This window comes from Xenopus tropicalis, chromosome 3 (genome assembly GCF_000004195.4).
Source record: "Xenopus tropicalis strain Nigerian chromosome 3, UCB_Xtro_10.0, whole genome shotgun sequence".
Classification (NCBI taxonomy): domain Eukaryota; kingdom Metazoa; phylum Chordata; class Amphibia; order Anura; family Pipidae; genus Xenopus; species Xenopus tropicalis.
The window spans coordinates 54,864,646-54,936,734 of record NC_030679.2 but is presented as its reverse complement, the minus strand read 5'-3'; the positions used below and the strand labels follow the sequence as shown (position 1 = coordinate 54,936,734).

At 38.9% G+C, this 72,089-nt stretch overlaps 1 protein-coding gene across 1 annotated transcript; it reads left to right on the top strand.

Moving 5' to 3' along the window:
• Nucleotides 1-36,262: 36,262 nt before the first annotated feature.
• On the top strand, nucleotides 36,263-41,254 carry dusp6 (dual specificity phosphatase 6). The gene is given in 3 exon segments (NM_001045578.2): nucleotides 36,263-36,962; nucleotides 38,748-39,179; nucleotides 39,811-41,254. Coding segments are annotated over 3 exon segments (1,137 nt in total). The 5' UTR covers nucleotides 36,263-36,565; the 3' UTR covers nucleotides 40,119-41,254.
• The last annotated feature ends 30,835 nt before the right edge of the window (nucleotides 41,255-72,089 follow it).

Here is a 72,089-nt window from a genome sequence, read left to right as displayed (position 1 = left end):
TCACCCTGCCACTTTTTTTAAAAAAAGATTAATAATGAATATGACATTTTCTACACAAAATTTCAATGGAGTCCCTAACAATGTATAAATCTAGAGCACACTGCCTTGTTTGAAAACTTCATCTACAGAAGAACTGATGCTATTTGAATTAACAGGAATCAGTTGCCATGGATACTAGATTTTTTTACACTCTACAAAATTGTTCACTGGGATATCATAATGTGATAAAGCTGTGATCACCTGAGCATGTGTTTGCAGGGAATATTGCTGTCGGGAGAGGTATTAAGTCTGATTACAATATTATTACTAATGTGTAAGCCTCTGCACATATTTGAGAAAAGGTTGGAAACTGTAGATAAAATGAGAAGTAGAATCAGAGAAAGGGGACATGAAATCTGTGGGTGTCTGCTACATGAATAGAGGCACAGAAACACTTCAGACAAATATACATATTTATAAATGAAGTTCTAAACAGACCTGGGGACAGCTTTTGGGAATGAATTATTATGCTGATAGGCCCTAGACTACCACAGAAATTGTGGAAAAATGTAGGTGTTTCACTAGCTTGAGGATAACCCCACAAGGAAAAGAACATTATACATTATTTAGCATTCTACAAAACTGAGAGGACATGCAAGTGCAGTAAAATCCGATCTCTGCCCCCTAGAGCTTAAAGGGTAATTAATTGCATGGGCCAACAAACAGTAACAGTAGGTACCAATACAAATGCATATTAACCATGGGATTCAGTGTGGAATGGGTGATCTGAATTATTAATCCAGTGTAACTTGGACAACTCGGTACAATTTCTGCACTCCTTTGAAAGCATGTGACCATGGAGCCTCATAATAACATAGCAGGGTATAAAGTAGAAGAGACACATCTACAGACTTGTGAAAGCCAGCATTTCCCAATGGGAACCAAAGTCTCTATAGCCTCTGAATTCATCTACCTGAGCTGTAAGATGAGATGCAATTAATCAGTCCCAAAGTTTACATGACGCGGACAATAAACATATTTTACCCTGATTTATGGCTGAACAACTCAAATGGCCACTGGATAAAGTAAAAGAATTTAACATTTTATAATATATGTACTATATCACAAAACGTTACACTGCTGAAATGAACAGATATATTTGTAAAAAGATCTTGCAAACATGTATTGTTCACATTATTTTTATTGCGGTTTACAAGTACCAACAAAAATTACTGAAAAAGAAAAAAGAAAGAACATCTTTAATCATAGTAAAGAAAAATAAGATATATTTAGGATATCAAGAGCTAACGACAAGGCAGTAAAAAACATTGAATTTTGGATATTTGATAGGGCCTCTTGTTGGATTCTTCTGAATAATTGTCTTATGACATAGGTTCTAGATTTTAGAAGCATTAGCTTAGTAGGGAATGTCACCCTTTTACAGGGTGGAAAACTTAAACATAATGTAGCAGTCAAACTGCCCATTGGTTCTGTCAGACAGTACTACAACACATTGGTTCTCTCAGACAGTACCACCACACATTAGTTCTCTCAGACAGTACCAAAACACATTGGCTCTCTCAGACAGTACCACCACACATTGGTTCTCTCAGACAGTACCACAACACATTGGTTCTCTCAGACAGTACCACCACACATTAGTTCTCTCAGACAGTACTACAACACATTGGTTCTCTCAGACAGTACCACAACACATTGGTTCTCTCAGACAGTACCACAACACATTGGTTCTCTCAGACAGTACCACCACACATTGGTTCTCTCAGACAGTACCACCACACATTAGTTCTCTCAGACAGTACCACAACAGTTAAAAACTCATTCCCTTCCCAATTAGGAGCTGTCTTGGTTTATAACAACCTGAGCCCACAATCTCTCATATGGATACAAACTTTGATTCCCCACCCGCCTTCTGCCCAAAAATCAGCACCTATGTCCTATTCTAAGTGCACAAGCTAACCTAACTCCAGATTCATCAAAATTAGAAGAGATAGTACAAGTAATTGGATAAAATCATAACAGTACTTGAAATAAAAAAAATTGTTACACAAAACGCACTACTGCACAGTGAGTGAGGTCAGCAAAAGTAAGAAAGAAAGTCTAAAATAAAACCTTACATAATCTGTATTTTGCTTATTAAAAAACAAACATTGTTTTCACACAAATCTAATTTTGTTAAATTGATTGGGACCAATTGAATAGTAACCAATTTTAAATAAAGGGGTAGTTCACCTTTTATAATGGTATAGAATGGCTAATTATTTGCAAGTTATCAACTGGTCTTTTTTTCTAGTTTTTTTAATTATTTGCTTTTTTCATCTGACTCTTTCCAGCTTTCAAATATGTGTTAGTGACCCCAGCAGCCTCTGTGAGGCTACAATTGTATTGTTTTTTTTATTACTTATCTTTCTATTCATATTCCGGTCTTCTCTGCCTGGTAGGGTAATTTGGACCCCAGCAAACAGATAGCTGCTAAGATTCTAAACTGCAAAGCCGCTGAAAAAAAGGCTAAATAGTTCAAAACCTCAAATAATAAAAATGAAGACCAATTGAAAATTGTCTCAGTATATCAATCTCTACATAATGTTTACATCATACTTAAAGTTACTTCTAAGGTGAAGAACCCCTTTAAAAGTGATTGTTTGAGATTATATATATACATAAATATAATTAATGGGAAGAAAGTGTATGAAGAAATATATGTATTGTTGCAGATAACATTTATGGGCTACATCATCCCATACTAGTTGTTGTTTCACATGCTATGGGATAATCATAGATTAATGATTTATATTTTTCATGTCTAACTAGCCTATTAAATTAATATTCCATTTGGACTTATTCCATTTAAGGATTCACGGGCATCTGAAATCTCTCAACTTATTATTCAGAGATATTTGCATCTGAAAGACTCATAAAATGTTATTTTTAGGAGTTAAGCTCACGGGTGAAATGTTTTCCTCATTACTGCATTGCAAATGTATTATTTCCATGGAAACAGTGTCAATTCTGAAAAAAAAACTGGCCAGAATCACTTCTGTACACTATCCAAAAACTGCTTTATGAGGCAACATGAGGTTCATGTTTAAACACCAGATGCCGGTAACTAAAAAAAATTCTGCTGAAAAAAAATATCTTGGTAAAGCTGACTCAAGTGTCAAAAAGATTTGATATCCTCCTAGATTGTGCATTAATGCTTCTGCTAAACACCCACGCACCGGAATAGACCTGCAGGAGCAAAATGACATTTGTGAGTCACTGGATATCCCTATGAGCATTCCCACTGAACCGTTTTCCAGAAAAAACGCATTACATGTAATGGAGGAAATATACACCATTTACAGATAATTTCCAAGAAAAACAAGACTTTGCCACTATAAATATAACTTGTGTGTTTCACTCGTTGCTAGAGATACTTACAGAGCATTGGAGAATAAACTACAGCTATGTTTCCCCACAGCTAATATCACACACATAAGTGCATAATACACACAGACTCACAATGATTTGTGACTGTACATCATGTGAGTTTATTGGAGATGCTCTGGGACAAGGAATCATTCACAGAAACCCAGTGCTCAGCAATTGTATTTATAGGTAAATATATTTTTGCTGTTCCAATTGAGAAGTAGTGTACTGTTTTTCCTTATTTTTATATGTTCTACATATGTGTCTTTGGCTATTTCCCTTGGCAAGGGGCAAGCATCCGTCTACATTCTAAATGTTGGAAGGAGCAGAGTTTTGGCATTAACTCACTACTATACTAATTATTATACTTTATAAAGCCACACCAGTCCCAGACTCTATCACATACACATTATCCTCAGTTTTATCAGAAACCAATAAACTTGCTTGCATGTAACTGGAGTATGGAAGAAAACTGGGGGTTACCTGGAGGAAACCCACTTAAGCACTTCCTCATATGTCAGGTGACCGTATCTAGTTGCCATCTAAGGAACCAGACCGTTCCTGTGTATTTCTCCCGTCCCAATATATTCTGTTTCTATAAGGAGATGACAAAATCAATCATGTGAAAATCGCAGGGTGCAGTAGTATTATTATCTATGGCGAAGAGCACAAGGGTTAGGGGTAGATTTATTATGCGGTATAAAAAACGGCGACAAAATTTCCACACATTGCCAGGCTTCACTGTGTAAAAAATGTGTCATTTTTTGTGACACTGTTTTTCTTAAAGCGACATACGTCAGAAATAATGGTGTCAAAACTGGTGTTCAGACCTTGATAAATTTGCCATTTATTTTACACAGATTTTTCAGCAATTTTTATTTTACACAGCATAATACATTTATCAAAATGTTAGTTTAGAGCTTAATACATAAAAGCTCCCACATTTGTTCTATTTATTTCTATGGGATTTTTAGAAACGTATTTATCAATAGGTGAAAGTAAGAACTCACCATTCGATAAAAACTCCCTAGTACTCACTAAAAATCCAATAGGAATGAATAGAACATGGGTGAGTATTTATGTATTAAGCTCTAAACTTACATTTTGATAAATCTGCCCCTAAGTGTATGGGCTTCTTTAAAAGAAGGGCAGTCATGCAAAATATGTGTAGTTAGTACAGTGCAGCTCTTAATCCTATCATTTTGTTTACATTCTACAGTCGGTTATAACCTTTAGCTGACTTCAGTCAATGGCACATACCCATACATCTGTTTGACTACACTCGGTTACTACCCTTATGGAATATTTATACGTGTGCAAATTCCTGACCAATGGTGCTGACCAATATTAAGATATTCTCCACAGATGGTTTTGCAAAGGTTAAGAAAATGCATTGTGTGCCATTAGCTGAAAACCTTGCCATTTGAATAGCTGTTCAAACGTAAAAAGTAACTTAGTACTTAGATTGTAAGCTCTACAAGGCAGAAACCTCTTCCTCTTCTTAATACTTAGTTCTTAATATTGAATGTATTTTAGTATTTAATTTCTATACCAACCTATTTGTTCTATTAATGCACTGTTCTAGTGTACAGCGCTGTGTGTACCAGCAGTGCTTCATAAATAAAAATATACATACACACATGGATCCCTCCTGAAGAATAACATTTGGAATATATTGAATACAATATTTTTGCAGGCCAAATTTCTTCCAATGAAACTACTGCAGAATAAAAACAAAAAACTGTTGCATTATTAAATGGCAATGAAAGTCTAATTCACTGGAGTGTGCTAAAATATTAGGCACCCCAATTAATTAAATGTTTAATCTGGCAATTGTCAAATTCAGATTTTTAGCTGTTTAGATGCATCTCAGAAAAGTTGCATCGTTTTTTCTCTGCAACCTTTTCAAACAAAAATCCAAATCAAGTTTAAAATAAAAAATTGTACTAAAAGTGTTTCAGGACTACTAAAAGTCCCTTTATGAATAATGGTTAGAAGTCCTAAATAATAAAGACCTATCTGTTCCTTGAATTATATACACAATAAGTTTTCGTGGCAGACTTGTAATACAAATGAATATATTCTTCCCAGCAAATGATTGATGTATTTCATGTGATGATACATTAAGGTCATTATCTCATTTTACTTACTAATGGCTGTTACCTGCTTCAGATAATAAAGCTGTAGATTTGAGCAGCTTCATTAGCACTCCAAGGGCTCAAGTTGAATATGAGGCAATGCAGTTGCACCATTAGGCAATGGATGAGGTACTTGTAGACTTAATTAATGGGATGGAGATAGGTTGGATCTATAGAACATCGCAACTTCATTAAAAATTGTTTTGTGAAGTGGAGTCTTGGAATCAGTTTGCTCATATACAGACACTTTTGAACAGTTTCTCTGATAGGGCTATATATATATATATATATATATATATAGGTTGTTGCCTAATCGAAAAATATTTTTAGTGATGTGGCTGAGAAGGAGGTTTGCTGCTACTTTCAAATTTACATTAAAATGCATCAGAACACAGCAAATTGATTTTGGGTGAGAATAGTGGACCCTAGCTTGTTGTGGTGCTTCCCTTTCTACCCAGTTGTAATTATCTGACCATCACCATTAAAAGTTCCATACTAAATATACATATGGCAGAGTTACACTAAGCACCCAAATGATGCACAGATGTACTATATGTGACTGTGAAAGCCCTCTGTGTACCTAAGGCAAAATACTAGCTACATCACTGCTATCCCCCTATAGCAATTGACAGATGCAGAAAAGACATCTTGACACAGTGGGTGGACATTTCTTTCTTTATGGCTTTCCAACCATTTTATTGTATGGCCACCATTTCTGAAAAGAATATTTAGCTGCTATGGTTATTTGAGACCTAAGTAGGGCAAGATAATAGAAAAGATTTAAACATGGCAGCATGCAGGTTCAGAAAAATCACGGTTTCATCATCATACTATTTAGGAGAATTCTTCATGGAACAGATTTTACATAGACATGAACATTCAACAAAACATTTTAGAAGACTAAGAGGAAACACATGATCAGACTCAGACCCATAATTGTGGTCACATCAGACTTTATTAAGGATATACAAATATGTGGTTCTGGAAATTTCTGTGGCCCCTTATTTTAGGCATGAAAGGCAAAGCAGCATGAGTTAAAAGTTTCAGCTCCGTCTGAGGTTCAATTTCTTGGGGGAAAAAACAAGCCTGTGGTTCAAATCTTATTGCAACTTTGTTCTTTTTCTGTAAATGGCAAACTAATGGAAGTAAAAATCTATTTATTGCTTTTTCAGTGAATACTGATTTTTCAGGTCACGCCTTTTTCATTGAACATTATTTATTCTTCTGTTTTGTTCTCATTCCTAAGGGCTCTGGCACACGGGGGAGATTAGTCGCCCGCGACAAAACTCCCTGTTCGCGGGCGACTAATCTCCCCGAGTTGCCATGACATGTAAGTCGCCGGCGGGATGGCACACGCAGCGGGGCGATTTCAGGGAGATTTGCGCGAAATCGCGTCGCGTCTGCCATCCCGCCAGCGACTTACATGTTCGCCGGTGGGATGGCAGGGGTAGGCAACTCGGGGAGATTAGTCGCCCGCGAACAGGGAGTTTTGTCGCGGGCGACTAATCTCCCCCGTGTGCCAGAGCCCTTAATTAGCTCAAGCCTTTTGTTTCTACCTTGTTTGGTACTGAACTCCCTTGTATATTTAGCCATTTTTTGGCTGCTTTACGATTCTGGGAGTTGTAGTTGAAAACAAAGGATGTGTTGGCACAGTGGTTACTATCACTGCCTTACCTGTACTGGGGTCAAAATATGAATCCTGCCAGGTAATCATCTACAAGGAGTTTGTATGTTCTCCCCGTGTTTGTGTGAGTTTTCATTGGGCAGTCTGGTTCCTTCCGCATTCCAAAAACAAACATGATGATTAACTGGCTCCTGTTAAATTGACCATAGCTTCTGACAGGGACCTTAGATTATAGATCCAGGGACTGATGTGACTGATGTACAGTATACTTTCTGTCACGCACTGCAGAATATGTTGGCACTGTAAAAATAACGAATAATAGATGAGGTTTAACCCCCTTGGAAATATTTTTAAAGATTTATGTTCATTCCCAATAACTTAAGTATGAAAGTGCAGCAGGATTTTCAATCAACCCATCATTATATTTTGCTGTTGTGCACAACTTGACAATAGACCTCATTTACAATGTATCTGGCTGCATTTGGGACAGTTTTCAGAAAAGAAAACATTTTGTAAATGGGCACTAATGCATAGTTTTCCTGAAGATTGCATGCTCTGCGAGTCACTAACATTTGTTCAGATTTATGAGGAAACAGCTAATTTCCAGTAAAGTGCAACATGTAAATAAGAAGTGGGGGTTTTTTCAGCCTCATTAGTTAAAAACTGCTTTCTTTGAACTGACGCTTTTTCTGAGTGCAGGGCTTTTCAGGCCAAAAGACAATACTTAGAAGTGAAGAGCAACTGGATATGCCATAAAGAGCTTTAGACAAATGTGGGTTCCAATTCCTGTCGTGCACAACTTGCTGTATATATTTCATGTTTAGAGACAATTAGCATCCTGTGAAACAAGACTGCCAGCCCACGCTCTGTATGTGATGAGGGATTTGTATCCTGGAAAAACTTACATGACTTCTGCATAAGAGATGATGGGAATTTCAGAAACACATCACCCCTAATCCTTTTAACCACAGGAGGAATGGGACAGTGCTGAGAAATTAATTTCCTTCATTATACCTCTTATACCTTTACTTTATCCTGACTTTGGTTCTCTTGGGAAAGGATTTCCCTGTCATTATCGCCCTATTTAAGAATTCTAATCTAAGGTCAGGAAAACATCTCTCGCTGTCCCCTAGAAAACAAATTGGAAATATGTGTTATTATATTGTGCAGTGCTGCCAAATATGTTTGCACTTTGTAAATACGAGATAATGATACCTGACCCTTTGGAAATACAAACTGATGTCTCCTGATGTAACCTTTAGCAGCAGCTGTACTACCATGTTGGGGGTCACCATTTGAACAGATGGGTGAATCAGGGCAATGAGCTGGGTTTGTAAAAATTCAAACCAATAAGTTCTCCATCTTCCTATTGTACTGAACTACATTACCATGAGTTATCCGAATAGCCTCAATGCTGCTGCTCATAGATTCCTCAGCTGTATGAAGATATGTGAAACCATTCTGCAGAGAGAAATTTCCTCAGTGATTTATTAATGATAGATGTGGAAATGGTTTTTCCAGTGCCTTCAAAAATATTCCATAAGTGCTGTGTTGGGTTGAAGCCCACTGCCTTACAACAATTCCATTCAAACTCATCCCTTTCTCAGTAACTGAGGCCTCTTCCTGGGCACCTGGGCATGATCAACAGTTTTATACACAAACCATGAAGAAGATGATGGGATAGTATTTGCTTAATGAAAGAGGACATAAACTTTCCGATCTCTACTTTGTTTCCACTTCCACTACCCAAAAGTTGTACAACTTTGTCTAATTCTTCATCTTTTAACAAGGAAACCCAGATAATCTTGTTTGGCCCAAGAACTGATTTGGAGTTAAATATGCACCTTAATGTAATTACTATCACAACAATGAAGTTCAGTCATTTATAAAATTTTGTGCAAAACAGCATAAGAACTTATTTTTTGTACCAAACCTCAATATACCTATGCTAGTAACATATTATGAAGGCTTAATGGAGCTGGGAGCTGCAACTAAAATGATAAATGATTTTCTTCCATACTTTTCCTTAGCTCTACAATGCCAGTGCCAACTTAATTAAAAGAACCCTCCAACAAGAATATGGCCTCTTCTTTGTATGTCTTTGTACATCTATCTGTTTTTTCTTTGTATGAATGTTGCTGGATTTATGCATTTATATGCTGGATGCAGGGGTGTATTTAGGTCCTAAATAAGGGACTTAAATATGATCCTACGTTGTGCGAGTGACGTCATGCAAACCATGTGTGTAATGTTCACATGCATCAATGTAGCAGAAGTGATGCAATGCCCTGTGTCTCAACCCTCCTACCCCCTCAAACCCCCCTCCAGGAATGTTGCTGGATTCATGCATTTATATGCTAGATGCAGGGGTATATTTAGGTCCCAAGTAAGGGGGGTGTACATTTAGTACATAAAGTACATTTACCCTAGCGCCGGCCCACTATGGCTGCCACCCTAGGAACCGGCACTCAGGTGCCCCATTAAAAATATGACCCTGGCTGGATGCATTAATTGTAAGCACTATATGTGCTTTTGTTGAGCAATATTGTCATGCTAACAAGTAGAAGGTTACTCCATTAATAATAACCCTACAGTTTAATTGTTTTGGGGAAATTAGACTATAACCTCCACTAGGGCAGGGACTGATGTGAATGAGTAGACCACTTCTATAATGTGCTGCATATGTCAGCGCTATATAAAGAGTTATTATCCTTATAATGCTCCACTTAGCAAGATGCTTTGACATTAAGCCTATAATGGATTTGTTGCTCTTTTAATATCTAGAACATGATAGCAATGCAAATATTTCTTCACGCAGGCTAGATATATATGGTTTATTTTTAGCCTAGATAGTAAATGTAATTTCACCATGTCGGTTGCACTAACTAAAAAATGCATATATCATAACAAATGGCAAAGTCTTACAACAGAGCTAGATGTTGGGTTGATCTAGAGGTTATATAACAACAACAAACAACCTACAGCAAACTACTGGAGGCAGTGTTCTTGGATCGTTGCATCCCAACCGGATCTAGGTTGTTTACTCATTTGTTTCACGTTTAGAGTCAGCAAACAGAACTTTTCATTGAACCATCATAAAATCATAAACGTTTACAATCACAAGGACCATTAAAAAAGCAGATAACGTCTGAAAGTTCTTTCATAATCTGTGTCATGCAGCACATTGCTGTGATAGTGCCTTTAGTTGTTATACCTAATATGTGGCCTAATCACTAGCAGGGCACTTAATATAAGATGGCCAGATGTTGTACACGTGGCCAGTCTTTACCTCTGTATGATTGGGCAAACCTGCAAGTGCAATACTTGCCATGTGTATGTCATTCATTACTTTCTGGTTCACCAAAGACACACATTTAGAGACGAACATTTCTCATTTACTGGTCAAACAGGAAAGCCTTTATATGTAATACCTTATATTGTCACGTTTGTAAAATGGTGTTTTCAATAGGCGTGCAAAGTATCACTCTACACATCTAAAGGAGAACTGTCACAACAATATGACTGATTATCATTTACTGACGTTCCTAAACAAATACAATATGATGCAACAATCCTATTCAGTTCTCTATCCACTCAGCATCACTTTTAAATCAGCACAATGTCCAAAGGATCAGGTGATTCAACCATGAATTGAATAAACGCAAACTGCAAATATTCATTTTTGGGATATCTTTTTTTCTTGACGTGACATCTGCACATGATTCTTTATTGATGCAGGCTGCTGTGGGAACCATGGAGCTACCACCACCTTCATGGTGAGGAACCCAGTAGTTACAGAGTACCCGTGTCAATAGATGCACTTGTGCTAAATTTGAAGCAGGACACAAGATACAGACAGCAAGGTCAAGTGCAACTATACAGAAGTGCAATGAGCAGCTTTAGAACCTAATGAATGCCATTGTTATGTGTGATGATTGTAGCTAACTTTATGCAGCTGCAATTGTGGTAAAGATTTGTAAATGGTCCCTTTATATGCAGGTAAGGGACCTGTTATCCAGAATGCTCGGGACCTGGGGTTTTTCAGATAAGGTTTTTTTTTCCACTATCTGTATAGCTTAATTCTATTAAAAATAATTTAAACATTAAATATGATTGTTTTGCCACTAATATGGATTAATGCAGCTTAGTTACCATCAAGTAAAGGTATTGTTTTATTATTGCAGAGAAAATGCAATCATTTTAAATAAATAGAATTATTAGATTAAAATTGACTCTAAAGGAATTGACCTACCTGTAATTTGGAGCTTTCTGGATACTGGGTTTACAGATAATGGATTCCATGCTTGTATCTGGACTTAGATGAAAATTACCTCATCTCTGCCATAGTCTTCATATATAGTAAATGTAACTAGGGATACCTGAAGGAATCCAGGATATTGAATTTGATTACATTTATTAACACTTTTTACTCCAGAATGCAAGGATATGCCGCTGCCATTGGCTCATAAAAGACAATAACATTTTGAGAGCAGCATAAAATAAAAAAAGGGATAAATAATGGACAGAAGTCACTCTTGAGTAATGTACAAGACAGGTGGTATGGATGAAGAACAGGAAATACCAAAGACTTACTATTTTTGAATGCATCAATACTTTGGTAGAGAGACTTTGGAAAGTGAGAAGAGAGAATCTACTTACATGCATGTTAATATGATTCTTAGCTATTAATGCTAGCACTTCCAGCCCTTGCAGCATGCATTTTTGGTTTCCCCGCTACCTGGAAAATAACATATAGGACATAATGCATCAGAGTTCTAATAGAAACACAATTGCTTATTTATGACAAGATAGGTACACAGGACACACAATTTTACCCACCAGGGCACCATTTACTCACTACTGCTGCCCTATACAAAGTGCTTGCAATGGTGCCCTGTACTTAACACCGGCATTAAGTAATCATTAAGAACAGGCTCCCTTGTGCTGCTCACTGCACTGCCACAAGCAGTGCTTTATATGTGTTATTAATGATATTCAATCAAGAAATGGGTATGCGGATGCCTATGGACTCCCAACATGCATTTATTCATGACTGGTGCAAGTTATGCCCACTAGCATGGTATTTGTTGTCATGTTGTCTATTACACACATCTTTTTAACTACTCATCTGGTCAGTTTTCAGAACAATTCACTTTTTTCTTCTGTCTTTTTTTTACCCTTTCTCTCTGTTTGTTGCTTTTTTAAGGCAGCCCACTTCAGAGCTTCTCCTCCTGCAAAAGCGGTGCCTTAAATCTTCTTTCTTAGCAAATTAATTTAGTTCAGACCTCAGATGTATAAAACAATCAGAAAAAGGTTGTCTTGAAATCTAAAATCTGTGGGATTAAAAAGTTATTTCACACTGTGTAATTAACTTGTGCAACAAAATACAGTGAGGCGCAGTGAGCATGGTTTTAAAGAACTATAAGCCATCTCTGTATCCACAGGGAGATTAGTTACAGAAGTTGTGTCAAGAAGACATTAGTTAAAGAACTGTAGAGAATTCCAGTAGCTAAAGAGACACCGGCCAGAGCTAAAATATAGGGAACATGCAAGTGATTTATTTTGGGGTCCCCTATAGAAAAATTACTCAACTGTAATTAACCATAATTTTTCTCTCTTCCAGAGGCTTTAGCTTTGTTAAAGCTGGGATCACTGCTGTGAGCTCTACAGTTCCACTATCCAAACAGTGGAATAGAGGTTCAAGGATATGCAACAGGCCTAGGCCTGTGAAACTCATTCTCAAGAACTGACACATTAATTTGCTTTGATGAATGTGCCTATGTGTTAAACACATAAAGTCAATGCGAGAAAACTGAAGAGAATTCTTTGGGATTGTCCAGAAGATTTATAATAATATTACCTCACCACAAGTTTTGTGGTCAAAACTTGACCACTATAATATCTATTATTGGGGTGGATCTGAGATTGTACTGCATTTTTCATATTCAGAAAATCTGAAACAGGGCAATGCACTGAGTAAACTGAGTAAAATGCTGCATAGACATAAAGTGCTATAGAAAGATATACATTAATACAATACTGTTTCCTAGTTTCCTGATCAAATGAATAATTCATTTTTGGCTGGTTTCCCTTTCCTCTCTAATAAAAAAATGTGGCTTATTTACCAATGTTAGGCACAGCACTATGTACAAAACACACCCATTAAAATGACACACACAAAATGCATTTGGCCACTTGTGCTGATCTACGCACCTAATTGCTTGTCCTAACTACTAATTCTAGGTCTTTTGGCAAGGAAAGTGCTGACAATATGAGGGCAGATTTATCAAAATGTAAGTTGGAAGCTTAATACAAAAAGTCACCCACGTTCTATTCAATCCTATGGGATTTTTCGAAGTGTTTAGGAATGAATAGAATGTGGATGAGTTTTTGTGTATTAAGCTCTAAACTCACATTTTCATAAATCTGCCCTTATAGATTCTACATTTCTGGGTTTTAGATTATGCTACTGAAATGCATGTTTCCTATTTGAAGCACATACAATATGTAAATACAAAAATGTAAAGTAAAAATAAAACCCTTTTAAAGAGCATTATTCAAAATGCTGTGTGAATAAACTGTGTATTTGCCGATTTGTGCTACATGTTTATGTACAAGTTAAATGTCACTGTACCTCTGAAATGTAGTAAATGTTAATAAGCTTTTCAGATCTGCTTTGGGGATGGCAGCTCTAATCCCCAGAGTAAATCTAAAATCCTTCCCGTATGGCTAATGCCAGAAAGGGCTAATCCTTGGCCTGTAGGATAAACCCGAGGCGCCATAGGGGCAGAGGCCCTATGTTAGCATCAGCTCTTTTCTGTGAATACTTATGTGTTTCCGAGCCGAAATCCACTCTGTGTGCCTGTATCCAAGCCAACCCAATGGCTCCAGGTGCAGGCACAGGGAAAGGCTGATACCAGTTTAGGGTTTGTTCTCAGCCTGCGTTTATCCACAGATTATTATGAAGTAACCCCCATCTGGCATCTGGCTAAAGCAGGGTAGGGCTTCTGTGGTTTGCCAGAAAATAAGTAGAGACAGTCACATAAAAATCAGGAAGCAGCTTCAATAACGTTTACCCATGTAAAGAAGGATTTTTTTCCCCAAAACTACATTACTTACACTATATATAACACACTGTTTTCAAGCCAAAGTTAAGAGTTAAGAACAGGGTTCCCTTGTGTACGGAGTACTGTGACTTATATCTGCCATACATGCGACCAACACACTCTGCATTATTGTGCTCATCATTGTGCATGGCATTGGTGGCCCATAATAGTAATGAGCCGTTTTATAGTGTAACAACAGTATCCCAATAAAAGTGCTTCATTGGAAGATTGTGCTAAATGTTTGCATTAGTGAGATACAAGATTAGGAATTGCCCCAAGATCCTTGTACTGTAAACTCAAGTGACATTAATAACTGATTCTAGAACTGATTCAGATGATAGCCTGTTAGCTTGTGATTTCCTGGCCACTGACCGCAAGTAAACAAATTTGCAGTCTTGTACAGTTTGTGCTTTATCACTGTGATATCCTGTGCTTTAGCTTCCTCTTTGAGTACAAAACAGCCTTTATTAATAAGAAATTTAACTTTAGATTCCAACGTCACACCTCCTAAAAAAGATGAAAGGGAGAAATGAAATGACACACACAGGGTGCCTCATTATGACTGTCAAACAAGAGTGCTGAAAAAAGTGAAAGCACATAAATTTAACACAGATGATTGATGGATTGTGTAGCTGATGTGTTCTTTCTGGAAAATATAGAATTATGAGATTTCAGTTGGGGAATTCAAATTGTGCCAGGGCTATATATTTGTTGCTTTATACCTGTCTTCTTTATATCTGTCTGCAGAATTCATTCCAAACCTATATACTTATGGTTTTGCATATACCAAGAGTTGTACCACAGAATGGAAAATAGTTAAAGGAACAGTAACACCAAAAAAATCAAAATGTGTATAAAAGTAATTACAAACATAATGTACTGTTGCCCTGCACTGATAAAACTGCTGTGTTTGCCTCTGAAAGACTACTATAGTTTATATAAATAAATAAAGCTGCTGCATAACCATGGGAGCAGCCATCAAAGGAGAAAAAGCACAGGTAACTTAGCAGATAACAGATAAAATCCCTATATTCTACAGAGCTTATCTGTTATCTGCTATGTACCCTGTGCCTTCTCCTTTCTTCCACACTGAATGGGCTACCCCCATGGCTACCAGCAGCTTTGTTTATATATAGTAAGCTATAGTAGTATTTCTGTAGCAAATGCACCAGTTTTACCAGTGCAGGGCAGCAGTACATTATATTTTAATTACTTTAAAACAAGTTAGTTTTTTGCTGTTCCTTTAAGATCTGTGAATGTAAAAAGGGTAGAATATTTGAAAACATTAGTAATGTCGAAAAATGAATTATTTAGCTAAATAAAAATAAAAAAAAAATGGAAAGTGGTCTGACACCGAACCAGCGCATTACAGCAATAAAGATAACTCAGGGGGTCTTTTTTCTATTTCAACTCATAAGCTCAGGTGATAGAGCCAGCTACGTGCTCTCTGCAGTTCTCTATGGGATATCATAGATTCTAGGGGCATTCTGTGTGGAATGGAATAACAAAAGCACTACAAATAATGTTCTATTTAAATTGGAAACTTTATATTTTTATTTGGAGAAACTTTCACTATAATCTTGGTTTCAAGGTAGTCTGACAAATTCATGCACATTCTTTTATATGGGGCAAAGTTTCATAGGATTGAATTGACTATACCAAGGCTGAGGTTGTGAATCCTATTGGAGAAAGTGAGTGCTAACTGAACATAAGGTGCAAATCTACCGGCTGGCAACTCTCTTAGAAAAATTTTGAGAAGAGGATGTGCAGTAAGATAAGTCACATTTCGAGAAATGGGGTTTAAATCTCAAGTAGCTGTTTGTGTTCTTTTAATGGGCATTGTTTTCTGAGAATTTGTATTTGTTGTGGTTTAGCTATGTCACCCTGCAGGATTCCTCTCTCTGAAAATATGAGGAAGCTTCATGCTTAATTTTGAAATATATAAAGCTTAGGACACACATAGTGTGTTCTCCAACAAAATTATTTTGACAGTTGGCTGCACACAAACCCCATTTTCAGCCAGCTTTATGCCTAAAACCAGTTATATATATTGATTTATTTTTAAACAAAAAAAACTTTGCTATCAGGTGTAAATCTATTTTTATTGAAGTACAATAGATTAGAAATGTTAACAAAACACTTTCTCAACAAACTGCTGTTTTGCACCCAAGATTTTTTCTTTAAAAACAAAATGTTAAGAGTGGTCTTAAAATGGCTCTCGGCCATACTGCTTTAATCTGTTTTCTGCATTCAGTTTTTTTGGACATTCTTAATAATTCTGGTTCAATCCCTGGTCATTCTTGGCCCTTTCTGATGGTTAGCCATTATAGATAACATAAAAACCTGTGCATACCAATTAATTTACCCCTGTTCTCCACTGATCTAATGGATCCTGTTCTTTATAATAGGTTTAAAGGTGGCCATATACCTTCAGATTCGCTCGCTTGGAGATGTCACCAAGCGAGCGGATCTTCTCCCGATATTCCCCACCTACGGGTGGTCGATATTGGGTGAATCCAGGCTAATTCAGTCGTTTGGCCTTGGGGCCAAATGGTTGAATTAGAACGACAGGTATAGGCAAAGTCGGATCGGGGCCGCATCAACGAGCCGATGTGGTCCCCGATCCGACTACATTTTTTAACCTGCGCAATTGATTTCTGGCTTATTTCAGGCCAGGTATCGGTCGGGCAGGCCCATCGTTAGTGCCCCTACACAGTTGCACGGCTACACATATGCAGTAAAATGAGGCATATGAGCGACGAGGTATTGCACAAAAATGCTTAGTCATCTTGCTAATGACACTCTCATATGGATGTTTTTAGATTAGGGATAGACAAATGTATTTTGCAGATCAATAAATACCAGCTACTTAACTTCCCAGGCAGAGGATATTCTGTAACAACTAGAAAGCTGAAGGCTGCATATCACAATCATATCTCTTTGCTTTCAATTCCCTTCTGTATTTAAAGGTGAAAGTGTCTCAGTCTAAAGCATTTTCTTCATTTATTGTACCTATTAGCAAGATTTTTTTAAACATACAAACCATGTGAAATTACAGCCACAGCTACTGCTGATTACCTAAGCTTTCTGCATTTTATGTTCATGTATTTGTATGTATATGCCTAGTGCCCACAAATAACAGGACTCCTGCTTTCAGCTTGATCACTAGGTTTGTTGCCAAAATGTTTTTATACTGATGTGTGGCAGTTCAGCATGAATGCTTGTCTTGTAGTTGTAAATTTATGGACAGTTGTCCAGTTTCTTATGGCAATAAGAACTGCTCCATAACCAATAAGTCTATAGTAGGATCACGTCTCCGTACATCTTTGTATATGTGCCAGAATATAGGAGATACCTTTTTAAAGGTAGGTAGGTAGGTAAGAATATCTTTTTAAGTATTTGCTAGTTGCCAGGTGGGCTGTTTTTCCACAAACTGATTTACAGGGAGCAGCCTACTCTGCTACACATTGTCAAGGGTCATTAATTAGATTTAGATTTTAAGATCTAACAAGCTATATAAGTTGGGAGGAGAAAGAGGCAAAGGTCTGCATTTTTGAGCTATAGCTACCCGTGACTTGCCAGGCCCAGTGCATAATGCCAATTCCTGTTCACTTTAAATGAAGCGAGAAAATGCTAAAAAAAAAATGTCCAGTATGCTGACTAGGAGATGCCAACATTTTGCACTGGTTAAAGGTGCAATAAATACACACTTTGACATCTATAGTTTGAATTTTGCAGTCTGCAAGACTCTGTTCTCTATCTATGACTCTGTTCTTTTTCCACCTGCTTTTTGTTATGCACACTTCTATAAAAGGGTACATTTACTCCATTCCCCATTCACAGCATTCCTGCATATGTTCCAAGACACCTCTTAAACTATCTAGCTTTCTACAGCATGTGAGCAAAAACATTCATAAAGAGAATTTATTCCACGGATATGTGGATGTCAAAGCCATAAATTGATAGGAGTTCTCTAACACAGTGCTACAAACTGCCTAGGGGACAACGGCTGTGACCCAAATAAATATATTCATCAAATGCACACTTTCAACAGGTATTATATAGAGTAAAGGAACGAAGAATGAACATGTGCTATTTACATTATCATTACTGTAAAGCACTTCATAAATTGCTGCTGCTCAATATAGAAAGCTTATACAGCTGCTATATGTGCTATAGCCTTTAAAGGGGCAATATACCCCTTATTTAACATGAGAACAAAAACATACTTTTTACCTATTGTTTTATTTCTTGATCTAAACAGGGTAAAAGTATAAGTCCCTTATACAGGGGGTTAAAATAAGGATAAAGTTTGTTCATAACAAGCTTCCCCTGTAAGGCATTAAATAGCACAGAATGACCAAAGTGCACTATTATGCGATTAATCCTCATATAACTGTTAAGATATACAGTACATCACATTAACAGATGCCCTTTTCAAGATCAAAAAATATTTAAAACAGTGCTGGCCAGCCCCCCCAAAATATTAACGCTAGAATATATTTTCTATATAAAAAAAAATTCTAAATTAGCTTAAGCTTTTAATCTGCGTCCAAAGCATAGTTGTGCCATACCTGTACAGGACACATGAGATTTCTGAAACAAGCCAATAACAGACAGCTTCTATAGTCTCACATTTCAATAAATTGTGACTTCTTAAAGTGGACATACACGCTAAGATCCAAACAACCTCACCAAGCGAGCAGATCTTCTCCTGATATCCCCACCTACGGGTGAGCAATATCGGGCTAATTCGGTTGTTTGGCCTCCACTCCACCTGCATTTCCCTGTTCCTACCTCTATCCCTAACTTGCCATCCCTTCCCTTGTCTCTGACCCTATCTATCCTTGACTGTCACTGCTCTTATCCTTATATATTACTACCTTTGTCTTTGCCCTAATGCCTCATATCTCTATATCTGTCATATAAAAAGAATAAAAAAAATTAAACCACTCACAATCTAAACTAGTTAAAATCCATCCAACAGTCCTGTTATTCCCCTGTCCCTATCCGTATAAAATATGATCTTTTATCTTATCGTTGTGCAATGTACCTGCTCTTGTGTGTTTTTTTACATTATTTTAAACTTTGTGTTATGTTGCTACTTTTAATTTGCTAGGGTCAAATACCCTAGCATTCAGGCTGGAGTGTTGATTATATTATTAAAATTCATTGTAATAACAATAAAATCCTAGCCTTACATCTGGTTTCCCTTTTGGTTGCTAGGGTTATGTTATTTTTAAATAGCAGTCAGTTGGATGATGCACTATATTTATACCAGACTCCATCCTTGATTGTGTTATATATCTATATAGTTTCCAATGATTGTGATAAATGATTAAAATAAGTCCTGGTCAGTTATGTCTGTGCATAAACAATAAAGGTGGCCAAACAAAGACACACCAATCTGGCCATATTCTGTAGCTATTTCTGACTGATTTGTATGATTATTGGTCTGTGTTTGGAGTCTGCAAACAGATGACCACCATTGATACATGCAGTCATTGTTTGTCATTGCTTGCCTCAGAATAATACAAGGCCATGGTCCTACATAGCAATCGCTCTGTGGGGCAATTAGTCTGAGAAATTCAGAGTAGCAATCAGGGGCGGGCCAAGCCGACCGGGCGCCCTAGGCAACCCGGTCGGCCAACTCCGCCCACCTCCCCACCCCCCGAACGGCGCATGCGCGCCAAAGCAATGACAAGCGGCGGAGGCAATTACAAAGTAGCACTAGGGGTAGGCAGGAGAGGCTCCTGCCTGGCGCCCCTCAATCGTTGCGCCCTAGGCAGCTGCCTCTTCTGCCTACCCCTAGTTCCGGCCCTGGTAGCTATGTGTATGTGTGTTTATAACCAAACCCCGAAAAACTTCAGTGATGTGGAATAATGATAATTATATTTCTTTGCACAGACTATTAAATAACTTAGCAACCTGTTGCCACAATTCAATCATGCCCATGTAAGGCTAGTCCTGGGCCTAACATCATTTGGTCCGGGACTAGTCTTACATGGACACAATTGAGTTGTGGAACAGGTTTTTAAATGGAAAGATAGGAGGGCTATGGGTGTGGCTACCCACCCAAAGGTAACTGTTCAAAGAATTAATAGAAAACAACAGAAGATTCACCTTCCTGTATTTCAAATAAAAAAAAATATCAAAAAGTTATCATTGCCTTTTTAAAACAATTATATTACTTGCACAGCTAATTATCAAAAATACGTTGTGATCTTTTTATACCTAGAAACAATAGAAAAAAAGCTATGGGAAAACTATAAATAGTCCCAAGTACAAGGCACCATAAGTGCCACCAGTCAGAGCTTTGCTCTCATTTTCTAACTTGCACTAGTATGTATGTATATCTTTATTTATAAAGCGCTACTTATGTACGCAACGCTGTACAGTAGAATACATTAATATAAGGGGGTATAACAGGGGTATTAAAATAGATAAATACAAAGTATTACAATAAGCACAAATTAATTTAAGATACAATTGTAATAAGATAAGAGTCAAAGACACAAGAGGATGGAGGTCCCTGCCCCATAGAGCTTACAATCTATATGGGAGGGTAATTACAGACACAAATAGGCAAATATAAGTGCTGTAGGTCACAGTGGGTGACATTACAATATAAGTGCTAGTTCCCTGGTCAGGTGCTGGGTGAGTGCTCCAAAAGGTAGTCTTTTAATTTGGTTTTAAATAGACTGAGAGAGGATTCTCTCTGGAGGAAATCAGGGAGGGCATTCCAAATGTAAGGGGCAGCAAGGCAGAAGGGTTTAAGGCGGGAAACAGCAGTAGTAGTGGGGGGCGCAACCAAACTATTGCTCTGCGAGGAACGAAGGAGTCGGCCAGGAACGTACGGAGACACAAGGGAAGAGATGTAGTGAGGAGCAGAGGAATGGAGGGCTTTGAAGGTTAAGAGAAGGAGTTTGTAAAATATTCTTTATTAGGAAGCCACGATAAGGACTTTAGCAGGGGAAGGGCCTGAACTCTCCTGGATGAGAGGAGGAGAATTCTGGCAGCAGTATTTAATATAGACTGTAGGGGGGAAAGATGGGAGTTAGGGAGGCCGGTTAGTAGCAGGTTACAGTAGTCAAGTCGGGATAGGATGAGTGCATGCATGAGCAGCCTAGCTGTTGCAGTAGAGAGAAAGGGACGGATTTTGGCAATATTGCGCAGGAAAAAGTGACAGGTTTTGATAGTGGTGTTAACATGATCAGAGAAGGAGAGACAGGAGTCAAAGATCACCCCCAAACAACGCGCCGAATTAACCGGGTTGATGAGAGTGCCATCAATAGAGATAAAAAAGGGGGGGGGGGGTTAGGACCAGGCTTAGGCGGAAAGATAATTAGTTCAGTTTTTGTTAGGTTCAGTTTGAGGTGGCGTGGATTTATCCAGTTGGAGATGGCCAGGAGGCAGTTAGAGATTTGAGTCTCAGTTTCGACTGTTAACGAAGGGGTCGAAAAGTAAATTTGGGTGTCATCGGCATACAGATGATATTTAAAGCCAAATGAACAGATAAGATCTCCCAAAGACAGCGTGTAAAGGGAGAACAACAACGGCCCAAGTACAGAGCCTTGGGGTACCCCCACATTAAGAGGAACTGGAGATGAGGTTTTGTTAGCATAGGAGACAGTGAATGAACGGTTAGAGAGGTAAGAAGAGATCCAGGATGCAGCCTGACTACGGAGACCAATCGAATGCAGAATTTGGGAGTGGTCAACCTAGACAGAAACATTTTATTGGTTGGTATTTCTTTTTTTTTTTAAAGTTTTTATTTTGCAATTTTAAAATTTAACAATGATGGGAAGGAAGAGGTAGAGGAAAGGAAAGAAAAAAGTAAGAGAAAAAAGATAGAATACCAATGAAGCCAGTTAAAAAATAACAGTATCTGTTTACATGTCAGAATCAGCGGGGGTGTCCTGCAATGCAAGCCAAGAGCCCCAGACCTATTCAAATTTCCTTGGGCATCCACAGGCCAAATATATCAGCTTTTGTCTGGGAAGGGTGTCATTCACAAGCGATCTCCAGAAGGCAATGGGGGTATGGTGGCTTTCCACTGAAGTAAAATAGCTTTTTTATTATAATACAGTAATTGAAGATAGCAGAGTTTAGTAAAAGTGCGTATTCCCAGGTCCTCTACTGCACCCAAGAGACATACAGTTGGAGATTTGATACATGGTATATTTAAAACAATTGAGACATATTGAAGTATTTCTCCCCAAAACCCCTGAATAAATGTACAATTCCAAAATACATGCATGTAAGAACCCACCTCCTGTTGACATTTTATACACTGATCAAAAGTAGAAAGGTATACTTTTGACAATCTGTAGGGGGTGAAATCCTATTTCATTTGGAAGTACCTATCTTGTATTGACATTGAGATGGTAGGGACCTGCTATAGGACGTCATTCCAGACTTCTTCGTTGAGACTTGGGGGCTGATTTACTAAGACACGAATTCCGACCGAATTGGAAAAATTCCGATTGGAAAACGAACATTTTGCGACTTTTTCGTATTTTTTGCGATTTTTTCGGCGCCTTTACAACTTTTCGGAAATTATCGCGACTTTTTCGTTACCAATACGATTTGCGCGAAAAAACGTGAGTTTTTCGTAGCCATTCCGAAAGTTGCGATTTTTTCGTAGCGTTAAATCTTGCGCGAAAAGTTGCGCTTTTTTCGTAGCGTTAAAACTTAAAAGGCGCAACACACAGGCAGCATAGGGCAGGCAGAGTATGGCACACACAGGCAACATACGAAAAGGCAGAGTATGGTACACACGGGCAGCATAGGGAAGGCAGAATATGGCACACACAGGCAGCATAGGGAAGGCATAGAGAAGACAGAGTACTGCTTGCCCTCCCCTGCCTATGTGTGCCACACTATGCCTGCCCTATGGCACACACAGGCAGCATACAGAGACACAATGCTGGATGTGTCAGAGGGAATGTCTGAGATGTGAACAGGAGAACAATGTGGGTGATTACAGCCTGAGCCTGAGGTGTGAACAATGCAGGGGGAAAACAATGAAGGCATTAAAAGGTGTGAACAGTACAGGAGATTACATGATTAAACAATACAGGGGGATTACAGCCTGAATCTGAGGTGAGAACCATGCAGGGGGCCAGTTAATCTCAGTACTGATACCATTTAAAGCTTACACAAAGGTAAGCCATCAAAGCAGCTAGACAGGTGGGGGCCACACAGAGGGGGGTCGCGTGCTGCCAGTTGGACAGCCCTGTCCTATATACTTCTAGCCTGGAATCTGTCAGTTCCATTGGCCTTGTGGGAAATTGAGATCTAAAGGCATGCCTGAGTTGCAAGTACCTATAGGACATAGTCTTTGGAAGATGGCAAGCTCTAAGGGTTTGGAATTGTTTTATTTTCCCATTTTCCAAAAAACTTCTGTGCGTCCTGTCCCCCACTGCTCTGTACATTAGAAGAAAGAATGCACATCCACGCGTTGGGGGTGCAAAGAATGGGGGTGGCCTCTGGGCGCCCTACAGTAAAATCCATCGCTGGCTATTAGCATATATGTGTTATTGGCCTATAAGGGTTATGAACACTTCCTGCACACTGGATTGGGTTTAGCAGGTGGACCTTTACAGAGGAGAACAGGGACCTTCTGAATTTGCAGGATAGATATATGTTATGGCACTTTATAGGAAACTTCTTTGCTCCTACCAGGAGAGATGTATGGAATCCGGACCACCAGAGGCAGAAACCCTAAGGACTTTGATACTACTCTCCGCAGCTGTGCATCCTTATTCTGCTTGCTCTGCATTGAGCCTGCCAAACATTGCTCTACCATCTGCATTGTATTTTTGCTTGTCTTTGTGGATCTATTGTCTTGGACACAGGAAGGCCCATCCTGTGTGTTAGAGTCAAGTGTACCCCATGCTCTATAGCCTACCTAGTTGGTCTTTGGCCAAAAAGGGATTACACAATTATATTAAAGCCAAACAGCTAATTATTTAATAACAGTGACACAACTATATTCAGTTATGGTGAGGTAGGTAGACAATACAACTGAATGACAAATGTATACAGAAAGCCAAATTACAAGAATTTGCCTTCTAATCCTTCTAAGAGTGTTGTGAGACAGGAACCGATATTCTATTTTTAGATTTCATGTGTAGATAGTGGGGCTGTTATGAGAAATGACACAACTAATGACATGAAAAGCTCAGGTGTGGCTTCCTGTTAGATACAGCAAAGATAAATACAGTAGGCTGATTCTACAGGCCATGTCCATAGAGGTATTTGCTATGTAGTAAAAAGAATATATTGTAACTACCTGGGTGGGCATTGTGCTTTTGCCTAAACTTCCCTTTTAAGTACATTTTGAAACTCCAAGAATAAAGTAGACGGAGTTTAATATTTTAAAGCATTTGACATTAAGTTATTTACTAGATATAGAAAGATAAGACAGACAGATAGATTGCTATATCAATCTTTGTCATGAGAAAGGAGTAATGTCTGTGTCCTCTCCCATGATTGCTTAAAGGAGAAGGGAAGGCTAATAAAGAGTTAATCTCAAGCTGCAGGCATACCTTCAGTTCTCTCAATAGTGCCCTTAAGTGTCCCCATTTCTCCCGTTCAGATGATCAGAAGCTTCATAGGGAAAAAAAACCGCTGAGCTCTGTAAAGAAAGTTCCCATAATGCCTCGCTCCTGCACCAAGACCAAGACCAGTGTACAGTTAGTAAGACTATGAGGAAGTTTCCTGCTGATTGGCTCAGATCCACATTCCTAAGGGGGTGGGAGGGAGTTCTTAGCATTCTTGGGGGGGGGGGGGCAGGAGAGGGGAGAGAGCTGCGTGTCTCTGGCACATGAATTACAGGCACAACAAATCTTTTGACAGATAAGTCAGTGCAGTGTTTCTGTGAGTGCTTATGGCTGTATTTACATAGACCTTTCTGATAAAGCTTACTTAGTTTTAACCTTTCCTTCTCCTTAAAGGCTAATGTCAGACGTGGCGCCTGGCGTATATTTTTGGCCAGCTTGCCAAAAATAGTGCCATACGCATCCTACTTGTGCCTGCACCTGAATAAATGAAATAAAATCGGGTGCAGACACATGTAGCCGATATTCACCGAAAATATGAAGTCAGGCGTTTTTTGGCGGCTATGGGCTACATGTGCCTGCACCCGAGTGTATTTCATTCAATTGGGTGCAGGCACAGGTAGGAGGCATATGGCACTATTTTCGGGAAGCGATTTTCGGTTTCTCTGCAATAGCAGAAGCAAACTTCTTTTACCTGCAATCCACTGACATAAAAAGGGAGCAAGGCTGCAGTGCCCCTCCCCTTACAAGGATCAAATAGCTTTTCTCAGTCACTTCCCATTCACTTGCATGCAAATGCTCATTACAGCAGACACTTGGTCCAGTAAGCTGGCATGACTCTAGATTCAAATGTCCTTGAGTAACTATTGCTTCCAACACGTACCACTGGCAGTGGAAGACAATGGGACAAGACTTCCACTGCCAGTGGTGCCCATGCAGAACAAATGAAGTGTTTAAGATTAACAAGATTAGCAATACAGAGGAAATCACACCACATTTTAGGCTTATGGCACATAGAACTTTTTCAAGCAATTAAAAAAAAAGTTGCATAATTGTGATAATTTTTTTATTAAAATATATAATACAATTACGATATTGTAATTGTATTATATATTGTAAAAAGTGGATCCAGTTACATAATGATAATTAAAAAAGGCAGATTTAAGGAACAGTGGGAGGCTGGCACACGTTCCTATCCCAGGGGTGCCAGTCCTCAGGCTCCTCTACATATGTGCGCTCCGGCACGCAGTCTGCCCTGGCATGCAAGCTTGCAGACATGCTAACGTCACTTTGGTGCTAAATTAAAAAATAAATAACGCTTTCTTCCTTGCTTTGGTGCTAAAGCCTTTATTGTATTGATTCCTGCTGGGTTGTTTTTTTTTGCCTGTCCTTGGCTTACAAATCTTCGCTGCCTGCCACTGATCCTGTCAACTTCGTCACAGAATGTTTCAGGGTCCTCAAAAGGGGGTCGGTGTAAACCGGGGTTGGTAGGGCTCTCCTGCTACACCTAAGGGCTGTGGCACACGGGGAGATTAGTCGCCCGCGACAAATCTCCCTTGTTGCGGGCAACTAGTCTCCCTGTGTGCCACAGTCCTAAGGGGTTAGTTCTGGTAGTTTACAGGCTTGTCTAAATTACAGTGTACAACAGATACATAATGATAGTATTGCAGAGTAATTATGCTCTGCCAAATAACCTGTAAATACAATAAATACATATTTAATGCACACCTTTAAAATTGAAAAGTCAAGGAAGCCTATGATATGTTTGCAAATAATTCTTTTACATATCTCATATTACCGGTATGTACAACAATTTACAATTCAGTGCATAATATACATACAAGTCTTGGAACTAAGCCCTTTATCAAGAGGATTCTCTAAAGGATTTGGGCCAAACTAACCATATGTTTCCTTTGCTAGTCAATGATAAAGGTGTGCATTGAATATTTATTTATTGTATAGTTAATTTATATTCTGTTAGACCTAATTGGACATTAGCAAAACTGGCTTTCATTGTACCAATCTCTTTTTAAAAGTATAGACTGTTATTGTATATGTGATGTGCACTTTACAAATATTTTTTAGATAAACTGTAAATAACCTAAAATTAATGAATGTAATTACACTACTGCGCCAAAGTACGTGATGGGGTAATACTGTAGACAACCCAAAATAAATGTGGGAGCTAGAGGTAAATTGTGGAAGAGAGTCAATTAAAGGTGCAGTTTTATTTTGATTACTAAAGCAACTTTGTACAAATTCAGGAACTAGCTTGCTTATAGGCATTATTCACCTTTGAGTTAACTTTTAATATAATGTAGAGAGTAATATTCTGAGACACTTTGCACTTATTTGTGGTGTTTTAATTATTTCACTTTTTGTACAGAGTTGAAATTTCAGCAGTGATCTGGTTGCCAGGGTCCACATTGGCTTAGCAACCGGAGGTTGTATACACAAGAGACCAATATGTTCATAGAAAGAGGTCCTAAATGGAAAATAAGTAAGAAAAAGTAACAATAACAGTAACATTGTAGACTTACAGAGCAAAAGAAGAAGGCACTTAAATTAAAAAGCTAGAAAAAAAATAATGAGAACCAATTAAAACGTTGCTTAGAATGGTCGATTCTAAAACATAGTAAATGTTAATTTAAAGGTGAACCCCCCCCTGTAAAACCACTTTACACTGGTAATAATCACATTTTACATGAACTTTTCTATAGATGGTTTATGTTCCTTTAAAAGGGAAATGAACACAAGGGCACTGTTCTATGCAACTACAGTTTCATATATGATATAAAGCCTTTCACAGTACATTAGCAACTTATATTTTAGTTACTGAAAAGTGGTTAATTGAAATATCCACACTTACAGGTAATTTTTGCTTATAGATAAGTTTAGAGATATGGTTTTTAAAGTACTTTGAGTTAATGGCTATAAAGAGCATCTGGAACAATGTTCGTTTAATGGAAACTTTATCTTCAGGAGTAAATGACAGAAATCTGTTTAACATATGGATAAGCCTATGTGGGAGGAGTTCACATTACAGCCTGGGATATCGCAATGTTAATCAAAGGAATGGCACAAATAAGAAATAATATACACATAGATTTGTTCTACATAGGCCTGTCTGAGAAACAGTTTAAAAAACCCATTTATGGAAATAAAAGAGGAGCTGGCCCACAGCCATAAGTCAGTAATCTATTGCAAATGTGTGGTGGTTTAATAAACGGCATTAACCTGGGACAAATCATAGAAAAATTGAACTAACTTTGCCTTTGTTTCACTCAAAAAATTAAGAAAGAAATATTTTTCAATCAAGGCACATCCAGAAATATCCCCAAATGTACAAACTGAAAATGTATTTATAGATAACAGTCCCTTTATATCCATAAAGCCTCTGGTTAATTCAGTCTTGAACACTTCACTCTATAGCCTGATGTAGCTGGAAACTGGCCAAAGTGGCTGACCTAATCTGCCTATGAGAAATCTCCTTTTGCAAAAGATTTTCCCCTTCTCTGCCCTTCCAATGTTCACTGTTTCAGTCTTAGATTCCTCTGTAAAAGTTTTAGTGCTGGTTTATTAAAAAAAAAAACCCATCATCATCACCATCATCTACAGACTCCCTAACTGAATGGCATTCTCTCTTGTTACATTTCAAGAACAAATCTCTTGTGACTTCTTTGCCCACTAACCAAACACATATATCCATATGAAAGAATTTGGACATATATAACAAAATATGTTGAGTGGTGCAGTTGGTAAAATCTCTCCATGGGACTCTCCCATGGAAGTTGGGTTTTTACCTGACCGTGAGCAACAACCCAACCTCTAGTGGGTCTGAGTTGGGTGTGGAAGTTTGGATGGCTATACAGTCAAAAAACCTTTAGGTCCAAAAAATGACATCCTCAGGAAAGTATGTCCTAAATGTGGATACGTGTCATTCAGTATACCATTGTAAAACCAAGCTGGTCTTCTCTTTACTGCAGAAAATGGATGGCTTTTAACTAGATGAAAAATTGTTGGTTGCATTTGCTTTCATTAATGCTTATCAGGTTAGTCAGAGATGTTGGATGATTAAGCTTAAGTCCCAGCATGGTCAGTTTTACCAGTTCTAGGCCTATAATATTCTTCAACCACAATTTCTGCAAACTAATTCTGTTCTGGACCTTCATTTGTGCATGGAGGTATTATTGTGCTGAAGCAGGAAAGGACCTTACCCAAACTACTGCCATAAAGTAGGAAGCATCACTGATGATTGTATTGTGTAGTTGCACCTGTGTCAGCAAGTGGTGAGGCTTAAATATCCAATAATTAGAAGGGGCCTGTCCACATACATTTGGCTATATAGTAGTTCATCAATCATATCAATCGCAAATATCAAAAATCAAAAATTTGGCCTTATGCTTCAAAATGCTTTTTGTTGTACCAGCACCCGCAGACATTGTATCGGCTTGGGTGCAGACACACAGAGCAAAACTGCTCCAGATGCAGGCACAACAATAAGCTTTTGGAAGAGTAGATGTCAGATTCTTGGCCTGCATTTATCTGCAGGTCAAAAATCCACCCCATGTGGAAGTAACCCTACAGCCAAATTCCTCTATCAGATTAACATAGTGCACTAGGGCCAATTTCATCAAGTCATTTACTTTGTTTGTGTAATTCTATCATCTTCAACCCTGGCAAAAACCTTCAAACTAGTCTAGGCTACTGAAAAACTAATGTGCATTAACAGAAAATATAAACCCCACACAGATAACATCCTGCTGAGAATCTACTTCAATGCTACAAGGCAATAACACCAATCACTGCATGTGCCATAGATATCAAACTGCTACAGCCTTTAAAAGTCAAAACTGCAAATGCATTTAACACAAACCGCACCCTAGAATACCAAAACAAAAAAAAAATATACAACCCCTATAAAAATGCAACAAAATAAATAAATATGATGATTGATGATGATGATGATGATAAAGTATTCTCCTTAGATGGACTGAAACCTAAAAAAGCATTTTACAGATATAAATTGCTTAGTGTCGAGTGCTATTTCCTGCACTGGCACCAATGAAGTTTGTGATCCCTTGGCCCATAGTTCAAAATCTTGCGAAGGTTGAGTGACAGGAGAGCAGGAGTCAACTGAGTTAAAGTCTAGTATTCAGACAAGATACAAAAGCGAAACATTGTTGCTACTAAAGATTTTTACAGCATTGGCAATCAAAGTTAAATATACTCCTTCACTTGAGACAATGATTTATAAGGAGGTACACTTTGTACAAGCAGACACTTTGTACAAGCTTGGGAATTTTATGGAAACCAATGTGGAATCCACAGACACTGGGGCAAATAAATAGCCACAGCAGGGTTTATATTTTAACCTGTGCTTGCTAAGTGTATATTCTAAATAAATGCACACTTTAAAAGATATGTGAACAGGTTTTGAAATATTCTGAATTTTAAGGAATTGAGTTAATGTGTTTATTTGCTCTACTTTAAGGTCCAATCTTTAGGCCTCCACATCTCATATTGTTGTAATCTAACTCTATTTCAGTACTTTGTCTTAATAGGCAATGAGACTGCAGAATTCAGTGACTACATAGCATAAAAGCATACAGGTACGAATTGCATTTACAGGCTCTGATCTACCACTCCCTTGTTGGCACAATAGCTGTAGAAAGTCTACTGAAAGTTCATTCTAGAGTGGAAAACATCAAATACGGCACACCCTTTCTAGGAAACTAACAAAGGGGAAAAAAGCAAACTAAATAAATGAATTGTGCACGCATCTTTGAAGAGTTCCTCAAATGAAAATATCTAATGTAAAATAACATGCTTGGGCCATTTTTCTAAATGAAATTGGTATTGAAAATTGCTGCTATACTGCTTGATATGCAAAGCAGTCCTGTGCAGGTAAGATATTATTAACTTTCCTCCCAGCTGCTCGCCTATAGGCCAGTGCTAAATGGGGCCAATTCTCAACCTGCAGATAAATGAAGGCTGAGAATCCACCCTTATTCTCAAAAAATCGTACTGAGGTGCTGACACATGGAGCGGAATTTAGCACAAAACTGCATGTGATGAGGCCACACAGGGCTGATACTTGGCCTGCTGAAAAATGCAGGTCGAAAATCAGCCCCTAGGCATCGGCCTGAGTGCAGGCACACCTGGCAGATATTGGTGCTGAAATGAGAGAGTTTGCATTCTGAAACGGATATCCCCCAGACCCCCATGTGTTCCTGCACCCAGGTTGACATGACAGAATGGTTCCTGGTGCAGGCAAAGAAGACAGCTGAGGCCAGCACAGGGGCTGATTCTTTGGCTTTGTTTTCTCCACAGGCTGAAATCAGCCCTGTGTGACCATATGCGAGCAGTTATGTAGTGAATTCTGCTCTGTGTGCTTGCGTCAGGCCAACGCAATTGCTCTGAATGCAGGCACATCCATAAGCTTTTTTAAATTTAGGGGCAAATTTACAAATTTAGTGAGCAGATATTTTTGCCCCAGTTAGAGAGAAGAGGAGGAGCCAAAAAGCATCCTAAGGCCAAGGCCACATAGGGTAGATTCTCAGACTGCTGATAAATGCACGCAGAGAATTCACCTTGTCTGTCATTTGCCTTTTAGGATGTTTTTTATGCTCCTCCTCTTCTCTAGGTGTAATGCACAATAAAATGGTACTCTCACATATAGAATAATGACTGTCCCAAACAAAACTGCCCAAACACATTATATGAATTTTATATTATAAAAAACTTACATACAAACTAATCCAACACCCTTGCATTTTTAGCGAAACCATTTGCATTCTCCTGGGATGGCAGGCACAAATGCACCAGTCTCAACTTCTAGCAAAGTCTAAGGGTTATTTCATGATTTATTTGCTTACAGACTGACATATAAGGACATTGTGATGTAGAAAAATGATGGAAGTCATATACAAAGAAAGAAAACACTTTTTATTATTGCTTATGGCACAGAAGAGCAGAATATTATAGCTACAGTACCATAAGCTAGGTGCTTTACTTTTCACAATAAAATGTGATCAGCTAAAGTTTTGCAAAATCAAAACATCCTGTGTGCAAGTGCACTCATGGCTAAGGTTGAACTCACCTCCCTTTGGAATTCCACTTGTCTCATTATAATTGACCTGTCTGCATGTACACGGAACTTGGATTGTAGAGCAAATGGTTTCTTTTCATTCCTTGTCAGTGACTTTGGGCATTCTTATTCAAATCAAAGCCCCAAAGGCTTTTATGCAAATTAGAAAGGAGTAGCAATGTTGGAATTGAAAGGGAAATTCATTAATAAAGTGTAAATTGGCATCCTTAACTGTTAGCAAACAATCAACAATTAACATCAGCTTTGAAAAGTTAAAGTGATCTGCCTAAAGCTGACCATTACTATCAAAATATCCAAGGAAATAATATGTTGTCAGCTGTACTGGCACACAGTTGGGATTTCATTGCCATCAAACTTTTTCACTTGTGGATGCAGCATTAATACAGCAGAGTAGCAGCCTGTCTATGAGGTATATGGCAAAGCTCACCTACCCAGGCTCCCTATAAGGCAGTGGTCCCCAACCAGTGGCTCGTGAGCAACATGTTGCTCTCCAACCCTTTGGATGTTGATCCCAGTGGCCTCAAAGCAAGTGCTTATTTTTGAATTCTTGGCTTGGGGGCAAGTTTTGGAGGCATAAAAACCAGGTGTACTGCCAAACAGAGTCTCCTATAGGCTGACAGTCCACAAAAGGGCTACCAAATAGCCAATAACAGTCCTTATTTGGCACCCCCAGGAACATGTTTCATGGTCACGTTGCTCCCCAAGTCTTTTTACACTTAAATGTGGCTCACAGGTAGAAAAGGTTGGGGATCCCTGCTATAAGGCAACTGTTGGGTTCTGGGCCAAATGACTATATTTGCCTTGTTAGTTCATGAATTGTACCTGAACTGGGCACATAACTTCCTAAGCCTCGTGACTAATTATGCAAATCTTTACAGAATGGATGCAACATGAAAAGAAGAGAAAGATTTGAGTACCATGTTTGTAAGAATTATCAAACCCAAAAAGCAGTTGTGTAGGTAGAGATAAGGGTCTGTCCAGAAAAGAACCTTCTGATACCCCAGTAGATAGAATGCAAAAATGATGGCAGTGTTTCAGGGAGTGCATCTAATCATTAACAGTGCAGTGTTCTCTCAATAAGAGGAAGAAACAGTCATTAATAAACAGCAACTGAGCCTACAGACAAGTCCAACAGAACCAGGAGGAAGGAATGGCCATTAGATTTAGGAGAATGCAGTTCATTGGCTACTTTTGTAAGGATTGTTTTTGTAGTGTCGTGAAGAAAGAAACATGACTGTAGCAGGTCTGATAGGGAGTAAAACAACACAGCACTTCACAGATAACAATGTACATAATTCTTACCAGCCCCTGTGCAAGTGAAGGTTTACTCCCCCCATTATGGGCACTACTGATGCACAGATTCAGCCTAGGTTGAGAAGGAACTTATCAACCCCAGTCTGACCAGCCAATGACTCTTCTACCAATGTTGAAGCGAGGGATGGGTAGCCCAGGAGAAACACATAATTACTGAAGGTACTGTGCATTGCAGTGAGACATGCTGACTCAAACCCAGTCCAAATATACTGTATGTGCCAATTTCAGCCCAAACCATGTTTCATACTGGGCATGTCTAATCTAATGGACACACATAAAAAGTAGAGTCAGTTTCGTCAGGTGCAAACAAAACTGCTAGTGTGTTTCTGGAGGATGGGAAGTAACTTCCACATTTGTCATATGATTGGAAGCTTCTTGGTCAGACAAGGTATAGTTCCTTATATCCCACAGGGAGGATTGGATTAGTGACCCTTATTAGCTGATTTAATCACAAAAGATGTCACCTAGAGTATTTGAGCTAAGCAGCATTTAGACATAAAATTACTCTGAAAACAATACATTATATGTACTATTTTCTAAATCCTCAATTAGTAGGAATTATGTCTCTGTAAGTGCAGAGCTGCTCTACTGATGTCACAGCCAAGACAACCAATATGGCAGCTTTAAGTCATTTGTATAAATGTTTGCTGCACAGAGTAATCTATATTCTGATCTAATGATAACAGGAAAACAATCCTCTTAAACATAAGGTATTTTAACTTCATTTGTTGTGTAACTAAGGTCACCACCATATTGTTTGATCAATGCTACACAGTCTCAAATTCAATGGAGAAAACATTGGTTTGGTGCCGAATCTTAAAATCCATTATTGTTAAAAAGTACAAATCTGTCATTCTTTCCTTGTTCCTATGTTATCTTCAGTGACTACAGTGGGAAAAAAAGCATCCAGGCAAGCTGTCAGTCTGCCAAAAAGTGCTCTGATGCTCAAGAGCCTTTTATTGTATAAATGATTAACGCTGATACAACATAAAAGGACCCTTTGATTCAACTTCACTTGCTTAAGTGGCCAGTCAGCTCTTCCTTCCATCAAGAATGAATCTGCTAACACGCAATTATGCAGGTCCTACGTCCGTCGCGTATACAATATTGCATTTCCCTGTCTAGCCAGGAGAAAAATGTCTGCATCTTACGGATGGGTACTTTCAGGTCACACACGCGTTATACCATTTTAGCAAAGAACTGTGTCAGGCCTGCAAGGCACTGCTGCATACTCATGCATCTGCCAAGCTTTTCTGATGATCAGTCCCTTCTTTTGACTGCTTAGCCACAACACAAAGAACATTACATGCTATGGCTTTGAAACCTGTGGCATACCATATGTATCTGAACTACATTTCCCAGCATCCCCTATAATTGCTATAGATGGCGCTGCAATACGTTTAGTGCTGAATACAGAATATTCATTTTATCATAGATCATAGCCCTTGTCAGGGCCGCCGCTCCCTATAAGCGGAGTACTCAGTCTGCATAGGGCACCAACTCCCAGGGGGGCACCATCCCAGCTGCTCCAAAAAAAAAAACATTTTTATATATTATAACATACCCCCCAACACTGTCCCGCCGTTTTTTATAGCGCATCCCGCTGTCCCGGATAGTTCAATCAATCTATGGGGTCATTGTCTATGGGGGCTATTGGGGGCACTTACTATGGGGGCATTGTCTATGGGGGAAATTGGGGGCACTGTGTGTGGGGCCCCTATAGTAGGTGTTTTTTTTATTATTTTATTTTTACTTCTGTAATATTTGGGGGAGGGGGTACAAAAGTAAATTTCTGCTTAGGGCACCCATTTGGCCAGCAGCAGCCCTGGCCCTTGTAAAGGTGCAATTTAAAAATACCAACAATTTCAGGGGAAAACCCTGGGTTCTTCCTCTGCTGCTGAACTACAAATCCCCTAATTCACTTAACAGTTGTGGCAAAGGGTAATACTTTAATATAGGTTTCTTTTGTTTAATGATTTTAGGAAATGCAAAATCAATAACGAAGAAAAATATCTTTTTTTCTTTGTATATGATTTCAACAGGCAACAATAATATACTTTGCCTGATATGAGAATCACAACAGGGGAAAAAGAGCATGTGAGTGCCTGAAGTGTAAAGGGCCCAGTGTGGTTCGAAACAATGTGTAATTCAATACAGCCAACTTTCCAGGTGCCCAAGAAACATTTCATTGTGGGGCCTATGAACTTATAGTCAGGACTGAGTGTGGAGCAGCAGAACATAACCCCTCTGCCATTACCCCATAAAGCATGCAGGCCATGTGAGTGCTGGGGGCCCTGGAGGTGCTGGGAGCCCAGTGGGGTACTGTATAAGTTATTTCTTGAACGTTTAGAGCGAGAAAGATTCTGTTGTTGGGCACAATTTCATCTAGTTATCCAACTGCAACTCTGCATACTTCAGCAGCAAATGATAGCCGCCGTATTTTAAACGACAAGGACTATTATTAAACTGCAACTCCCTGCGGCATGGGGCCACTAAGGGTTGGCGCGGTACGAGGTTCCCGTATTTGCGTTTCCAGGGCAAGAGTTCAATGCACACTGAGTAAATCTGTGCGAGTATGCATAAAGTACTCTGCGTAACTGCCCTTTTGAGTAAGTCCTGCCGCTTGCACTGTAATAACTCCCTTCTAGTTACTTACGAACTTTAGCATAAAGGAGTAAGGGCATTGCCTCTGATTCCACTGTCCCCCTCCTTCACCCTCCCTTATTCTGCTCCCATCCCCCACCCCCGTCTCCTTCCTTCCTCTCCCCCCTCCCCTCTGATCTGCTCTTGCTGCTTGTTTGCACCCGGCTGATCCAGAGCGGAAATTCCTTTCCGTTTTTGTGAATGACAAACTCATTAACAATTCCCCGACACAACCTGTTCCAGCCGGCCCGTCTCCAGGGCAACGGCTCTTCCGAGCTCTGTGATTGGCCGCCCTGCAGAATGTATCCATTCAGACGCTGTGTGTTTGTATCCATTCAGTAAGCGGAGTCTCGCAGGGACTGGTCGGCCTCAGAACCACAGGGACATTGATCAAATAGACGAGCTGCTCGTCCTGTTGGAGGGGGACAATCCCTTAGGAGGAGGGGCAGCAGTGAGAGGGTTGTGTGCATGCAGACAGCCCCAGCATCAGCCATTCAGCTCACTCGTTGGATTTGTGGACGGGGAAGGCGCCTCTCTGTTCCCCCATTGACAAGAGCCCGGGCTGCTGCATTCCCGCTCCGCGGCACATGCCTGTGTAGTCGGGCCCCTGGGGACAGCTCTCACTCCGCCCGGCCTCGCCCCCTGTTCTCTCCTCAATGCTAGAGAAGTTGAGACCCGCTGCGCCCCTGGATATGGCGGTCGGGAAGTCGGTGGCCTGGCTGAACGAGCAGCTGGATCTGGCCAACGAGCGTCTCCTACTCATGGACTGCAGGGCGCACGAACTGTACGAGTCGTCTCACATTGAGGCGGCCATCAACGTTGCCATCCCGGGTATCATGCTGCGGCGCCTCAAGAAGGGCAACTTGCCCATACGATCGCTCTTTGCCTGCGGGGAGGACCGGGAGAAGTTCGCCCGCAGATGTGGCACCGACACGGTTGTACTGTACGATGAGAGCAGCTGCGACTGGAATGAGAACACGGGCGGGGAGTCGGTGCTGGGGCTGCTCATGAAGCGGCTGAAGGATGAGGGCTGCAGGGCTTACTACCTGGAAGGTAACGGCCGGGACCCGCTGGCACATTGCACTCATGGCCAGAGCTGGCGACTCGGGGATACAGGGCTCACTTCATGGGTGGGGTGTTACCTTCTGTCCAAATTGTGGGCATATGTTACGTGTATCACCCAATCTTTACCCCTTGTACTTTGCTTTACTTCACCCATCTAAGGTCAGGGATGCTGGAGGCACAGGGGCCACTCTAACTCGGGCCCTGATTGTACCTTAATTCCCTATATGGGGCCCCCGCATACACTTACCCCGAAGTCGGGGGGGTACCCTTTAGGCATTAGGTCAGGGTATTGGGGCAGGGAGGGCCGGGATCTGCAGACCCCAAGGTCTGTCTTGGTATGTCCCTTACACATCTACCGACATGTACCAGATGCTTTGGGTCAAAGCAGTTGCAGGGGGACCACTTGGTACATATGGTACCTAGTAATGTCATAATGCTAGTTTTTTGCACCCCGGACTCCTTATTTGCCCCTAGGAAACTGGCCTAGAATCCTTCATATAATATGCACCCTTCTTATTTCTGCCAGTGTTCTGTGTCTAGTAAAATCTTATGGTCCTCATCAAGGTTACATAGATACTATTAAATAGCTATAGGTTTTACCTTGGTAATGATAACATGACATATAGCTATTTTTTGTGACATCTAGAATTTTAAAGGTTTCTTTTAAGGGTTTTATTGCTCATCTGTGCATAACAAAAGTTGGGTTAGACACTGTGTGTGTATCTGTGTTGTGCTGTAAGGGTGCACCCTAAAAAAATGACATTTTCATTGCTTTTCCTTTATACATCAAGGCTATTAGTGTAGTTGTTACATTGTGTGTTGGAGAGGAGGCTGACAATTCTCTGGCTAAGCCTAGCTGCAGTGCAGAAGAGTTTTTTTTTTTTTCAATCTGTGTCGTGACTGAGATCCCGCAAGTGTTCTGAACTAATAACAGCCCTGAGCAGCATGCTTCTATTCAGCAACAGTCACCAGATTTATTTGGCTACACAGATGTGCTACATAAAGACAGCAATTGTATAATAATCTATAATGCTGAAACCCGTGTTTTTCCCCACAATATCCTAGTTAATTAAGAATATATATTCTCCTCAGTTTTATTTTCTGCAACCTTTAGGGCTAATGATAATGAGTTTGAATGTAAAGGTTTGTTTTGTCTTTTTAAATGGATATTGCACTTCGTCCCATTTATGTAATCTGTAAGCCTTAACTATAGAGGATTTTAGAAGTGCATGGATGTGCTAATGGATTCTTCCACAAGAATCAAAGCTATATGTGCTCTAAAGCACTAAGAAGTCTTAAGTCAAAGAAAATGCATGGTTAGTAATGACCCACCATACTAATCCTTTCCTTGTAAAAACATACCATTTATAATGTAAAATTGCCTGCCACCTCTTCTCTCTAAGAAATCTGATAGTGTATAATGAGCTGAGTGATAATTGCTTAGGAGATTATCATGTGTTTTCTGATAACACTGTTTATCTCCCCCACAGCGTCTAATCACTCCTGTGCATTTCTTTACTAGATACTGAATGTTCTTGCTGTACTGATTAATACTTTATCCTTAGTGCAAAGTTCCCCATTCGTGAAAGTTTTATGCTTTTAACAAGTTACATTTGCAGTCTACTGCTCAAGGGCAAAGAACTTTTCCCTCCAAAGGTTTTCTCACTAAGTAGTTTTCCTGTTTGCTTATCTTTTGTTGGAACATGATTAATTTGAACTTATCAGTATTTTAATCAGTAAATTAATAATTTCATTTTTCTCTTCTACCTTCAGGTGGATTCAATAAGTTCCAGGCTGAGTATCCTATACATTGTGAAACCAATCTGGATAGTTCCTGTGGCAGTAGCTCTCCACCGGTCCTTGGTTTGGGAGGCCTCCGGATAAGTTCTGACTCTTCATCAGATATCGAATCTGACATTGACAGGGATCCAAACAGTGCTACAGATTCAGATGGTAGTCCTCTATCCAACACTCAACCATCATTTCCTGTTGAGATTCTACCCTATCTTTACCTTGGCTGTGCCAAGGATTCTACGAATTTGGATGTTTTGGAAGAGTTTGGTATTAAGTACATCCTGAATGTGACACCAAACTTGCCTAACCTTTTTGAAAATGCTGGGGAGTTTAGATACAAGCAGATTCCCATTTCGGACCATTGGAGCCAAAACCTCTCTCAATTTTTTCCAGAAGCCATCTCATTTATAGGTATGTGAGCACTCTTATCTGAAGTGTAGACTGCAAATCATATTTTAAATATATAGGATTCTTGCTCCTAATGTTTATGATGCAAATGTTAACATTTCCATGGAAGGACAATGTTTTTGCTCTTTTTGGTCCTGTCTCTTTAAATTTATGCTGTAGCTTTGGCTTAGTGAACTTTGATCCTCTTCTAGCAGAGAGGGAGATTTGGTAATATGAGCACTGCAGGAAGAACATTTTGGCTGGAAGCCACAGAGAACATAATCTCCAAGCATTGTAGTGCATTTCCTCTTACAAAGGAACCCATTTTATAGCAGTGTTGACATCCTGTTCCTCTAATAGGCTGTCCCCTGTGACTTCCCTCTTTCTCTCATAATGCATGAATACATCTATTGTTGAGTGCACAGAAGTTAACATTTTTTCCAGCCCAGTTTGCAAATAAAAAAAAGTGAAATTAATTTAGACTGTATTTTTGTTCAGATTACAGCATGCCAGAACTTGAAAATTGAATGCTGTGCTTTTTATATTTGATTATAAGATGTTGAATTAATAATCTCAGTGTGTAATGTACTGTACAGAACTGTCTCTCCTCTTATACTTATTCTATGATTTATTTTTTTTTGTATCCATTTTTCAGATGAAGCCCGGGGTAAAAGCTGTGGAGTGTTGGTGCATTGCTTGGCTGGCATCAGCCGATCTGTCACAGTCACAGTAGCTTATTTGATGCAGAAGCTTAACCTCTCCATGAATGATGCCTACGATATTGTCAAGATGAAGAAATCCAACATCTCTCCTAACTTTAACTTCATGGGTCAGTTGCTGGATTTTGAAAGGACATTGGGGCTCAACAGTCCATGTGACAATCGAGTTCCAGCACAGCAGTTATATTTTACAGGTCCAGCCAACCAAAATGTATATCAGGTTGATTCTATGCAGTCCACGTGAAACTGAACTCTTTATCTTTTCGTGGTAAAGATCATTCCTCTACAGAAATCTTTCTCTTTAAATCTGTCAAGAGTGCATTGACAGATGTGATTGGTTCAAGGAGGTCATTGTTGGGCGTAAAGAAACAAACCAGTTTATTAAAGTTACAGTTGCACTTGCAATGGAAGAAAGCTGATTAGTTCAACTCTCCAGATCACTTGGAGATAAGCCTTAGATGCCTTGAAATGATTTGGCAAAGCTAATATGACACTGCCTTTGTAATGCAGTGGTTTTTAGTTCCAAACAAGCAACAGCACAGCTGGACCCAATACCAGAGATTAATCTTTGAAAGGTTTGGAAAGGATAAGGGTGCAGATCATTTTGTCTTCTGTGAAGACTGGTTCTCCTGATGTTTAAAGGAGCCAAAGAATTACGATTAAACTTCTGATGCATTTGAAGTTTTTTTTGGTCTTTACCTTTTTACAGTTGTAAATATCAACTTCTCCTATGTAGCACTGTCATTTCCCTTTTTTATTTTTTCCCTCCTTTTAAAATACAAAGTTATTTTTTTTTTCTTTAAACCCACACCTCCCTGCTCATCCTTTAAAAGCAATTGTAGCATAGCAGTTATGGGGTAGGATGGTTGTGTACTTTGCATAAAAGTGCTGATAACATTTTGATTCACATTAATGCATAGCAGGAATATTCAACCTTAACTGTTTGTATAGCATGCTACTCCACTGAGTAAATTGGGGCATGCTGGGAGGTATAGCTCTGCAGAATCTGAAGCCAGAGGTTGACTATCCCTGATGTATAGTTTTGTTGCCTGAGCTGCTTGTAAACCTCTCTCTCTTAGTGGTTTCATGTTTTAACATATTAATTGCTCTGAAAATTGTTAATGTGAATTATCTCTGTCCTTTTTGTTTAGGGAGTTTCACCTCAAATGCTAAAATGTTTGTTTTTTTTCTTTTTCCTACAATATAAACTGGAAGTATGTATGTACCAGTGTCTTGCAAAGCTTCGATTGCACATTGATTGCCAATAAGGGAGAAATGTTACACTCCCGAATGTCCACGGAGTAAAGTTTTATGATAAAAATTTATTATAGACTTGTAAATCTTTAAATTATTAATAAATTCCTATTTTTGGTTATTGAATAGTGTGCATTTGTGTTGTGTGAGCAGCTTTTTACCAAACTCGCATAAATATGTGTATTGGTTTTTCTTTTCCCTTTTATTTGATATTACAAACTTGTAAGTTAAAGAAGAGAGAAATTGGATAGAATCTTGGAGTTAAATTTTCTACCAAAATTTCAAATGTTACAGCTGCTCAAACCACTGTATCTTCTAGCACTAAATTCAGTGCAAGACTTATTCCCATTTAGGCGGGTTCTTAATACAGCCTTTGGGGCTGCTTCTCTTGCCTAGAAGATTTATTAGAGCTAATTCTTTTAAAATCACCAGAAATCCATTTTCTCTGCATGCAGAATTTGTGCCAAGGTCAGTTATTTTATTTGAATCCAGCACAACCAAAATCTGACACGCAACCCCTGCATAAAGAGAGAAAGAAAAACAACAGATGCTGACAGAGATATAGTGAACAATTATATTTAGAAAGAGTATTTCAGTGTGATGAAGCTTATATTAAATTTTCTTTTTTAAGATAGTTACTCTAAGCATGTGGTGGACCACCTTGAGTATCCACTGGCTGCAAGCACGCTGACTTTGAACACACTCAGTAAACCTATGGAGCTACTAGTGGGCAGGTTAAGTGCTGCAAACCTTGTCGTACTGCTGCAACAGCTATCCTATAGATAACATAGAACACACATTATAAAGCTTGCTTAATTATTAGCAATGTGCAAAGGTCTGTGACTTATTTACTGTTATAGCTCCTATGTGTTTATGGTTCCTTTTTGATTTTATAGCTTTTATACTGGTTAAGGCATTATGAAAATGCTATGGCCCCACTTTACCTGCTTGTTTTATTTTTCTCTTCTCTGCTTTGGCTACTTTAGGGCGATGACACACAGAGCTACTAGTAGCAGCTACTTTTTCATGGCTACTAAACGCCAGAAAATACCCTGCCATAGACAATACTGAGAATTGCCTTTGCTAAAACACATGTAGAGCCAATTATCAGTAAATGATCAGCATTGTCCATTTTAGTAGCCAAGACAAGTAGCTGCTACTAGTAGCTGTGTGTGCCTTCACCCTAAATAATACCAAAATACATTTTCATATCACATCATCATTGTAATGTGTTTTTAATTACATTGCAGTTTTATGCATTACTCCATTATTAGTGACCTAATTCTTTATTGTGGGGTCTGCATGCACAGGGATGAGGACCAACACAGAAAACAAAATGGACTTATTGCTGCATTCAGTGTTGATCTGAATAGCAATCTGATTCTGACTTCTTTAAATATGTACTGTTGTCAGAATGCAGAAGGGAAAGAAACCAAAACCAATAGCTAAACTCCGTTAAAGCTTTTGTAAAATATGAATTTGTTTATAATATATCAAATAAGAATTATTTGATGCTGGCTCTGTGATACCTGACATTTGTATATAACAGACTGATAACATCATCACTTTTTTGGATGTATTTATGATTAACAAAATCAAACAAGAAAGCTATTCTTAAAGCATTATTCTCATTAGCTCTTTAAAATTAGTTCCATAACATGACATTACATGTAGGTGTCTCATTAAAATTAAAATCTTATTCATTAAAGGATTTGTAAAATCTTTTCAATACAAAATTTACTTTATTCATTTAGGGCAGGGGTACACGGGGAGATTAGTCGCCCCGTGACAAATCTTCATTGTAGTGGACGACTAATCTCCCCGCAATGCCATCTCACCGGCTAGAATGTAAATCGCTGGTAGGATGGCATACTCATCGCTGCGATGTCCTGTAGTTTCTCTCAAGACAACTTCGGGCGACTACAGGACATTGCAGCGACGCATATCCTATCCCACTGGTGATTTACATTCTAGCCGGTGGGATGGCATTGCAGGGCAACTAATCTCCCCATGTACCACTTCCCTTACATGTGCTACTTGGAAGAGGCATGGTAAAATTCTGAGGCACTTCACCTAAATGCTGGCAACATATACATGGTCAGCTTTGTGTTGAAAACCATGGCTAACCAGTGACCACATATACTGGCTTTCTGAATTTCCATTGAATGATCTGATAATTGGCCTCATGGCCCTACTCTTGAGTAAGTATAATTTATCTTCCATGTGTGTGGCCATATTTCACTAACATCTGGCAAACTATGGGGGTTGGATATTATTTTGCAAAGGGAAAGAAGCACACCAGTTGTGTCGGCAATGCCTTTAAATCATTTATTTACAAAAATGAGCAAAACAGCACAAGCTTTCGGGGGTGACCCCTTCCTCAGGTACAATACACACAAGTGAACAATTTACTCACTAAAAGCACCCTCTGAGAACATGTATGTAAGTGGTGTGCTGAAGATTTTTCTTTAGGTTGGATATTATTCACATTACCACCTTAAAGGAACAGTAACACCAAAAAATGAAAGTGTTTTAAAGTAATTAAAATATAATGTACAGTTGCCCTGCGCTGGTAAAACTGGTAAGTTTGCAACAGAAATGCTACTATAGTTTATATAAATGAGCTGCTATGTTAACACGGGGGCAGCCATTGAAGCTGGGAAAAAGGAGAAAAGGCACAGGCACATAGCAGATATCAGATAAGCTTTGTAGAATATAATGGGGTTTTATTTGTTATCTGCTAAGTAACCTGTGCCTTTTCTCCTGTAAATGGCTGCCCCCGTGGCTACACAGCAGCGTTATTATATAAACTATAGTAGTCTTTCTAAGGAAAACACACCAGTTGTACCAGTACAGGGCAGCATTACATTATATAGTAATTACCTTTATACACTTTCATTTTTTGGTGTTACTGTCCCTTTAAGTTCTACGGCTCTTGAGGTTTCAAATCAAGATTGAAACTGTATAGACATTTACAAAAATGTTTTTTTTTATATTATAAAATATGTATGAGTGGGGTTTGTCTTAAATATTAGTTGAGTATTGTTTTTTATGTTGGTTTGTCCTGTTTTTGTTCCAGTGTAAAAGCCATTTACAACATGAGCAGGGACATGAAGTAGACTTTTTACACAATTATCAGGTTATTAATTCTGTAGTCTGCGTTGGATAAAGCACTATATTTAAAGCCCACAGAATGCTTGCAAGATGAAATTTTAGGTAATTCATCTTAACAGCAACATTTCAGTCTTAGTTCAAACCAGTTTTCAATCATTTCTGTTCTACGCTTCACCTTTTGTAGTTCAGAAATGAAAATATCCTAACTTCATTTATAGAAAATGCATTTTCAGGAGTGTAAATTAAAAATGTATATATATATATATATATATCTTCCAACTGAGCCGCACACCAAACTTGTAAAACATAGCTTTTATTCAAGCATTTTCTTAAAAAACGAATACAATGATCGTTCAAAGCAGTATAGCAACTATACTTATCAGTCCATTATGCCACATCCGCGCGACGTTTCGGGGGCATCCCTCCCCCTTTCTCAAGCGCACCTCGTGGCTAAGTACAGTCAGTAATCCACATAGCTTGTTACTTCCTTGTATAGCCGAAAACCGGAAGTGACGTAGCGGGTCACCGTGGAAACGGATCACACTGTCGGCGTAATCAGCATCCACAGAAGCCGGCACATCAGTCCCTGATTCAGTATATATTAATAAGGAGTTATCGATCTATTATGTAAAGGCACCTATGCATACATAATATTGAAACAGTACTTGGTACGATGTAATCATGTCAAAAACGGGACCTAGAATCACAGCAGTCTCAGTTATTCAGCATAAGCATTGATTATATAAATGAAAACAAAAATAAGAAATTTTTTTTTTTTTTTAACAAAAATAAATAAAAAATAATAATACAGAGATAGGTTATTTTACAAAAATAGATGTAAATCAAAATCCCTGTTTAACCCATATGGAGCTAGAGAGTTTAAACGATGAATCCATTCTACCTCAGTTTTCTTGAGGATTTTGACTCGGTCTCCACCCCTTCCAGGGGCAGGAACATGTTGTATTACCCGATATCTAAGATCATCAGCTGTATGTCCCAGTTCTAAACAATGTCTAGATACTGGGAGAATTCTGTTACCAGTATTCACTGTTGATCTATGTTGTGAAAACCTGTCCTTGACCTTCTGAATAGTTTCTCCGATATAAATTAGATTACATGGACAGACAAGCATATATACTACAAAATTGGTGTCACATGTATGATGTCCCCGTATTTTATATGATCTCCCTGTATGAGGGTCAGTGAATCGTGGCCCCACCAAAACAAAACGGCATTGAGTACAACCCTTGCATTTGTACATACCTTCTCTAGGTGGACCTAAGAAAGTAAATTTTCTCGGTACAGGGGAGACCTCAGCTCTTACTAATTTGCCACCTATTGTGTGGCCCCTACGATATGACATCATAGGGGCTTGTTGGAATGTTTCAATTGTAGGATATGATTCCCTTATCATATATATATATATATGATACCTTTGCATAAACAGGTATGGGATCCCTTATCTGGAAATCCATAATCCAGAAATATCTGAATTAAGGGAAGGCCATCTCCATTTTTTGATCATACTAGCTGACCATCTTTGCACAAATGGTACTATGAGGACAAGGCAGGTTTGAAAGGCTTTCATGCAATCCACATGGATCACAGTGAAAATGAAAATCAGCCCGTGTTTCTTCTTAACAGGTGGAAGGTAGAATGGTGCATGGACTGGCATTGGACCTGGACTGGGATTTAAAATAGGCTCTGGCATTTCAAACACTCCCAGACTGCCCCCATCAGCCACTAAATTAGTGATTGTGGCATCTTACATTTGCCATAATCCCCAGATTGCCAGTCCAGGCCTGTATAACAACTTCATTTATACTATTAGCATTCTCAAAAAAAAAACAAAGTCACCTCTAAACTGGGGTGGGGGGGTTGACATCAACTATCTAGTCTTGCTGCTTGTTTGCTGCTCTGGACAGCTGCATTCATTCCATTAATAGTCTCAAAACAGAGCATGTTCAAAGGATTCATACTTACAAACAATATGCTGCATTCATGCATCTGTGCTTACATGCATCTGTATGAGTACAACACGTTAGGGAAGAAAGGGCTGCATTTCTTGCAAAACACCCGTCTTACTGCTTCTTTGCACTCTGGAAAGACAGTTGCATTCACTGCAGTGCATACTTAATGGAAAATTAAAAGGGGGTTTTGGTCAAGCTGATTTTGAGAACTTCTGGCAAGAGCCATTTGTTAGAAAATATATCTAGATCAGTGCTGTCCAACTGGCGGCCCGCAACCCCCCTCTGTGTGGCCCCCCACCTGTCTGGCTGCTTTGATGGCTTACCTTTGAGTAAGGATTAAATGGTATCAGTACTGAGATTAACTGGCCCCCTGCATGGTTCTCACCTCAGATTCAGGCTGTAATCCCTCTGTATTGTTTAAAAATGTAATCCCCTGTGTTTTTCACACCTTTTAATACCTGCATTGTTCACCCCCTGCAGTGTTCACACCTCAGACTCAGACTGTAATCACTCCCATTGTTCACTTCTTCACACCTCAGACATAGGTACTGTAAGCAGAGTATGGCACATACAGCCAGCATAGGTCAGGGAGGGTATGGCACACACAGGAAGGGTAGGGCAGGCAGAGTATGGCACACACAGTCAGGATAGGGCAGGCAAAGTATGGCACACACAGGCAGGGTAGGGCAGGCAGAGTATGGCACACAGAGGCAGCATAGGGAAGGCAGAGTATGGCACACACAGGCAGGGTAGGACAGGCAGAGTATGGCACACACAGACAGCATAGGACAGGCAGAGTGCTGCCTGTGTGTGCCATACTCTGCTTGCCCTATGCTGCTTGTGGGAGGTGAACCTGGCAGGGGTTTGTTGTGGGAGTTTGTTAGCAGTTGGAAATAGCCATTAAATGGCCCCTAAGGTGTGTAATTATGTACTGGGGGTTGCTCTGCTATCCACAGGGGAGGAGGAGGCATATGGAATTTAAGGGTATATCTTAATATGACATAATTCTTTCACATATGAATGATGGTTGATATCCCCACAGTAAGGACCAAGCATTTGGGATTTTGCTGTGCTACCACCATTGTGATAAAATAGGTGTGGTTTGAAGTGGGTGTGGTTTCAAAAAGGGGAGTGGTCAAAACTGGCTTCCATTAGCGGCCCTCCACTATGTATGCTAGAGAAATTCCGGCCCTCGGCACCATAGAAGTTGGACAGCACTGATCTAGATGGTTTAGAACAGTTCTATGAAGAACAGGTGATTGCTGCATGTTGCTCAGCACAACATATAATATAATAGCTGGTTATACACAGGCCTCTACTGGCTGCCAACCCTGCCACCTTTATCAACTCACCACTCCATTGGCCCATTTATGAGTCTGAACAATTTTTATAACACAGGAGGAGGAAAGTGAATGATTTGCTCAGTGTGTCCCAGTCCTTAAACAGTAAAGCCAGCCATACACGCACCGATAATATTGTACGAAACCTCGTTTAATACAATATTTGGTGCGTGTATGACGGCTCGATGAGGTTACCGATATTGCAAAAGGCTGCGGATATCGGATCGCCAGGTTAAAAGATTTGTAGCAAAATCTACGTTCAGGGCTAAATCGTCAAAAGGAGGTAGAATTTTTATTGTTTCTACCTCCATATCTGATGATTCAGCCCTAAACGTCAAGGGAGGGTGGAAACGATCTTTTGTGTGACCAATGGTCGCATGAAAGATTGAAATTGCTATGTGTATGGCCACCTTAATTTGTTTTAAAGCTAAGCCAATTGACCGCACACAAGGTGCATAGGCACCCCTTCCTCTCTGTGCCTTGTGTCATTATATACAAGCAAGAACTGGAGTAGATGCTTCTTGGGGCAGAATTGTTTACGGTGGGTAAAACTTTCAGATATGGTAAAACAACATTTCTAAAAAGCTAAAAGCATGCTATGCTTATTCTCTACCAGTATATATGTGCTTGGAGATAAGTTCCAGAAACTGGCATTGCCATAGCCCATTCACTTGGAGAAGAACCCATTTTCAGCCCTGGTACTGGTATATTTCAGCTCTAGTTATGTTTACTGGGTCACTCAAGATAATTACTTTAAACTTGACAAGTCCAAATCATACCAAAAATTATCTGCCGAAACGGTCCAAGGGACCGATATCGGCAGCTACTATTGGCCCATGTATGGGGACCGGACCTTAAGTGATTAAGGGGATGTTGCAGCCTTACTATTAACCTCTGGACAACCAGTGTGGCAGGTATTGAAAGATTTCAAAGAGGCTGTTCAATGATTAAATTTTTGTGTGTGGGGTTTACACGTCCTTTAAATGAAACTCCATAGGTTTAGTTCACCATGGCTGTAAATTTCAGAGGTAGTCTAACAAAATAAAAGACAGAATAAAAGAAGCAGAGGAACTGGTGGTGTAGCCATCTGTTAGTTTCAGCAGAACAGTAGAAACACAGCCATACAAGTTCTTGGAGGGAAGCATATCATTAATCCACAAAGAGGAAATTCTGGCTAAAATTATCTGCAGACCATATTAAAAAAAAGCAGTCATTTGAGCTACAGCTGGACAGGAAATTGCCAGAGCTGCTAGCAAATCTGTACTTTGAACATAACAGTGTGTGGGGATGCCAGGAGAGGAAGGCGTATAAAACTGGATTAACGCTGCTATATTTAACTGCAACCCACTTTCACAGTTTCTCTGAGTAAATTATGGTGTGTTAGAAATTTAGGAAAAAGCTTTGATGCTGTAGTTGTTAACAGCAATGCTGCTCTCTTTAAACATAAACCAAGAGGCATGCCCTCCCCTCAATTCCAACACAGACACACAACATCTCCATACCACTTGGTATGAAAAATAGAGCCAATCAAAAAGCAGGAATATCATTATTATGTTTATGTTCCATTGTTTCCAAAGAAATATTCTATACTAGTGTATGTTGGTGGTAGCTGCATGTAGATTTGTTTGAAATGAAAATGTTGTGTGTATATCTATCTATCTATATATATATATATATATATATATAAAATCTGTTGTTTTGATACCTTATCGAAATATCGGTTTTGGCAACTATAAAGAAAATATCAAGATACATCAAGAATAAGCGCTCATGGAATAATGGAAAATAATTAGAACATAGTAATTGAAAATAACAGACATGTGACCTGCATGGCTTCAGACTTTCAGGGAAAACCAAACTTAAGTTCTCTAAAAATTGTAGAAATTACTCCCATTAAGCCCGGTGGAAGATACTGGGGATTTTAATTCTGCAGCAGCTAGAGAATCAAATGTTGCTTATCCCTGTTAAAACTATTATTATCCTTTACTTATATAGCAGTGACACCATTACACAGTGCTTTATAGATATTATTTTTCTCATCAGTTCCTGTCCTAGTGGAGCTTGCAGTCTGATTTGCACCAAGTACAGAACACACCCACACACTAAGCCCTCTTTCACATGGCAGTTCTTACTTGCATTCCCTCGCCACAGAGCTTTCATGTGTTCCATTGCAAGGGAACGTAAAAGTAACCGCAGCTGTACACATTGTGATGCAAGCAAGCGCCGAATACAGGAGAATGCTCGGGACTTGGGGCATTCTGGATGGGTGTTCTTTCTCTAATCTCCAGACAGTACTGTCTTATTACTGCAAACAAGGGAAATTTATGCTCACCAAAATTTTTTTTAACCATTAGGCAAGGGTGCAATGAGGCTGTGACCTCAAAATTCATACAGACAGCAACAAGAGGTCCTCTGCACTTACCCATTATCAATATATATAGGGCATATTCCTTTGCTATAATTTATACAAGAGCAGGGGCCAGCAAGCAGTAGATTTCTTAGTGAATCAGATAAATGTGAGTGTAGGACTGGCTAGACTGGGGATGACTTTGACGCAGTTGGCCAGCTTGAAGTATATTGCAATATATGCATAAACAATTACCTGTTTTGCTTAAAGAGGAGGACATTGCTTGGTAGCTTAATGCACAGAATGTGCACTATGTCCTATATACAGTATATATTATATTGATAATGGGTGAGGCACCAAGATATGTCATCAGTTGCACTGTATCAGCATGGCATTGGCCCTTTAGTGCATGCATGGGGTATGCCCTGAATGCATAGTTTGGTGTTTCTGCACTGGTACCCAACACAAGGACAAACCGATGGTCCGTTGTCATGCCTGTCAGTGTTAACACAAGATGGGGTCGGAGTTCTACATCGGTTACTAAAAAGTTCACCAAAAGGCCTGTTCCTTTTTTTAAATTTATTTGCATCACAATTTTTACAAAGGAATAAACTCAGCCCTAGTTTATCCAAAGAACAGTAAAAAAACAATTTGGTGCCTTACACTGCAACAGGGTTGCTGGGGATACTCTTTGCTTTATTAATATCTTCTACTTATATAGTGCTGATGTATTTTGCAGTAACTTACAGAGATTATACATCATTCACATTTGTCTCTGCCCCAGTGGAGCTTACAATCTAAGGTCCCTATCACATTCACACACACAATTTGAAGCCAGTTAACTTGCTTATATGTTTTTGCAGTATGGGAAGAAACCAAAGTGAGCACAGAGAGAACATGGCATGTTAGAAAGCCCTCGTTGGCCAAAATCCGTTCTGCCAAGGAATGTAACATGTCTATGCAAACTGACAAAAAAGTTGAAACCTAGAAATAATATGGATTGAAAGTGAGTCTTTGGGACAGTTCATTATTAGTGGAATAACTAGAATATAAACCAGGAAGGCTGTCAGTTTGACATTTCCTTGACCCCACATTTTTATGGCAACTTTAAAGCTTTGATAGCTGCAATTTAGCTTTCGCCAGAGCCAGTTTTCAAAATATATAATTGCCTTGTTCTAAAGGAAGACAATTATCAGCCCTTAGCCCTAATTACCTGTTTCTCTGCAGCTGTTAAAAGAAAGACACATTGGCTCCAGAAAATAGTGATATGGCCAGACAGAAGGCAGCCTGGGGTTCACTAGTCTAGGAACGTTTGGCTCCAGGGGCTTATAAAATGCAAGTGTTGATTGAATATAACCAGCATTCATTCTGAGGGGCTCTGGTACTACCAAGTGACAGAGAGCTATCACTCATTAGTCAAATGACATGGGGGAGGTACGCAAAAGACTGACAAGTTTGGCCTCCTCCTTTTGTATGATATTGTGCTGTACTGCTTACAGAAATATACATGTTCTCCAAGAGGAACAACTGAAATCACCATGACTTGGAAAAACAGGAATTGGTGGCATTTAGTGACTCTTGTTTAGTGACAATCCCTTTAACCCCTATCCTGTTACAGTTACTGTTTTTTCTAGTAATGGCATCCTGCTGTTTCTCCTAGTTCAATGTGATAGTTGGTTCTGGGTAATTGCTGGGCAGGAAGATTAAACCTATCATTAAGTGCTCGTTAAGGAAGGTCAGGAGTTCATTTGACAAAGTGTGAAGAGCCCAGACACCTTGTGACCCCGGGAACACAAATGGCATGAAAAGGTCACGGGGCTAGCACAGGAATGTGAAGTTTAGGCCTTTTATTTTAAGCCCTCACATTCCTTTGAAGTCCCTTGACAAATATATGTATATATATATAAAAATCCACACGACAGCACCTCACTTCAAACTTGCTAACATGGAGCTGCCCTTGTGCATGGGATTCAATATATATACAGAATAAAACACAAGGGACAGAAATGTCAGTTGTACATACAATTGTAATACACTAATATTGATTTGAACCACAAGACCCTTAAGGGATCCCTTATCCGGAAACCTGAAACCCGATATCCAGAAAGCTCCAAATTATGGAAAGCCTGTCTCCCATAGACTCCATGGGTCTGCTTCCTTTATTGCTGTATATAAATCTCCGCTCCACACTGGCTCTCGGGTAGAAGAGCAGGCAGGGAGTGGGGATTTACTTGTGAGCGAGTGGAAGGGCAGAGGGCCAGGTGAGTCTACTCTGCACTGGCCTCATGAAGATTTTTTTTGAAGGGGGGCCCAGTGCAGGTAATTACGCCACTGGCTCTAGTATTAAGTGACCCATACAACAGATGAGAAAATATTGTTTGATAGTTTGCTCCACTGAGCACAGTAAGGTATTTAGCAGGTATGGTATTGTTTTGATAATGTTAACCAAATACAGTCAGTGCTACGGTTAATATAAAAAATGCATTTTAATGGTGATAATGGGAGGGATGTTATGGATATATCTGAGCCAGTATTTTCCTGCATTGTCTTTTGGATCAGTTTTCTATGTCAAAATCAAATTACCTCTTTTTTATTTATATAGCCCCAACATATTTCACAGTACTTCAGAGAGATAATACACTACTCACATCAGGATATGGAAGTTCTTATCCCAGCATCCTCCAGCTTTACTTGATATAGCAAAGCACAGGGAATGTAGGCTACAAAGGAGCTCTACATACTGCTTTCCCTATGGCAGCTGGCAAGGACATGGATGCCTTGCACCCTCTGTTAGGATGAAGACACACAGAGCTACTTAGTAGCAACAACTTGTCATGGCTTCTAAACACCGGAAAATACCCTGCCATAGACAATATATCAAAGACAATTATCAGTAAATGATCATCATTGTCTATTTTAGTAGCTGTGTACAGTAGCTGCTGCTAGTAGCTCCGTGTGTCTAAGTGTGGTCTGCACCTAGCATTGATACAGACATGCCAGATGCAAGTGCTTGTTGCATAAGATATTTTTGTGTATTTGCACTTTCGTCTAGATTAATAACAAGTTACCCCTATTTTCTTTGTGTCCTTTAGTGGTTATATCCAGACAAAGTGCTCAGTGCTGTGTTATAATGCTCTTTGTCTTAAAGGAACAGTAACACCAAAAAATGAAAGTGTATAAAAGTAATAAGAATAAAATATACTGCTGCCCTGCACTGGTACAACTGGTGTGTTTGCCTCAGAAATTTATATAAACAAAGCTGCTGTTTAGCCAAGGGGGCAGCCATTCAAAGGAGAAAAGGCACAGGCACATAGGAGATAACAGATAAACACTATTGTATTCTAGAGAGCTTATCTGTTATCTGCTATGTAACCTGTGCCTTTTCTCCTATTTTCCAAGTTTAATGGCTGCCCCCATGGCTACACAGCAGCTTATTTATATAAACTATAGTAGTATTACTGTAGCAAACACACAACTTTTACCAGTGCAGGGCCACAGTACATTATATTTTAAATACTTTAAAAAACTTTCATTTTTTGGTGTTACTGTTCCTTTAATGAAATATCTGGCTAAAAACTTAAACCTGTATTGTCATGTTAAATAGTTTGGTCTTAGGACATAATCATTCATGACATTAGTGGGTGGATATATGAATATATTTAGGATATATCACTTTATTTCCACATTTTTAACAACTATATATATCAGTCATGCAATTCTTTAAACTCTTGCAACTTGTAGGCAAAATGTAGAAAACTACATAAACTGGAACATTTTATGACAATTTTATTATTTGTTTTTTATTATTTGGCTTTCAAGTGCACAAAAAGAGGCAACATTTTGCATGTTAGTTGTCCCCAGAGAAAAAGGGTAACTCCATTTTATATTTCCTAGTAGTATTCCAACATAATCTGGCTGAGAATGCTGGGATTTGTAATTCACAACAGCTGCCGCACTGACATCCCTTCTTTCAACGCATCTGAGATGAAAGGAGAGCTAGAAATCCAACTGTTCTTACTGGGTCTCATCAGTCTGAAGTGGCTCTTGTGTCAGGCTGCAGTGACCCTCATGCAAGATTCTCAATGTGGTAACTGAATGTAGAAGCTATTATTATTATCCTTTCTATAGAGCCAACATATTTCATAGTGCTTTACAGAGATTATAAATGATTTAGTCCCCCCCAGTGGAAATTACAATACTAGGTCCCTATCGGATAACATATACCCCTTGCAGTCATTTTTACCAGTTCAATACAATAGCACAGGCTTACGGTGTATTTTTTATAAGGTTTGCAGAGACCTGTGCTCAAAATTCACTCAGTAATAAACTGATTTATAAAGTTGTAAACTGAGCTTATAAATACAAACCAAAGCAATTTCAAATATGGAGTACAAGGACTATTGCACAAGGGCTGGTAAATTAATAAAGGCATACTGAATGAAACATGAATGACTGAATGGGAAATGATTTGAAGCAAATAGGACTAGACTGGACAGCAGTAAAGCATGCTATAGTGAATTCTATATAAAACATGACTGGACGTGATTGTACAGACAAATACTGATAAAGGTTTTGTCTCTGTGTAAAACTATTTATTTAAAGGCATACTTTGGGGCACATTTACTTACTCACGAACGGGCCGAATGCATCCGATTGCGTTTTTTTCGTAATGATCGGTATTTGGCGATTTTTCGGAAAATTGTCGCGACTTTTTCGTTGCCATTCCGAATGGTGCGCAAAATCTGGCGATTTTTTTCGTATCGGTAAAACTTGCGCGAAAAGCCGCGACTTTTTCGTAGCCTTCGAGCAGAGTATGAAAGATTCGGATTCATTCAAGCTTCAGTATGGTGACTTTTCTTGGGCCAGGTTGGAGCTGCAGGGTGCCATTGAGTCTTATGGGAGGCTTCCAAAATCATGCTAAGTCTGAAAGTTTCGCCCGCCGCTTACGAGCGCTCAATACGAAAAAGTCGCGACAAGATACGAGCGCATCGTAATGGCTACGAAAAACTTGCGTTTTTTCGCGCAAATCGTATTGGTAACGAAAAAGTCGCGACAATTTCCGAAAAGTCGTAAAGGCGCCAAAAAAAATCGCAAAAAATACGAAAAAGTCGCAAAATGTTCGTTTTCCAATCGGAATTTTTCCAATTCGGATTCGTGTGTTAGTAAATGTGCCCCTTTGTGTCCTCGTTCATACTGTTTTTTTTACCATCAGTGTTGTAACTGTATGAAGATCAGACCCCACAGCTGTGCAGGTGCTGTAGTAAGGACCCATGACCACAATGGGTATCACAGGTACAGTGAATGGTGGCCAGCTCAGAAAATATTTGTGCTAGGGTTACCTTGAAAGCCAAGTTATTCCTGTCTACCACATTAGATAAGCTTAATATCTAAATCAATTTGTCCAGCTGTTTATTTATTTATTTCTAAGAGCTAAATTACAGACATGCACAATAGGTGATTGCAGCTTAGTTTTAGGCTTCTTATACCTAAAGGGGCCTATTTACTACTTAAATTGTTCAATTATTTCCCTTGATATTGCTGTTTCATTTAATTTACTAGTTTTCTATACCTATTTCTGACTCAAAAAGAGATTTTGCAGTTCTAAATACAGATTTCCAGTAGATATTTATTACAGGCCAATAAAACATTGTCATTTGAAAAGATTTTCAGGGATTTTTTTAAGATCTAGAACAGTACTGTCCAACTTATTAAATGTAGTGGGCTGATTATTTCTCATATAGCATGTCTAGGGGCCAGATTATATTGAAATGATAATGTCATACAGGGAAGTCTGTGAAAATGCTTTCTGTCAAAGTCTTCTGTTTTTTTGGCAGATATCAGCCACATCTGCCTGCACCCAAGCGTCTTCAATGCCTTTGGGTGCAGGTACAGGTAGGAGGATTTTCAAGGGTAGGGGCGAATTCTCAACAGCTTGCCGAGAAATTACACATGGCATTAGCCTTTGCAGATTGGGGGGTCATAAAAAATCATTTGAAGGGCTATATCCAGCCCGCAGGCCTTCAGTTGGACAGCCCTGATCTGGAATAATTGCAGCAATATTGACTTTGGATATATAATGGGTGTGACTCCATCACCAAAAAAAATAAAAGTTTGCAGCTCTGTTTAAATAATTTAATAGTAATTTAATAAAATAATCTTGTTTAAGAAAGAACACAACTTGCAAATGTGTAGTCATTCCAGCTAAATGAATTAAGCAGTGGAGAAAGGCTAGACAAATTTGTTTTGTTTATATTACCTTAGTACTGAGGTGCCACTGTTTTTTGGCCTAAGCACAACGGTGGTCAAATCACCCGCTGTGCCATTAGACTAGTTGAAAGGATTAAATACAAAATACAAAAGGTTAATGCAAATGTTTGTCTAATTAAGTCTTTGTATCTGTGGTGGTGCAGGTAACAATGCAAAATAATAAGCACTAGAGGAACAGGAGTTTAGCATCATGCACTCCCAGTTGAAATGGTAGGTGGCCTCTGAGGTAGTGGTATTTGCCTACATTTATAAAGGCAATGTGCATGTATGTAAACCTTTGTTTTGCACAAGCACAGTAAAAAGGTTATTTATTTGTTTCTTGATATTTATATTGTGCCAACATATGCAGTGCTTTACAGAGATTATACACAATTCCCATCAGTGCCTGCCCCAATAGCGCTTACAATCTAAAGTCCCTATAGCATTCGCACATGCTATGATTAGTTTTATGAGAAGCAGATTAACCTACCTGTTTATTTTTGGAGTGTCGGAGGTAACCCAAGCAGAGACAGTGTGAGAATACAAACTCCTTGCAGATAGTAGCCACCATGATAAATAATGAGTTGTATTTAGATGTGACTTATTGTTTTCCATGAAAAAGGACTAACTAATGGAAAACTATACCCCCAGAATGAATACTTAACCAACATATAGATCACTTAACATAATATAAACTATTAAAGAATCTCACCTAGCATGTATGTGTGCCTTGGCTTGTTTGTGTGCACTGGGAATCCTATGATCCCAGGAGGTGGCCCTTAATTCTTAAAATGGCAATTTTCTATTTAGGATTACCCAGTGGCACATACTACTAAAAAATATATTCTTATGAAAATGGTTTATTTAGATAAAACAGGGTTTTTGACATAAACCATTTTATATACTTTTTTTTTTTTTTAAATAAGTCCTTTTACTGTATATATTTTCTGAAATTTGTAAAACCATAATTTGTAAAGCTGTAATCTTAAATAACATGTAAGGTTGCCGGTCATTCTCAAGTCATTATTATTGAAATACCCCAACTTGGCCAGCAATGCTCCCATAAGGAGAACCTTCTCCTGCTGACAGCTGTTTTCCCGTATCAGTTTGATTTGTGACAGTAGTGTCTTGTTGTCTAGGTTTTGCAATTTATTATGGCTGTTTTCTCCTTCATTCAAGTAAAGACAGGAAGTTGTGTGGAGGTGGGGAAGGATGCAGTATAGAAAGGGATTTCTAAATACTGTGCATCCATTAAACCTTGTCCAACCCAGTCTCCATAGGCACAAAGATTGTGCTGTGCATATGTCACTGGGTACATGAGTATAGCACACTAAATTAGAGCAGAAAAGCTTCAGAACCACAATATTAATTTAATGACACTAAATTTTCAATGGATATATACTGTATATATATAACTTTAGTATGCTCTGAGAACAGCTCAGTTTAAAACAGGAGGCGGCATAATGCATATGGCTTAAGCATTGTCTAGGGAGCCTTGAATTTGCTTTAGCTGGGGGGCCAGAGCAATATAGGAATTAAATTCACCAAAGTAGAGAAGTGGTCTAGGTGCTCCACACCCTCTGCTCAGGGGAGTGGACAGGCTGTATGAACAATGGAGAAAAAATGGTATTTGGCACTTCCATGTATGGGATTATCCAAAAAACAGTTATCCTTAATGTTTCAAAATACAGTATTGCCATTTCCCATAGTGTCCTATTTAAACAAACATGTATTGTTTTTTATCTGTAATAATAAACCTGCCAGCCTTTACTAAAATGGCACATGGTTCAAATCACAATTTTTGGATGGCCTTTTATTAACCAAAGTTCAGCATGTTTTTCCCAAGAATTCTAGCGTAAAGACAAACTAAGATGTGACTGTCGCTACTTCTATAATATTGACACAAATTAGATTGCTCAGTGTTCAAATCAGTTACATCTTTTGACAGGTTTTGCTAATGGAACCCAGAAACTATTGCCATGTTCAAACTAGTGTACATCAAACCAGAAATGCAAATGAAAAGGAAAAAGTATAAAAGTATAATGCATTAAACCCATATACTGAGCATCAATAAATAGCTGGAAGCATGTGTATTGCTAGTGAATCAGGTTAAAGGTTCAAAATCCTATGCATTTTTATGTCCAATTACTGTGTTACCGTATGTAAGTTCCCTTGGGGTTCTCATTTGGAAGTTAGTTAAATGCTATCACTGGTTAAGCTGAACAGGATTGTTCTTAATTCTGCTGATTATCAACCAAGACTCTGAATCTTTAGCAATGTTCCTTACTAATGGTGTCTCTTAAGAAGATAAACAATCTTGGAGCTCTCTATTTAACTCCTATTCTCTATTTATGCTGAACACAATCTTTATACACCCTAATAATAAGTGCACTGCTGTCAAATGCTATTAGTCTTTAGGCAGAATAAATAAGGCAGTAAGGTGTCTGCTTTGTTAAACTTAAGTATTATGTGAGTTTTATACCTAATAGGACCTCCTAACTAGATGCCTATTTAGTTTAAGACACAACTACTTTCAGTGCAATGTTTATAGCTTTCTGTGGACCATATTATTAAGGTGTAGGAATTGACTAGAATCTTTAGTTGAATACAATACCAAAACAGCCAGTCTCAATTTGCATTCGCTCACCCCTTTACAGAGTTGGTTCAGGTGCCTTTCCCTTCACCCAGGGAAAATTTTCCACAATTATTTCTTCATTAAATTATAACGTGAATCACAGTTTTTCATGGACACTCACCCCACTGATCCGGTGGTCCGGGTGCAGTGCCCCAGACCCATAGCAAAGAGAGACCCAGCAGTCACAAGCAAAATTTCTCAATGGGTATGCACTCCAGACACGGTGAAGGTGGTTAAGAAATAGCTTTATTCATTCACACGTCAGGATTATTGTGAATGAAGCTATTTCTTAACCAACTTCACCGCGTCTGGAGTGCATACCCATCGAGAAATTGTGCTTGTGGAATCTTTAGTTGGTCAGGTTTTATCTGTGTCCACACATTACACAGATTTAACAAAATATCGATATGTTTTATTTTTCAGTAAGTTTTTTCTGCCGGACTATTAGTACAAAGCAAGTGTATAAATTTTGCTGGAGTGTTGCTTATTTCTTTCAATGTGGAATTTTCAAAATCAGATTTCAGTGACAGACTAAAGCTTTATAAATTACAAATTGACACACAGTGTCAGCAAATATTGAACAATAACTGAAAGTTCTGAATTCCCAGAATGCATATCCAGTTGATGTGGCAATTGATCAGGGTTGAGGAAGCATTGCATGAAATATGAGGAGTGACATGAGTGAGCCATGCATGACATGGGTGGAAATGGGCTTGTTCTTGGTAAGGGAACAGTAAGGGAAGCTCTCAGGCAGCCCAGGAATAGTAAGTGATCCATGAAGTCTTTAAGGGTTTATTGCACAGGTATGGGATCTATTATCTGGAATACTAAACATTACTAAAGGATTTTGCTTTTGACTCTACTGAGAATTAGCAATCTTAGGCCCTGGTTGCATGGAAGCAGATCTGCTCTAATAAGCTCCTCCTTTTTAGATATTATGTGACCCACAAAATTTGCCATGCAACTTTACACAACAGCATCCAACAGGATCCTACAAAATCTGATCCCTACAGCTTTACTATAAGGTGGCCATATATGGGCAGATTTCATCCTGTGAAAGGATCGATTTTAGTGCAATCTGATAAAATTGTCTACTTATTAATACATTGATGCAGTGCCAATGATTGCAAAATTTATGATGTTCTAACCACTTTGTCCCAATGGTTGATTGAACAGATTTAAAAATTTCAGTTGTGAAACAAAAATATTTGTCAATGGATAGCTGCATCATGGTTAAACAACTGTTCACAGTGCGTGGCTTTATTTTGAATGGTTGGGTTAAATGCGGATGTAAACAAATGTTAATATCCATGATACCATGAAATGACAGCAGCCAATTGGCACTGAATTTTAGTTAATAATAGAAATAGTTCTTCTTTAAACTAATCAGCAAAGTTCTGAAACAGCAGAGCATGCTGAAAAATCATAGCGCAGCATAGCAATAATTATCTAAAACAATGACATCTTTTAACATGGCCATTTTCCATGGATGGCATATTGTATGGTCAAAACAACAATTAAACAATTATTTATTGATACAATAATTTATCTGAGAAAATCTGCCTGTGTATGACCAACTTTAGTATGATCAGATAATGTTAGGTGGACATTCAATGTATTTAAATGAGAGAAAAAGTCTGTCAGACTCCATCAGATTTTATCTTATCGGATACATACTCGGCATGCAGCGTTCCCTTCTTTCATGTAGTCTACACATCAGATTTTGCCATCAGTCCTGTTATTTTTAAACCCACGCAAGTACCTCTGCCATATGTTTATCTGACACCGCTCTACAAAATCTCTTGTGTAGTTTAGCTCAAAAAAGGCATTTGGCCAGAGCCCACCAAGACCTCATCCTTAGCAACTGCAGTTCTTTTTGAATGAAGATTTCCCCTGATTATGATCAACTGGAAAAGCGTTTCCTCTTTACCACACATTTATAAGATTATGCTGTTTTAGGTTTATGGAAACACAAACAAGAGATTAAGGAAAAGGATTTAAATACTACAGCTTATTTAGGAAGCACTGGATGTTCTCTTTAGCTGATCTGTGATGGCATCCTACTCAGACATGGATTTTCTACCAGACATTTGGCATTAGAAATACTAATGAGTGCTTGTTACAAATGGTAAGTACAGAACTGACCCAAATGTGTCTAGTGAGGGAGAAAGAAGGTTTTATAATGAGGCATGTGAGGAACCCAAGAGGGAACCTTGTCCATGGCTCTTTAGTACATTTAAGTAGCCTTTCTACTAATTGTCTTTATTTCTCCCTGTCCTATACTTAATTCAATAAGGTCAATAGCACCATAGAGATTTTTAATGTTGCACTCTTCTCTGGGAAAAACACCTAGAACTATTGAAAGTCCATTCTCTGATCTACTATCTGTAAACACATTTCCCAGAAATATAAGATACTGTATATGAGGTCCTTTCCCAGAGAGTAAATCTGAAGTGTACATTTTTTCCTTTCTTCATTTCTTTTATATTTGTCATAATGAAACAGTACCAACTAAGCTGCATACATCTATATTGGTGGCAAAACAATCCAATTTTTTAATGTTTAAATCTTTTGCAGCAGACTTCCAAGGACCCGTTATGTGCAAAAACCCAGGTTCCAAGCCTTTCAGATAACAGATCCCATACCTGTACATGGATGTACAAAGTGTTACACTTTAATAAAGAAAATGAATGCTAAATTTAATATGTCTTTAATGTTATGTTGTTTTATTTTGTGGTAGTTAGAATTATTGATTTTCTATGTTCCTGATAACCCATCCATTCACATATGGGTCACGACTAAACAGTATCCGACTCTTAGCTTGAAAATTGGTCCTGCTATTTACCACAAGTCACTTACCAATGATATTATTTGGAAAGCTTAAGCTTATTTATTCATCCTAAAGTGTTTAGATATTTAGTTCCCTTTCTCCTGTTTTTACCTTCAACCTGCGACAGAAGTAGCAGAGATTCAGTAAAAATACTGTAGGGACCCATAGGGTTAAGCTCCCTATGGTGTTATCCCCTATCTTTTCCTTATCTGTGCTGTAATAGGGCAGAGCCCTCTACACTCAGATTACAGTTATTAGGCTACCCCCTATAGGTTTAGCCAGGTTGACCACTCCCCTTGGCAGACTATATAGTGTCTTGCACAAGGAAGTGTCTTCCTCTTTGGCTGCTGTTGTCCTAAGGCTGCACGTCATCGAGCCTGAGGCAATTAGGCCCCAGTAAAGAGAACCAGCCATTTGTAAGTCGGGGACAGGGCCCCGTGAATGAGATCAAGCTAGCACAGTCAGTTTTGTAATAGCACCCTCTAGGGGTGGTGAGCATAGTCAGCTTATTTAGTAAGGGCAGCACTAGTCTAACCCAGGCTTTGTATGCCTTGCTGTAGGGACCACAGTTAAGACGCAGGATTCAGGCAGTACCTTACCCTGAACCATAGTTGGCTGGAGGGGATCCGTTCCAGTAAAGGGCATCCATTCCTGGGCTCACAGCTAATACTCTGCATAATCCTTCAAGTGGGTTAGACTGTTCCTAAAGTGTCACATCTGCTGTTATTCTCTGTGACCATTCAATCTGCTGTGTCTGTGAGTATAATCCCTGCTGCACTATTAAGTTGTGCCTTGTCCAATAAACTTGTACTATAGTTCATGAGCAAGAACCTTTCTGGCGTCCATTATTATATCTGCACCACACAAGCTCTATCTAGTTGTAGTTCAACTACACCGTCAGCTCCATTATTACCTCCCATATAGCGGAGGCCCACTCCTGTGTATTAAGGTCGCATGTAACACATGCTCTATACCAAACACTAGCCTGGGTTTTGCCATATCATAGCCAAACAAGTGTTACAATACATATTTTACATTCTTGCTAAAAAGTACTATTTTAAAGAACACTATTACTATACCCTTAGGAGCCCACTGAAACCCAGAATAAATAGAACAGCAAGGTTAACCTGAGAACACAGCAGAAAATGAAAGCAGATTTTATGAATGACTCGTGAAAGCACTTCCATTTCCTCCATTAGTAAAACTATCACTTATGTTCTTCTTCTCATCCTGAGCATATCATTAGATTTAGCAAGCAGTGCTTAGCAAAAAAAAAAAAAAAATTAAACTCATGTGCCTCTTCTGCCTACTCCCAGTTCCAGTCCTGGTGCTTATCTTAAAATTTCTTTTGCACTGATATTATACAAATTATTTCTGAATCTTGAAAACAATAAATCATTTGAGAGCCTTCGCTTTTGAAAAAATTAAATGATATGCAAAGGTCAGAGAGATGTTTTTCATGAAAAGATGCAGAACTAAGGGTAGGCAGAAGGCAACTGCCTAGGGCCCAGTAGGGGGGGTGCAAAAATAGGGGAAGCAATCAGCGTGTATCAGTGATTAGCACGGGGATGAGGAGAGCAAGCATCAGGGATCCTATGCAGATGGAGCTTGTGTGGATAGAGGTGGGTTGTGGTGAGTGAGCAGAGTGCCAGGCCAAGCTAACTATTCTGTTTTTTTTCTTCAAAAGTTGGCCATATAAATACCGGACTTCTGCAGCTCATTTGTGTCACAATGCCATGAAGCCATAATGCCTCTGGAATTCTGGTAAAAATGCTGCATTGTGGGAAAAAAACTTGCCAATTGTGCTTGAAATTGCACTTACACTTGCAGACAGAAATGCAAGTGTACGTACGTATAAGGGATCTATTAACTTGAATACTTGGTAACTGTTTTTTTTCTGAAAAATGGGTCTTTCTGTTATGTGGAGCACAATGAGTGCTTAAAAAACATTTAATTTTCAAAAAACCAATGAGATTTGCCATTAAAAGGGTCACAACCTTATGCAGAGCTATGTACAAAGTACTGTCTTATTACTGAACTGCAGAGAAATTTGTGAAAATGGTTAAAATGAAATAGGGTTTTACATATAAATTGTTTCATGCAGTATATTATTTATTGTTTGGGGGGTTAGTTTTCCTTTAAAAAGGATGCTATGGAACATGGCAATCCCAGTATTTCAGAGCCTTTTGGATAATGGTTTCCAGATAATAGTTCCCATACCTATATATAAAATTTGTTGGGCGGGAATGGCCATGTCTGTGCCAAACACAATACAAAAAATATAAAAGTTAAAAAAAAAGATTTCCTTTAAACTTTTACTACAAAACAAATACAAATAAGCCAGGCATTACATAAGGGTCACTCCTTGAGCAAAGCTTTAATCACACTCTGAAGTCCATAACTGACTGCTCCTACTAAGTGCACCATGGGACGGGGCTAAATGAGCAAGGGCACGTAGGCAAAGGTTTTTCTGGAGCCTGGCAGGAAAAGGGAAATGAATCCTCCTTTACATAAGTCATGTTTGTGGTTTATTTTCCACTCATCAATGGCACCAATGACTATAAAGAAATATCCTTTTCTACCCAACATTTCCGGACCATGAATAACAGCTGTTTATCCCAAGACTGAGTTTTATTTGAATGTTTAGTTCGATGATGCTCAATTAATTTAACAAACTTAACTTAACAAAATCTTTTTAAAATTAAACTATTAATTTGCACAGGCACAAAGCCCTGGACTACTGTCATGTAAATTATTTTCTTTTCATATCAAAACTGCAGTATGTATGTGTATTTTTATTTATATAGTAATATGTATGTATGCAGCACTGTACAGCAGAACAATAAATTAATAGAACAAACAGGGGGTCTTTACAATAATAGATAAATACAGAGTACAACAATGAATACAAATAAATAAAAAGTACAGTTGCATTAAAGATTTCACAGAGCCAAGAGACAAGAGGAGGGAGATCCCTGCACAACTAGAGCTTACAATGTAAATGGGAGGTGTGAATATTTATATACAAAGTAGGTATGCCAAGATATGAAAATGTAAATGTAAAGACGTTCTACCTCCCTGCAGGTTGTTGCTTCATATGTCTTACCCTAAAAGGGATAATCTTTTCCAAATTATCCATGCAGAGCAGGCCATTGTTAAAAAAGGAAAATACCTTTTTTGCATTAATTAGCCAACAGTCCTCTACATATTGTCCAACTGCAACTTCCAGAGTCCCAGTGGAAAAGAGCGTCCTTTGCATCTTGCCCACAAGATATTACCTCTGGTTTAAAAAGAGAAATAATGTAACTTTAAATGCTGATAATTTATACAAACTCTTCTGTGTACAGCTGACCATTAGGGATGAGCAAACCGTTTTGCTCAGTAAAATTATACAGTTTCACCAGCTGTAGAATTACATTTTTCACAAATCTTTGGTTTTGTGCACTGGAAAAAAAAATGCATCCATCATTATTTTCTTCCCCTTTGCTTCCTCATCAACCAATGATATATATTTTATAAATAAAAATATGTATATTTTTATTTATAAAGCGCTACTTATGTACGCAGCGCTGTACAGTAGAATTCATTAATACAAACAGGGGGTTAATAAGATAATAGATAAATACAAAATATAACAATAAATACAAATAAATACAAGATACAGTAACAGTTGCAATAAGTTAAGAGTCAAAGGCAACAAGAGGATGGAGGTCCCTGCCCCGTAGAGCTTACAATCTATATGGGAGGGTAACTTACAGACACAATTAGGCAAATATAAGTGCTGTAGGTCACAGTGGGTGACATTACAATATAAGAGCTGATTCCCAGATCAGGTGCTGGGCGAGTGCTCCAAAAGGTAGTCTTTTAGTTTGGTTTTAAATAGACTGAGAGAGGATTCTCTCTGGAGGAAATCAGGGAGGGCATTCCAGATGTAAGGGGCAGCAAGGGAGAAGGGTTTAAGGCGGGAAACCGCAGTAGTAGTGGGGGGCGCAGCCAAACGGTTGCTCTGCGAGGAACGAAGGAGTCGGCCAGGGACGTACAGAGACACAAGGGAAGAGATGTAGTGAGGAGCAGAGGAATGGAGGGCTTTGAAAGTTAAGAGAAGAAGTTTGTAGGATATTCTTTGTTTGATAGGAAGCCACGATAAGGCCTTTAGCAGGGGAGGGGCCTGAACTCTCCTGGATGAGAGGAGGAGAATTCTGGCAGCAGTATTTAATATAGACTGTAGGGGGGAAAGATGGGAGTTAGGGAGGCCGGTTAATAGCAGGTTGCAGTAGTCCAGTCGGGATAGGATGAGGGCATGCATGAGCAGCCTAGCTGTTGCAGTAGAGAGAAAGGGACGGATTTTGGCAATATTGCGTAAGAAAAAGTGACAGGTTTTGACAGTGGAGTTAATTTGGTCAGAAAAGGAGAGACTGGAGTCAAAGATCACCCCCAAACAGCGTGCCGAATTGACAGGGTTGATGAGGGTGCCTTCAATAGAGATAGAAAAGGGGGGGGTAGGACCAGGCTTAGGCGGAAAGATCATTAGTTCAGTTTTTGTTAGGTTCAATTTGAGATGGCGTTGGTTCATCCAGTTAGAGATAGCCAGGAGGCAGTTAGAGATTTGACTCTCAGTTTCAACTGTTAACGAAGGGGTTGACAGATAAATTTGGATATCATCAGCATACAGATGGTATTTGAAGCCAAATGAACGGATAAGATCTCCCAAGGACAGCGTGTAAAGGGAGAACAACAACGGCCCAAGTACAGAGCCTTGGGGTACCCCGACATTAAGAGGAACTGGAGATGAGGTTTTGTTAGCATAGGAGACAGTGAAAGAGCGGTTAGAGAGGTAAGAAGAGATCCAGGATGCAGCCTGACTGCGGAGACCAATCGAATGCAGAATTTGCATCAGGAGGGAGTGGTCAACCGTATCAAACGCAGCCGATAGATCTAGGAGGATTAGTATAGAGAAGTGACCTTTGGTTTTGGCAACCTGGAGATCGTTTGTAACTCTGCACAACGCTGTCTCAGTAGAGTGTGCAGGCCGAAAACCAGATTGCAGAGGGTCTAATAAATTATGGGCGTTAAGAAAGTTAGTGAAATGGGAGAAGACAATACGCTCTAAGATTTTGGAGGCAAGCGGTAGAAGTGAGACAGGACGGTAGTTAGAGAGACAGGACTGGTCCAGCGTGGCCTTTTTTAGGATAGGCTTGACACAGGCCTGTTTGAAGGAAGAGGGGACCCTTCCAGAGGTCAGAGAAGAGTTAAAGATGTGAGTAAGCCGGAGTAAGTTCAGGAATGCAGTGTTTGAGCAGAGAGGAAGGCATAGGGTCAAGAGAGCAAGTGGTGAGCGGAGAAGACAAAAGAAGGTGGGAGACTTCGGAGACGGTTATGGGACCAAAAGAGTTAAGACATACAGCAGGGGGCTGAGGAAGGAGGAGCTGGTTTGTATTAGTAGAGGGAGGAATCTGATTATAACAGATTCTAGCATAATGAAAGCAATAAACCTGTTATGTTGTATTTTGCTGCTAAGGTCAGGTTGCGCTGTGTCTCTTAAATAAAAACGAGGAAAATGACCTTGGTTTTGCCAGTGTTCAAAATGTAATGGCACAAATCAAGTTATTTCTCTTTCTATAAAAAGCATAACCAAAAATAGGTTTGAGATGTTCTGCAGACTCCACAATGTGTAGAAATGTACCAAAGAACACTGATTATATAGTACATTTTTCATGCATGCTTTTGTTGCTCTCCAACTATTTTTACATTTGAGTGTGGCTCAGGGGTTAAAAAAGGTTGGGGACCCCTGCCATAAGGTGTAGGAGAGTTAAGAGTTAGTCCTGTAGTTAGGAGGGGGAGTTGTTCAATGTAGTTCCCTGGTAGTTTGGTAGTTGGCCAGAGGTGTCAGGGTTCACTAAACTATAAAAGCTTAGCCTCATTTTGTGGATCCCAACTTGCTGGAGTGGGTGGTTGGTGCCAAAAGAGCCCATGATGAAGGTAGGCATTTGTAGGAGAAGTCAATGTCAGGATCTGCAATAGACAGAGGAAGCAGGAAGCTGACTCATAGTTTAACTAACTGAGCATGTTCCCTTGGTCTGGGTGTCTGTGCAGGAGTGAGGCATTATGGGAACTTTCTTTATACAGCTCAGCGTTTTTTCTTCCTGTCTGGCTTCTCATCATCTGAACGGGAGAAATATGGGGAGACTTAAGGGCACTATTGAGACAACTGAAGGTATGCCTGCAGCTTGGGATTAACTCTTTATTAGCCTTTCCTTCTCCTTTAACCTGTACTCATGGATATTCATGGATCTTATTATATTTTGCATATTATTCATGGTGTGTATTGTAAGGATATTGAAAGTTACCTTATAGAGCTGGGGTCTTAACTATGTCTAGAAAGTGTTCCTAACCTCTGGCTGCTATAAAAAGGAGTTTTTGATCTGTAATCATATACTAGTGATCTGCTACTAAAGCCAATCAAAGGGCTCATCACTGCACACATCACGTAATATATAGTCCATAGAACTGAAAATAGCTTAAATTTTCTCAAACTTCAATTCCATGGACAATTGCTTACGTGATGTGTGCAGTGATGTTACACATGCCAAATATAAATGACAAATTTATCAAGGTGTATATGTGAATGCCAGATTTGGCACTGTAATTTCTGTGGAAGTTGCTCTAAGGAAAACCCTGTAAAAATTGACACCTTTTTTTATACTGTGAAGCCTGGTGATGTATTGTGAATTTTGTCACTGTTTCTTACATCGCATAATAAATCTGCCTCATCATGTTGTTGAGGTTCAACTCCAACTCTTGTTAGGAGGTGGTAAGAGCTGTAGGTCAGTAGCAGGAGGGTGGCAGGTAGGAAATCCCCAGTTTGAAACAGACACACTGAATGCAGAGGAACAGGATTCTTTCTTTTATTCATGTTATAGTGCTGTGCTATTGTTTGCATATAGCCCCAAGAATTTTTTTTATTTATTATTTTTTTTCTATTTCTACTTTAATTGAATTTGTCTAATGGCAAGTATTATTAAATAAATGACAACCTTCAAATATTTTTTCCTAAAATTATTGTGTGCCAAATCTACCAAAAATCACATAATAAAGCATTAAACATATTTTCTGCAGATATTTTAATAAAATCAGTCCCATATCAGGTTATTTTGTTTTCTTACATATAAAAAAGTTGTCTTATAATACAGGTATATTGATAATATATCTCACCACATGCAGCCTTTGTAGGCCGTAATAACTGTAACAACAGAATAGTGCTAGTAGCCAGAACTGGGCCTACATTAGTCATAATGAAAATTCTATCATGGTGGTCTTTTCTCGGCAACCGTAAGAGATCAGCTTGCGCTGTCCTGCATGCTACCCAAGTAACCTAAATTCTCCCTTGTTATTTGAGAACGAGGCACTGTCTCACGGCCTCTGTTTAGTAAACATTTAAACCAGCACTGCAACTTTCCAAAGCAAGCTGGGTGGCTTTTAAACAGGAAGAGCCTTTTTTCTTCACTTTAAGTAGGATTATCAACAGGAAGCAAGATAAACTTTCTCTGTTATTAGAGGATTATCTCTCTAACATTATATAGGGCCATTCAACCCACTGAGGTCAAAAGGGCCTCATACTTATAAATGAAAATATTTCCCAGATTTTCCATGTAAGTAATCCACACATGGATTCTCTGTGTGACAAATACACTATAATTATACAAGAAGGTTTGAAATCATGGTTTCAGCTTCCGAGCAATTGAATGGCAAGAGCATACTGTGTTTTCTATGTTAAATCCAGCACGTCAAATTTATAGTTTCATTGGAATTATAATAATTATTTGCTGGCTGAAGCTAGCTAGTAGCTGTAATTCACAGCATTTAGAAGGTTGGGAACTTTTCACACTTGATTTAAATTTACTAAGTAGAATATTTGCAGTGGTTCATTTTCAGAATTGTATTTTAATTCTTTTGTTATCTTTTGCATTGTGTCTTACTTCATCATCCTCTAATATCTTTATACTCCTCTGAAGTAGAAAGCTTTCATCAAATCAAATGTCTCTTACGTCAAGCAAAACAGTCAAGAGCAAAAACACATTAGCTTTATGAAGCCTACAGGAGCTTATTATAAGCAAGGTGGTCAATCAAACCAATTGGAAAATTGTTTGTAAATACTGATGTATTAGCACAAAAAGCATCAAATTCACCAATTTATTCATTTTAGCTCATCATTTTCAGTATACAGTTTTAACACCTTAATCGGACTACTGGTACGTAGTCTCTGTGTATGTACTGTAAGTGCTATAGCTAGTGCGAGGTTCATCAGAATCCATCTGTCACCCTAAATTTTAAGTCCACAAACCTACAGTCACCTTAACTTTACCAGAAGATTTAGGGATACAGTCAAAATAACATGGAAATTGAGAGTTATCAGGTCTTTTGAAACTTTTGTCTCATGCGATTGTATGGCTATGATATTGCATCCATTTTTGTGGTTCCTGGACAGGTTATGATTGGTGAGATAATTAACCTGGGTATTTTGATGGTGGGGACCATCCTTAAATACCTAGCAAGTGTTGTTACATCTTTGCCTATGATTAAGTGTCTGTGAATGCGAATTGCTTAAGGTGATTATGGTACTCCAAAATAGCTACTTTTTAATCAAGAATTCTGCCTGAAGATTTGCTCAATGAGTGGCTGCTCTGCAAAATAACAGTGATATCTGCTCTTTGCTGAAGGCTCAGGGCGATTCACTTGAGCCTCTCCTCTCTTGTGAGTTATTGGACATATCCTATAATTTTGCAGTGTTGTTGACTTGCCTTCAATCAAATACATACATTGATTACTTGCCACCTCTGAAATCTAGTTATGACTGCCCTGTTACTGAGAAACCAGAGTTGATTATATGGATACCTTCCTCCATTCATTTAGTCTATCTGATTATTGTGGCATGGTTTTAGGTTTAATTATATTAGATATTGTGATCCTTAGATATTGTGTCATGTGTTTGTCATGTGTTCGTTTTCATTTGACCAATTTATCACTTGAAATATCACTTTTGTACTTATTATGCTATATGTTGAACATGGTGATACTTATCCTGGTTTCTACTGTTGATAAATCATTTAGAGCAGGTTGTAATAAGTAACATAAACATAAGTGCAAAAAAAGGCCACATTCGCATGGGGCATACTACAAACAGCAACAGGCCTCTGTGCTCAGTTTTGGCAAGCAAAGATCTGTGTCTCTCTTCACTAATACAGTAATCATCCCCCCTCTAGTACCCTACCCTCCTGTACCTTGCGCATCATTCAGAGTCACAAGGGGTGGGGGGAAAGTGCAGATGGTTGGACCAGCATGAAGCTAATGAGGAAAGCAGTGCATATTGTCACAGTTTACTTTTAAAGCGGGTTTTGCAATTATTTCTATCTTTTATCAATTCAAATACATTTAAATTAACCTACTTTCTCCATAATGTAAATGTGGATTGCAAGAGCTACTGTTGTGAATCCCCAAGAATAATAAAATCTAACAAAAGGCACTGGCAGACAACAATGTATGTTATAAACTGTTTATGGGAAATTTTAATCTTGAGTGCTTAGATGCCACTCCTGAAGGTCACAGGTGGTGAATACGTAATAACAACATTCAGTTAACACCATAATCAGCTTAGGGAACCCTTGCAGCCATAACACAGTAACCTGCCGCTAAAAATATGCAGCCAGCTAAATGAACCCTAAAGATCATAGTAGTTTGACCTTAAGGCCTGTGGTACATGGGGCATTTTGAGGCTGTTCTCAGATGGAAAACCAGCAGTTAAAATGCTTCTTCTCCTGTGTCTATTTTCCATATAGTTAGACAAAAAACACACTCTGCCTAAGGCACCAAGAAATGCTAAAAAGAGAAAGAAAGAACAATTATATGAACATAACATTGTGGGAACTGAACTGGCAGTTTTCAAAGACTATTGGTACAACAAGATTATGGATAATAGATCCTACACCTGTACAATTTTATTTTATATGCTAATAATCCACACAATGAGAAGTTTTTAGGAATACTGAGATTAATAAATACACTTGATTTCTAATGCTTTGTATTTATCACTGATATAATTTACCTGCAAACATTATGCCAATATCTACCAAAACCTTGTTGGAGATTTGTGCTACTGAATGGGGTGGTCAACTTTAAATGTAACATGGAACTCTACTACTTTAAGAGTCATATGAAGTAAGCTGCTCTCAGTACTGTAGCATTAAAAGACAATGTCCCAGCAGTGTAAATATCCACAACAATGGGGTCAAACATTTATAAAATAATCTAAAGAAACAACAGAATACACCTATTAACAGACTATAAAGATATAATAAGTTGAGCAATTTATACAATTTTATAGAACTCAAAAAATGAAACCAGGATGCCAAACCACTCCTGGAAAGGATCTCCTTGAACCCAGATTGTGGCCAACCACAGAACCATGTCTAACCTCACCTTTAA